Source organism: Dioscorea cayenensis, chromosome 15, assembly GCF_009730915.1.
Source record: "Dioscorea cayenensis subsp. rotundata cultivar TDr96_F1 chromosome 15, TDr96_F1_v2_PseudoChromosome.rev07_lg8_w22 25.fasta, whole genome shotgun sequence".
NCBI lineage: Eukaryota > Viridiplantae > Streptophyta > Magnoliopsida > Dioscoreales > Dioscoreaceae > Dioscorea > Dioscorea cayenensis.
Window position 1 is genome coordinate 6218705 of NC_052485.1, and position 71889 is coordinate 6290593.

General features: G+C 34.0%; 7 protein-coding genes across 7 annotated transcripts; 2 read left to right on the forward strand and 5 right to left on the reverse strand.

The window, feature by feature from the left end:
* The first annotated feature begins 12333 nt into the window (after positions 1-12333).
* On the forward strand, positions 12334-13960 carry LOC120278094 (non-specific lipid transfer protein GPI-anchored 19-like). The gene is made up of 3 exons (XM_039285001.1): positions 12334-12652; positions 13103-13135; positions 13614-13960. The coding sequence occupies exons 1-3, from the start codon at positions 12382-12384 to the stop codon at positions 13724-13726; spliced, it is 417 nt and encodes a 138-aa protein (XP_039140935.1). The 5' UTR covers positions 12334-12381; the 3' UTR covers positions 13727-13960.
* A 1016-nt stretch (positions 13961-14976) lies between these two features.
* Positions 14977-16756, forward strand: LOC120277635 (non-specific lipid transfer protein GPI-anchored 19-like). The gene is made up of 3 exons (XM_039284492.1): positions 14977-15304; positions 16064-16097; positions 16591-16756. The coding sequence occupies exons 1-3, from the start codon at positions 14977-14979 to the stop codon at positions 16754-16756; spliced, it is 528 nt and encodes a 175-aa protein (XP_039140426.1).
* A 1651-nt stretch (positions 16757-18407) lies between these two features.
* LOC120278097 (proteasome subunit beta type-2-B-like) lies at positions 18408-24427 on the reverse strand. The gene is made up of 3 exons (XM_039285005.1): positions 24201-24427; positions 23995-24118; positions 18408-19113 (listed from the first exon to the last, which is right to left on the reverse strand). Exons 1-3 carry the CDS (start codon positions 24356-24358, stop codon positions 18778-18780), a joined length of 618 nt encoding a protein of 205 aa, XP_039140939.1. The 5' UTR covers positions 24359-24427; the 3' UTR covers positions 18408-18777.
* Positions 24428-26416: 1989 nt separating this feature from the next.
* Positions 26417-27717, reverse strand: LOC120277636. Its single transcript, XM_039284493.1, has 2 exons — positions 27420-27717; positions 26417-26967 (listed from the first exon to the last, which is right to left on the reverse strand). The coding sequence occupies exons 1-2, from the start codon at positions 27715-27717 to the stop codon at positions 26417-26419; spliced, it is 849 nt and encodes a 282-aa protein (XP_039140427.1).
* An 11671-nt stretch (positions 27718-39388) lies between these two features.
* LOC120276674 (type I inositol polyphosphate 5-phosphatase 4-like) lies at positions 39389-43423 on the reverse strand. The gene is made up of 13 exons (XM_039283344.1): positions 42797-43423; positions 42590-42677; positions 42283-42348; positions 42055-42142; positions 41850-41954; positions 41250-41753; positions 41043-41178; positions 40748-40941; positions 40535-40643; positions 40244-40392; positions 39854-40151; positions 39702-39757; positions 39389-39609 (listed from the first exon to the last, which is right to left on the reverse strand). Exons 1-11 carry the CDS (start codon positions 42824-42826, stop codon positions 39923-39925), a joined length of 1698 nt encoding a protein of 565 aa, XP_039139278.1. The 5' UTR covers positions 42827-43423; the 3' UTR covers positions 39389-39609; positions 39702-39757; positions 39854-39922.
* A 6500-nt stretch (positions 43424-49923) lies between these two features.
* On the reverse strand, positions 49924-54525 carry LOC120277508 (homocysteine S-methyltransferase 2). Its single transcript, XM_039284372.1, has 7 exons — positions 54243-54525; positions 52105-52161; positions 51805-52034; positions 51571-51700; positions 50919-51122; positions 50551-50622; positions 49924-50253 (listed from the first exon to the last, which is right to left on the reverse strand). Exons 1-7 carry the CDS (start codon positions 54417-54419, stop codon positions 50086-50088), a joined length of 1038 nt encoding a protein of 345 aa, XP_039140306.1. The 5' UTR covers positions 54420-54525; the 3' UTR covers positions 49924-50085.
* A 10575-nt stretch (positions 54526-65100) lies between these two features.
* On the reverse strand, positions 65101-69398 carry LOC120277321 (serine/threonine-protein kinase STY13). The gene is made up of 6 exons (XM_039284114.1): positions 68551-69398; positions 66580-66701; positions 66136-66344; positions 65890-66064; positions 65673-65807; positions 65101-65580 (listed from the first exon to the last, which is right to left on the reverse strand). Exons 1-6 carry the CDS (start codon positions 68864-68866, stop codon positions 65374-65376), a joined length of 1164 nt encoding a protein of 387 aa, XP_039140048.1. The 5' UTR covers positions 68867-69398; the 3' UTR covers positions 65101-65373.
* Positions 69399-71889: the final 2491 nt, after the last annotated feature.

The following is a 71889-nucleotide window of genomic DNA, read 5'->3' on the forward strand; positions in this document are numbered from 1 at the left end:
AAGGCAGCTCGACTTCCTGGGGAACAAGTCCCATCACGACATTGAGTAATTAAAGTTGATCACCTCCATGATCCACCAATTCCTGTTCGACAAAAATTTCCACCACCACTTTCTCTTATTCTTTATCAACAAAAAAATGTGCTTGAATATATATATATATATATATATATATATATTAAGTCTTTAACTTATGGAATTTTTTTGGGTTTTTGACTTTTTATGTCTTGCAACATAAGAGTTACATTTGTTACTCATTTGAGATTTTCAAGTTTTGACTTTTTCATGCTTTTAAATTTTGACTTGATATTTACATCATTAGATCATGATTTTCTCACATCATTAGGTTAATCAATAGAATCTTTAAACAATATTAGCATCAGTTTTCCAGTGGCTTCAGCATTTAAATTGATTTGGTTGTGAGCTCTATGACACTGGATGTAAACTACTATAATTAACTCCCATACCAAATACCGATAGTCACAATGTCAATACTTGCAACCAGAGGATGTTATTTTCCCAATTTTGGATTAAATTCCTCATTTTCCATATGGGGTAAATTTCCAAAACCTATTGCAAGGATTAAAGAACTGGGATTGACTAGCATGATATAGGCTTTAGTTTTATTTTGAGCACCATCTAATTCTCGTCAAGATAGTCAGAACTATTTTGGACTTTTGAAGTAGGAGGGCCAAGGATCAAACGTTGAGAGGTTTGATAGGGTCAAAAAAGGTCGAACTGAATTTTATATATAAAATATAGTATAGTAAGTAATAAGTTAATTTTAAAATCAAATGCATAAAAATATTAAACAAAACAAGTATGATCCCATTATTTAAAAAACAAAGTCTTATAACATCTAAACTAACCATATGGAATACTCAAAAAAATAAAATGTCTCCAAATCCATACCATTTTATTTAAAAACTAATTAAAGAAATACTATTTAATACCCAATAAAACCATGTGAACGAAGTCTGGATCAACCAGTTCACAGTTAAACTAATCGGGTTACACAGTTCATTAGAGGGTCTCAACTTACATAGTTTTTAGTGGAGAATTGGACCGGCCTAGTATATGGGTTCGGTTCAACCAGGTTGGGCAGGTCGAGATAGTATGTTTTGATACACATATTTTCCTCTTCTTTTGTGATGAGGACTTGGTGATATAACCCTTGCTAACAATTTTGCAGTTAACACTCGTAAACAATAAACAATAAATCTTACTTTATTTAATCATTCTTAAGGTCTATTCAATTTAGATACCATTTTGTTGTAGTTGTAAATAAACAATTAAATGATCTTATTGGAGATCCATTGTGATCACAAAATTATCTAAAAATAGAAACAACAACCCTAGGCATCATTTTCATATATAGTTTACTTATAACCTTTACAACATATGGTTTATATATTGCCTTTGTCCTCGATTAAATGGCTAGCAATAGAAAACATTAATTAGATAGGTTTATGCTTGTCAAGTCCAATTGTGATTTAATGTTGAGACAACCATGAAAGATAGTGCAACGTACGTATACATACATCTTGTTTACTACAATGATAACCTAAATAATTTCCTTAATCTCACTATTTTAGTAATTTGCAATGATATGAATCCTTTATCACTATGACAGAAAGCTACTAATAGCCATTGATATAGATGTAGATTGGGTGGACTCTCCTCTGGAGTTGATGGTGCAATAAGCAGAAATGAAGATCTCATAGGTAGCCTCGTGACACTCTGTATAAGAGAGGATGTAACCAAGCTCCTAAAAGGAGAAAAAGTGTGAGCCTTACTTTAGAATCTATCACAATGATAAATCCATGCAAGGGTGATTCCTTTTCCTATGAGGGGCCTTTCTTCTCCCCAAGAGCCTGTGTGATTCCTCTACATCCTTCCCTTGCTTGCCAGGGCAAGTGAAGAACATCCATTAGGACCATTATGGGTTGTTATATAGTTCTAATGTATTGAATGCATTGATATGAACTTTTCCCACTGGTTCAAGGAGAAACCCTATAGAAATTGAAAGCTAATATTTTTAATTTCATCTAAGTTGACTACTATTCTAGAGCTAATTGGGTGATGTCTAGTAGAAATCATGACCAGAGTTTTACAAGGCCATTTTGGATGGTTAACTCGATCTATATTTGAAAGAAGATCAAAAGACTGTCTGGTCTGGGTGTCCTCTCTATTGCAAGGTCGAAAGTACACCTTCTGTTTTACAATCTTGTGGTTTGTTTCTTTGACTTCATCGTCAAAATTCAACATTTCTATCTCACAAAAACATGAATATCAAATAATAAAAAAATACAAAATTAAAAAAAAAAATTCCTAGACTTTCGTATAGGAACAAGGTTATGATTTATAAATATACATTTTTTAATCTAACCAAAAGCCATATATAATAAATCATGCCGAGTATAAACTCATAAATTGGTTTTTGAATGCAAAATGTTGGTTTTCCTTGAGACAGTTTATCAAACTATAAGCATGTACCATATTCTTAATCGAAAAGACAAGCAACCCACCATTGATCATTGTGTGACAAGATACTTTGCTAACCAATCCAAAGATTCATCATACTAATCTCATGTACTTTAATCCACTTCCTTGTGAAGAACAAGGAGAAATACTCACCAACCATATCACAATGATCCATCAGGCCAAGTCATAATTTTTAAAACAGACCCTTGTTATTTTATAAATTGCATTTGCATTTAGGATATTGTTTGGATAAGTTTGTTATTTTGAATATGTTTAGTTTTTGAGTGGTGAAGTAACTTAGTTTGAATTCAGTTATTAATACAGAAAAGGAGTTTCTTGACGACGTAGGTCTCATCCACCTTATCGCCCAATGCATGAATTTTGTTGATTATGGTGGTCAACTTTGTGGCAAAGTCATTGACCGTCTCCGCTTCACGCATGCGTAGACTAGAAGGTCATCGGATCGCTTAAAGCTCATGAAGAGCGATTGTCACGAAGCAGAGACGGTCGATGACTTTGCCACAAAGTTGACCACTATAGTCAACAAAATTCGTGCATTGGGCGACAAGATGGATGAGGCCTACATCATCAAGAAATTCAGATTACATCGACAATTGAGCACTTTGGCAACCTCAAGATGATGACCGTGGAGAAGGTCATCGGATCGCTTAAAGCTCATGAAAAGCGATTGCGGGGTTATGAGGACGAGGAGGAAGAAAATGTTCTATTGACAAAGGCCAAATGGAAGGTGGGAGAATTGAATAAGGTGCAAGTGCGTCAAACTCATCAAGAGGACGAGGAGGAAGCAACTGGCGTGGCCATGGGGATGGACATGGACACAGTGATGACAGCAGTGGAAATGAAGGCACTCATCAAGAGAAGAAGTTTGACAAAACCAATGTGAAATGCTATAATGTCACTATTTCGGTCATTATGCCTATGAGTGCAGATCCAAGAACAAGGATAAGAAAGCCCATCTTGTGGAGAAACAAGATGATGATGATGATGATGATGATGATGATGATGATGATGAGCTGACACTACTTATGACAACTCATTTTGTGGAGAAACAAGATGATGATGATGAGCCGGCGCTACTCATGCCCGAAGTATGTGAACCCTTGCAAGACATGAAGCACGTGGCAAAGGAGATCATGTTACACAAGGTGAACATCAAGCTTGGTCTTGGAAGTAATGACATCGTGCATGAGAACAACTTGTGGTATCTTGACACGGGTGCAAGTAACCACATATGTCACGCCCCGAACCTAACCGGGCACGTGGCAACCACCACGACGAAAAGAAGTGGGTCCCATAACGGCCCCATCTTCAGGTTGCCGTAAGGCTCAATATAAACCTGTTATCACAATTACATAGCTAGATGACAAAATAATAATAAGATCACAATAGGGTTCCCTGATACTAGGGACCCTAAACACAAGTAGCATCAACAACAGTACAAATTAAGGTTCCAGATACAACCAGAAAATACAAATATATAAACAACATATAAAGGTCAAGTCTAGGGGATCCATAAATTTTACATGCATACTATAACAAACCTAAACAAGAAGTACAGATAAATCACTCTACTGCTGCACAGCACAACTCTGTCCAACGTCGCAGTCTGAAAAGATAAAAGAAAGGGAGTGATGAGTAACAGATGTTACCCACTGAGTGGTGTCAGCATAGATGTAATAGAGTGATAAAGTATTTCAAATAGTAATTACACACGAATAGTAACATATAAAATCAATTCCAAGTATTCAACATATTAACAAATAACACAAGGTTCATCAAAAGCAAATAACATTTTAAAACACAATGAACATAGCTCCAAAATACAGGCTGGCCTAAAACAATTCCCACGCTAATCGTGGCCGCGACTAGCTATGAGACCACCAAGGAGTTCTTAAAACTTTTTAAAAATTTAAAAAGGTTGTCTTTCCTTGGTGTTGGCCACTGAGATCCCTGTGTGGTAACCCCGGGTTTCTCACATAAAAGAACCCTCTGTCAATGGCTCTGCGCACCTCTTGACCAGGGTAAACCAGGGTTAACCACGCCACCTCCCATCAGGCCGGACCGTGGAACCCCACACTGCAGTGTCGGACTAAAGTCCGTCGTCACCATCAAAACTGAATGCCACAATATAATTCTTTCCAATTTCCAATTCAGAGAATCTATCATACAATGTTTAAACCATTAAATGTACATCAAACCATGTTCCATTTGCATATAAATATGGAAATATACATCAAACCATATTCTATTTGCATATAAATATGGAAATATACATCAAACCATATTCCATTTGCATATAAATACGGGAATGCAAGTAAACATGTTTCTTTCAAAATAAATAGATATAAGCATTCTAGGTTTAACCATTTCAAGTAAATTCGTACTCAAAATATATATCAAGGAAACCAATTTATCATCAAATTTATGTGATAAAACACATGAAGAAATACTTTAGTACTCTTATTAAATCTATGCAATTATAAATTTAACCACTCAAAGAACCAGTCGTCTCGTCCTAAGACGCGCTCACTGTTCGGCGAGTTCCTTCCCCTTAGAGGATGCTTCACCACCTAAATACAAGCAGGGAATCAAAATTCTAATGAACATAAGAATGATGGCCAAAAGAAAATGCATGAAAATACAATTATACATGTCTAATACGAAACCTTAGGGTTTTAGGGCAAAACATCGTCATTTTGGATCCAAACGACATCAGAATGGAGTAAACCTAGTTCCAATGAGTTCAGGGCAAGGAGAGCTTCAATGTGGACCAAAGAAATACCAGAAAAGACTCAAAAATTTGGTGCTACAGTAACTTCGAGGTTGTTATAGTAAAACCGAACCTTATACTATGGTTTTCTCCCAATTTACAACACTAAATCAAAAAATTTCTTCAACAACATTCTCATACATGAATCATAAATCATTGGCTTCAATTTGAGCCTATAAATCACCAAATCCATGGAGAATTCAAAGTTTTTATACATTTCTAAAAACAAAGAAATATGGGAGAAATACAAAATAAAAACATTGGATCTAAGGCTTACCAGATTCAAGAGTGAGGGAGGAAGGAGTTTGGTATTTGAGTTGGCCGAAAATTCTCGCCGGAAAAAAATTTCTTCTAAGGTTGTGGTCGGCCGAACAAGAAGTAAAGAAGGAAAGAAAGGAAGAAGGAGACAGGTTTCTCTCTTTCTTTTCTTTTTTTTTTAAAATATATATAGGAAATGACCTAATTACCCTCTTAATAGAAAAATCATAGAAAATGGATCCAAATGACGGAATTGCCCCCGATTTTTCACATAAAAGCTACTATGCAAACATGCAAAATGCCACTACTACTAAATGACCATTTTACCCCTAATGCAAGCATAAAAATTTAAATAGGCCTAAGGTCTAAATCAGGACAGGGTACAACAACATAACCGGGAGCCGAAGCCAATTCTTAGAGTTGGACGAAACAGTGGTTGGGAGAGTCAAGTTCGGTGATGATTCTGTCATAGACATCCAAGGAAAAGGCACTGTAATGTTTCACTGTCAAAATGGTGAGTATCATCTTCTCACAGATTTTACTTCATACCTAGTTTGTGCAGCAATATTGTGAGTTTTGGACAACTTGATGAGCATGGATGCGAGTCGGTGATAAAAGGAAGGGTACTTGTGTGTCTATGATAAAGGTGGAAGGCTGTTCGCAAGGGTGAAGAGATCAAAGAACAGATATTATATACTCATTCTTAGGGAAACACATCCTATATGTTTGCTTAGAGAACTTGGAGATGTGGCATGGCTATGGTATGCTTGGTATTGTCATTTGAATTTTTGAGCATTGAGCATCTTGACAAAGAATCCAGTACATCATGAAAGGAGTAAGCACATCGACATTAAATATCACTTCATTCGTGATTGTGTTCAGAATGGTGGCATCGAAGTTGAGCACGACAAAACGGAGGAGCAGCTTGCAGACGTCTTGACAAAGCCTCTTGGATGCCAAAGGTTCATAGAGCTGAGAGATAAGATCAGCCTAAAGGACATGAGGAAGACACAACAAAAATGAAGAGGTGAATGTTGAATTAATCTTGTTATTGTATTTAGGATCCTATGTTTATATATATATATATATATATATATTGCATTTAGGCATTATTACATTTATGTATTTATGTTTGCATATTTGACCTTGTTATTTTATAAATTGCATTTGCATTTAAGATATCTGTTTAGTTTTTTAGTGATGAAATAACTTAGTAAGATAGAAAAAGAAGTGAGTTAGTTAACCGCATAAAAAATATTGTTCTTTTTTGAGTGTGGGCGTGTAGTTTTTTTATTTTTTCCAACAAGTATGTCGGCATTCCCGCTCGTGAAACTTTTTTCGGCAAAAATATGTGCTCTAATCTCCTCTCAACATTGAAACAAATAGCATAATAATCAACATCTGTCTTATTTAATCTACAAAACAGAAACAAATCCACTCAAAAAAACACTGCCACTGAAAGGTGAACTACTTCTTTTAGATCAAAATCAATTTTGGCAAGATATTCCCATGATAGAATATCACCACAACTCCACTATGTGCAAGTTTTCACCTCTTAAATTAAGCATACTTAGCATCTCATAATCTTTGCCATTGATTGTACATCCGCACAAGAAGATTTATCCACCATATAGATAGTGAAAATGAAGAGGAGAGAAGAAAATGGATAAGTTTTTGGTCACAGGATTTAACACCCACAAGTGATTGAAAAAGCTTATGAAGGATCTTAAACTTGGAATCAATGGTGTTTTGATGCTAAGGCCTATTTTGACATGATTTGTATGAAGATTTTGGATGAAGGGATCGGATATTAAGTTGAAAAATTGCTTGCTCAATATATAAGGTTTTGGTGGGAAGCCATGAGAAAATCTCTACTAAACCGTCTTTTCGTAATCTCATGGTTGACAAATCCTCTTGGTTGTCACCAAAAGCCAAGTGGTCTATTAGTATATGCATTCCATAAAATGAGTAATGCTATATCGTGCGAAGAGATCGTTCGAATTCCTCACACAAATGATGTGGCAGCCATCACTATCTCTTCTAGTCAACAATTTAAGGATTAAAAAAAAACAAAATGCGAAGCCCTAATCTCTCCTTTTCCCCTCATTTTCAGTCAGCCATCCCACACCTTGTCGCCCATCGCCGCCCGCCATCATTGCAGCCAAAGACCTAGCCGATACCACAAGCCAAAGCCCTGCTTTTCCCCTCGTCATCTTCTTATCTTCCTTTTTGTCTCTCTTTCTCTATCTCTTCTTTTTTTTTTCATTTTTAACTTTACTCGATCCTCGAAGTCAATGGAGAAGATGATGGTGAGAAGAGATGATGGGGAGTTTATTTAGTTTTTATCGATTTCCTAGTAGAGGGAAGAGTCAAAATATATATATATATATATATATATATATATATATATCAGAACCGAAAGGCCAGAGGCCTGGTTGCCTGCGTCATCTTCTTTCATGTTCTGTGGGATCTCTCAAAAGCACTTCCAAACAAAGATAATTGAAGCAACAAGAGCAAAGAGTCATATCTTGAATACATGCTTAGAATAACAGTATCAAAATCTGAAGTTATTTCAGAGGATCTCTCTGATTCATACATAATTATTTTAACACACTGGATAGAACGGAATATAATCACACCTATAAATCTAAAGCAGTGAGAAATTAACATACCAGATTCCTAGCATCTCATGGATCAAACACTATAAAAATAAATTCCACTAAATAAACCAAAAAGTTAGATTGGAGAAGGGATCTGATGATCAATCGTGCAAGAGAGGTGCTCAGAAAACCCAGTGAGGAACTCCATGAAGCATCGGAGCATATCAGCAAACTCATCAAGCGGGAGTTTCCTTGAGGAGAAGACAGAGATGATGATGACTCCGCCATGCTGGAGAGTGACACAGCTGTAGTTGTCCAAAACCTTAGAAACGACCGAGGATCTTCAGATCAGCCATTAAAGTTGAAGATTAAGCTCGCCAAAAACCCTAGAACTTCAAGACTTCCATCATTGGAGATTCGATCAAGCTACAATGTCACGAAAACTAAAAGACGAGGGGTGGATGACAAGGTGCAGGGTGGACGAGCGAAAACAAGGGGAAGAGGAGGCTTTGGTGACAGTAACGACGGGCAGCTGTGGAGAAGAGGAGAAATTAAGGCTTCATATTTTGTTTTTTGTTTTAATCCTTAAATTGCTGACTAGGAGAGATAGTGATGGCTGCCACATCATTCTTGTAAGGAATTCGGACGATCTCTTATGGCGATATAGCATTAATCCCATAAAAAGTAGTGAAAGTTAGAATAGTGATTGCAGGGGCGGAGCCACCTATACGAGAAGGGGGCAATTGCCCCTCTTTATATAGTGTTTGGATTCAAAAGTCTAAGGGAAAGTAAGAGGAGGTAAGGGGAGGGAAAGTGAGGGAAAAGAAAGGACGAGTTCAACCCTCGTTTGGATAGACAAATTTTATGGAGGGAAAGGAAAGGAGAGTTCTTTAATAAAACTTGTTTGATTTCGGAAGGGAAAGAAAAAGAAAGGATATATAATAATATGATTTACCAATTATACCCTTATTATTAAATAAAAAATTACTTATTTCTATTTAAACACATGCATTATGAATATCTCAAATAAATTCACACTTTAAGTAATTTTTTTAATAATAATTAAAAAATAGAATTATATTAAGATAAATTATTCTAAAGATGAATTGAGAAATAAAAAAACACAACATAAACAAACAAATAAAAAAATAAGCAAACAAAAAAGAAATACATAAAAACAAAGATTTGTGATGGGTGTCATGTGAATACTTGATTAAAATAAAATTAGATTGAAAAAAGTGAAAGAAATAACTTATAAAGTGATGTTATGTAATAAATTTAAAAAAATAAGGGTAATAAGGTCTTTTAAAAAAAATTAAAATCTTTACGAGGTTCTTCCTCTCTCGGCATCCCAAATTGGGGTGCTATGAAAAGGGTGGTTTCGGAGGGTCAGACTTAACCCTTCCTTTCCCTTCATTAAATTAAAAATATTAATCCAAACGAGGGAAAGGCCAACTCTAACCCTCCAAAACCTTCGCTTTACTTTACTTTCCCTCGCCGGCCCTTAATCCAAACATAGTTTTGAAAAAATTTATTTTCTTTTAGAGTTTTTTTTTATCATACTATATAATATATATTTTTAATATTTCATTTGCCCCCTTTATATTTTTATTTATTATAAGTTATGATAGGAATATTTGTATTTTCATCCCTATAAAAATATATAATTATATATACGCTTTTATAAAATTATATTTACATATTCATCCTCACAAGTCACAAAACATAAATATTTATCAGTTACCCTTTACTTTTCTCTTTGAGAGTCTTTGGAAGAAAAAGCCAACGAAGTCATACTCTTATCTCATCCATAAGAATCTTTGGGCATTTGTTTCTCATCTTCACCTTGATTTCTCACCCTCATCAGTCATCACCACCAAGCTCCGGCGGTTCGGCCTCCGGGATTTGGTATGCTATATCCCTCATTTTTGTCTTCAATTAGGCTTAAGAATAAGGTTCTCATCTTTAATTAGTCACGCTCTCATCTCATTTATAGGAATCTTTGGGTATTTGTGCACAGATTTCAGTAATCTACCAGGAATTTGTGATCTTACTATCGGAATGGTGAGAACAAGAAAAAATATATTATATCCGTTGGTTTATAGGCTTATATATCTACCTCTAATTTTACCAATTTTAACTACAACTATGGAGAGGGTTTTCTTTGCAATGAAGATTGTGAAAACTCGATTGCGCAATAAATTGGTGATCAATTCTTAGCTGATTGCTTGGTAACGTACATTGAGAAAGATATTTTTGATTGTATAGATAATGAAACTATGATTCATTATTTTCAAAATATGAAAACTCGTAGATGTCAATTATGATTTTGTTCTTGTTAATGTTTTTGTATTAGTTGTTTATGTAAAAGACTTTAACTAGTTATGATATTTAACTTGTGTTATTATATAATAATGATTGAATTCAAAATTTGATTTACAAGATTTTATTTGCCCCTTTGTGTACGACTGGTTCCAGTGCTCAAGTGTGCGCCCTGCCTCTACTTACCCTTCCACTAACTCCACCAAGACTTTGCATACCCCCATTTCTTAGTGGCGCTAACATATAAGATTTTTATAAAAGAATCGACTTTATCATATATTAAACTATATTTATAGATATATATTGATTTTAGATTTACATTTTACATGATTTGTTATGTTTTATTTCTTTCCTAGTTTGGATATTTAGAATAATAATTAAGATATAGTAAAACTGCTTATTTTAGTTTTTAATGAAATAGTGACATCATGTAGGATTTTATCACTTTTGCCACATCAGAATTTTATTTTATTTTATTTTATTTTATTTTTTGGAAAAAAGCGGTTTGTTTTGTGTTTAGGATTTAGGGTTTAGGTTTTTGAATTTTGGGTATAGTTTTTATAATATAATCATAAAATTGACATTGGTGATTTATAATTTGAAGGATATATAATTGGATATATATATATATATATATATATATATATATATATAATTGGATAAAATTTGACGTAGTGTCACCATTTCATATAATCCTTCCTCGCTTATCAAATATTATATTATTCACCATCGTTGTTATATATATATATATATATATATAATCCTTCCTCGCTTATTAAATATTATAATTATTTAATAAAAATTTAAATATTATTAATAAAATAATTAAGTAATATATTTTAAAACATTATATTACAAAATAAATATTTAAAATAATTAAAATATATAAATAATAATGCATTATTATATTATTTTAAAAAAATAATTAATTTGTGATAATAAAAATTAAAATTTTAAAAAAATTATAAAAATTATAAAAAAATTATAAAAATTATTTAAAAGAGTGTTCTCATCACTTTTTAATCTAAAAAAAATTAAAAAAAAAAAATTGATGGACCTACCAAATGCTCAACGGACATTAAACCTGAGGGTTTAATGACCATATATATTCAATGAACTTGGAACTTTCATTTAGCTACCATTAAAGTTTCCCTTAGGATACACGTTTAATATTTATATATGTTCTCAGCCACATACATGCATAATATATATATATATATATATATATATATATATTAGGTTGAGTACTTTAAGAATGTCCGCAGATTTTAATTCAAAAGTTGACTCGTATAAATGAATAATTATTACGTGCATATAAATAGTATACAATAAAAAGTGGGATGTATAGTATTTTTATAGCAACTATTTAATTTTCTTTATACAGTAACTAAATAAGTACAAAATATAAAAATAAAAACACACCTATTATAAGACTGTTATCGGGACGTTTTCGGTATATACACATGGAAACTAAGACAAAAGTATCAAATCACTGACACTTGTTTACACAGGTAGAAGACAGTACCAAAGCCAGCAATAACTTAAAAAACAACCACCCTCTTCCATTTGGATATATCAACGTAATAACCTAAACGTTAACTATTAAGACCCAACCAAAAAAAAACAAAATAAAAAACCCTTATCACACTTCCTCAATTAAACAATGCTTCATTGTGACACGCCCATGCCTTTACGTGTATGCCATCCCAGCCATCACCATACCTCACCCTTCATCTCATTACACCATCACAACAAAAACAGTTCACCTACATCAATACCTTCAAACTTCAATCTCCATTATAAGTACTTCTTCATCCAGAAAAAAACACAAATCCTCAAAACCTCCATCTTTTCCAACTCTAAAAAAAGAAATTGATGGTTGCTGTTGTTGTTCTTAGTGTAACAGTTTTAATTGTTATTTTTGTTAGCATGGTTGGAGAAATTCAGTGTCAGTCTAATGATTGCACGTCGGTTATTGTTAGTCTCTCGCCGTGCCTGAATTATATAGATGGGCAGTCGGACACTCCAACGGTGCCGTGCTGTACTCAGTTGGCGTCGGTGGTGAAGTCGAATCCGGAATGTTTGTGTGAAGTGCTGGATGGAGGAGGTGCTTCTGTAGGGATCAATATTAATACAACTAGAGCTTTGGAATTGCCTGCAGCTTGCAATGTTACTACTCCACCAGTTAGCGAGTGCAACAGTATGTTCATCTCTTTTATTTGTTTATATAGTTTCTTTTTTTTTCCATTATTTTTATGGTATGATCTTTTTAATATTTTTATTAAGTGAAAAAAAAAGATTGTTACTTAACTTTAATGAGGAATTTTATGATAACTGATGTGATCAAAGATAATTGATGATTTGAGTAGATTATTGTTTGCTGGAGGGATTCAAATTTGAACTATATTTATTGTTGTTTGTTTTGAATTATATTTGTGAAAATTAATTAGTGTGATTGAGTTATATTTGTGTGAATTTAGATTGGACAAAAATAATCAATAATTGCTTTTCTTATATTTAGATATAAATACTAACAATAATTCAAATGTTATGAGTTAATGGTGGTTTTTATTTTCATGCTTATAATGGATTTTTTATAATTAAAATGACAAAGTTATATATTTCTCATGTTTATTGTGTTGGGTGATAGGAACTGCTGGTGGACCGGTTACTCCTCCTACAGGTATGTATATATAGTATGAGCTGCTTATATATCATACATGTTAAAAAAATAAAAATAAAATAAAATAAAATTATATATATATATATATATATTAAAGAGATATTTTAATTTTTTTAACAAATATATTTTTTATCTTTCAATGTTAATTTAAAAACTAAGAAATATGAACAAATATGAGATTTATCAAATTTTTATATTTATACAGATGTATTTTTTTTTTTTGAATAAAATATACAGATGTATTTGCTATATTTTATGTAGGTTTATTAAAAAAGTATATCAAGTTAGAAAGAGTTGATTCCACAATCTCTTAGCCGACAACAAAATGAAGTATTATTATTTTAATGTAAAAAATGGTAAAAGAGCGTATCAATATAAATAAAAATAAAATTTTGTAACTCAAAATAATTTAGAGATGATCATTATGACTATTAATTTATTATCTATGAAAAGGATAAGAATGAATGAGTTGATACAGGTGGTGGACCAAGTGGTGCAGTTTATGCTGCTCAGATGACCGTTTCTTTTGCTCTATGCCTTCTTGTTGCGGCATCTATCTTGCTTCCCCACAACTCTTATTTTGAGGCTTGACAGAACATTAATATATGTGTGTGTATCTGTGTTTGTAACTTTGTATGTCCGGTTGTCATGTAGTGTCTGTCCTAATTAAGCATTTGTGCTTGAAAACATGTAAAATTTTTATGGTTGTGGTCCTTCATATCACTTTTCTTTATGCTTGTAAAAGGAATATATATAGTTTGTTGTCATCTGGAAGAAGAAAGTATTGTCAGGAACATGTATAAAAGTAGAGTTACTTTTCCGATATAAATGGTGAAAATAAGAATGATATGTGACAACTTATGAAAACCCAAAATTAACTCTTGAAAGAGAAGATCAGAAGAAGGATTTGAGGTTTCTACATCGTAAAATCCTTCTTCTAAAATTCTTTTTTTATTAAAAAAATGTCACTATTTTCTAATGGTTATAGATCTAAAAATGAATATAAAGTAATGTGGAACGGCCACTCATTCAATCCAAAAATGCATTTTAAAATTATTATGTGTCAATCGGGTGAATGTCAAGCTAATAAATTATACTAAAGCCAAAGCCACTTGATTCAAGTGGTTAGCGACATCAAAATAAAATGTCTCGTATGACATGCAGAGTGGTGAGAGTTTGAATTTTCGTTGAAAAAATAAACTCATGAGTAATATCGCAACCAACTCATGTTCCATAGAGACAGGTGTTTGTCGCTCTTTTAAAAAAAAATTTAAAATAAAAATAAATTATACTAAAATTTATCATTGTATCTATTTAATTCAATTATTTATATTTTTACTTTCAATTTAACACATTTTATATAATTTTTTTATCACTTGTAATATAGAAATACGTATTAACCCACATTCTATATTAAAATTTCAATAATAATATGACTAAAAGTTAATTTAGTAAAAAAACCCTTAAACCCACTAGAGTTAGATATAAAACCCCATTGGGATCAACAATTTAAATCTGTCTTAAACTGGGTTGAAGGGTTATTGCCGAGTATATAATATATATATTTATTGAGACTAAGACAATAATATTAAATCACTGACACCTGTTTAAGCAAGAAGAAAACAATACCGACCAAAGCCGGCAATAACATAGTAATAACCCCAAACGTTAACTCTTCAGACCCAAAAAGAAAACAAAAAAAAAACATATTTCTAGTCCTTATCACACTTCCTCAATCAAACAATGCTTCATTGTGACATAACAAAATAAAATAAAACAAAACAAAACAAAACCAAAAAAAACCACAAAACCTCTCTCTCTTCCAACTCGAAAAAAAAAAAATGGTTGTTGCTGTTGTTCTTAGGGTAACAGTTTTGGTTGTTATTTTTGGTAATACTGTGGGAGAAATACAGTGTGAATCTAATGATTTCATGTCAGTTATTGCAAGCCTTTCACAGTGCCTGAATTATTTAAACGGGCAATCAGACACTCCGACGTTGCCGTGTTGTACTCAGATTGCGGCGGTGGTGAAGTTGAATCCGGAATGTTTGTGTGAAGTGCTGCAAAATGGAGGAGGTGCTTCTGCGGAGATCAATAAGAATACAACAAGAGCTTTGGAATTGCCTGCAGTTTGCAATGTTACTACTGCACCAGCTAGTGAGTGTAATGGTATGTTCATCTCTTTTATTTGATTATCTACTCTTTTTTTTTTTTAATTATCTTTTGATTATATTTTTTGAGTTAAAAAAAAAATTGTTAATTTTGAGCCAGGAATTTTATGATAACTGATGTGATCAGATAAGTGATGATTTGAGTGAATTAATGTTCATTGGAGGCATTCAAATAAACTTCTTTATTATTATTATTATTATTATTATTATTATTATTATTATTATTATTATTATTTTCACAAATGCTCCAAACGTAAATGTCAGAGGATGCATAGATAAAAAATTGATCATTCGGTCATGTGTTCTCACCAATGATACAGGAATTGGATTGCAAACCCTCTCCCACATGAATGATCTCTTTTTGAACCTTTGTACGTGCACAAAGAACCCCTAACCTTTATATATAAGAATGAAGAGTCTTAACTATTTGGCTAGCTCAACATTGGTTCAAATGAATTATATCTTTTTGAAGTTATATTATTGGAGCATTATTAATTTTTATTTATTTAAAATATAAAATGATTTTTTTAATCTTGAAATTTATAATTTTTTGTCCAATGTGAAAATTAGTGTTATTAAGTTAGATTTGGGTGAATTATATTGGACAAAATATCAATAATGCTTTATTTTATTTGGATATAAAAACCAGCTATGATTTAAACTTTATCATTTATAGTAGTTTTTTATTTTCATATTTATGATTTTTTTAATTAAAGGGACAAAGTTATATTTTTATTATTATAATTTTGGATTTTAGGGACTGTTCGTAGACCAAGTTGCTCCCCCTACAGGTATGTGTGATGCTGATTATATAACATACACAGTTACAATGTAGCCCTTGAGGTAGAGGGTTTGTAAAAAAAATTATAAAATTATTATTAAAAAATCTACTTAAAAAAAATAGTTTTATCTTTCAATGTTAAATACAAATAAATATATTTAAGAGTTATAAATTTATATTTATAAAGATTTATGTGTTGTTCATTCTAGTAGGTTCATTAAAATAGTAAGTAGAAATTAAAATAAAACTTTAACTCAAAGTAATTTAGAAATTTAATAAAATTACAGTTTTTGAATTATTTCTTTTTGGTTTGTTCACATGATATTAAAAATAATCTATTTGATTTTTCCCCCATATTTTTAATACACACTTCTTTATCTACAGTAGACAAACTGCATGAGAAACAGTTTTGTACTTCAATATAAGTATATGAGGATGAATAGATGATCATTATTATTAAATATTATTTATAAAAAAAGATGTTAACAAATGAGTTGATGCAGGTGGTGGACCAATTGGTGCATTAGATGCAATTGTTATTGCATTTGTTGTTGCTTCGATGATAATTACTTTTCTTATAATTTGCCTTTCTTGTGGCGCTACTTAATTCTTGTGGAACCCGATAACTTTAGACGCATATACAATCAAGAGCGTGCGGCATATGCATAAAGACAGTATTAATAGTCTACCCATGCATTTTTATCCGACTACTATGAAGATTGAGTTATAAATCAACTCTTGCAGTAATGGTAACAAACGTGTTTCACTTGTAATAATATGATCTTTATACATACTATTGAAGTAGATGTATAATCTACTCCGGAGCGTTTCAAAGAATAATTTTAATTTTTTTTTAATATTTAAATTTTTATTTATATTACTTATAATATTAATAATTGAAAAACATTAATTACACCTAATTATTTATGCAATAAATGTTCATAAGATTTTTGAAATCTAAAGTATAAAATAGTTTTTATGGTAAGAGTTGTTTAATTATATTATTTTATTATAATATTGTATCAAAATTCCTCACAAAATTTTAAAAACTCAAATGGGAAGACAGGGAAAATGCCTAATTATTATTATTATAGTAAGCAAAACTTGCAATATGGTCCAAGTGTCATATTAATTGAGTTGGTTGGCCAATAAGGCATTCCAAAGATAACATGCCAATGACCGTTTGCGGGGTAGTGGATAAAGTTATAAACACAAAACTCATAAAATTTTCCAAATAAATCCTGTTTATTTATTTGTTTATTTTGAAATTTAAATTTTTTCTGAACATGTTTAATAAATGTTATTTGATTATATTTTTATATGAAGTTATTAACTTATTAGAAACTGAAAAAAATAAATAATGATAATAAAAATGACATGTGTCAACCCAGCAAATAACGAATACGCATAATATAAATTATGTAAAACTGGAAGTAAAAATTCTTGCAGGACGAAAAGATCATAAGAATGATTGAGGTTTCCGTATCATTTGTGGTTTTATAGATTATATTTAGATTAATTGAAAGTGGTTCCTAATTTAAAATCTAGAACATATGATAATCACTAATTATTGTTTCACAAGTCTGTTCAGTCTTTTGGTATCACTTCGTAATACAAATATAATAGAAATCCATATGGCATTTTCTGGCCAGGTTGAGAATAACCCCAAGTTACAACTTTTATTTTCCTAGTAACATTTACTTATTTAATAAAATAATAAATAATTATGTTTCTAATTTTATTAATATTAATAAACACCAATCTTCAATTTATAAATGCATATATATATATTATCAATCTCATGTATAATCAACAACATGCTCACATGAGACAATGAAAAACTTTCATGCAATCTCACCTAGCCTATATGGGAATTGAATTGCAAACCCACAACCACAGCCGATCTTCGGCACCATTGCATCTCATGCACTTCAAACCTCGGCAATAAATACCCTCTAATATGTTTCACGAGAAAAACAAGTACCACTGAATCAAGAGCCTTTTGGCCAAACATAATTTTTAAAATGTTTAAGCATTTAGATATTACTCTCTCCGTTCCTTTCTATCTGTCACACTCCATTCAATTTTTTTACTTGGAATTAAATATGAGAGAGAAATGTGAAGATATAAATAGGAGATAACTTTGAAAAAATAACTAATTTTTTATAAAATTTTATAAAATAATTATATTTCTTAATATGTGAAATTTGGTTAATTACGACAGATAAAAAAGATATTATTGCACTGCTTTTATAATAGAAACACAAATACTAAGGCCGTGGATAATAAATACTAACATTACTGTTCCATAGCCAAAAGAAATCCGATGGTGAAAAACCAAAAAACAAATAATTCTGAAAATTATCATGGAAGTCATCACTCATCACTGCAACATAACTAGTTACTAATAAGCATTCCTTGCCTCTCCAGGACTTTGGGAAATAATTCACAAGGAAGAACCCTAGCAAGTTAGCTTTGAATCCCCTTGTCAACAAGCATTCCTTGTCTTTTAAGAACCTGGGAGCTAGATATGTTTCCTTAAAATGAAAATTTCAGCAGATTTCAAATGGAAGTGACAGTGATAATATAGATAACAACATGAGAAAACATTTCTAGATTAAATGGCATCCTGTGATTATGGAAACGAGAAAGAACGATAAGATTCACATATAAGAATGGAAGTACCCATCTTATGCTGTCGCAGCAACTCCAGCATCTTTTATAGATTCACGCCATGCGTATTCCCTTGCCCCATCCTTATCCACAATCTTGATCACAAAGTTGGGAGGAGCGACGACCAGCCTGGATCGGATTTCCATTATGCATTTGTCTGCCAGATCAACAGCTTCTTCTACTGTCATTCCCTGGTGATAATGTCGGTCCATCATTGATAGGCAGAAATAAGACCCATAGCCAAATGCACCCTTGTCAATTTTGTGGAGAGTAGCAATGTAGTCAATGAAGTACAGAGACGGACCAATATCCTTGTCATAGCCAGCCATTAGGATGTTCACAAAATACGGATTCTGGATTATGACAAATAAGATAAGTTATTCACAGGTGAAATACATAAATAAAATGGTTCAATGTTAATTAAAAAAGGCATAAAACAATCAACACTAAATGTTCTAAACTTAATGCCGCCAAAAAGAGCTCTTCTTTGACCAAATCCTTGATATATTACGACAACAAGGAGTTTTTCAGTCACTCATAAATTTTCATCTCTGCAGGGTGACTGCAGGTCATGAATCTCTCTCAAAGATTTCTCTCAGAATTTCTAGGGCATTGTCTGCAACACAGTACTCCCTTAACCAATCATTTCACCACCACATTGAGGAAATCATCCCTATCTTTCTTGCATCAGTGCATATTAGCAGGTTTAGGCATAGACTTAAAAGTCCATACAGACTGATTGTATATATCACTACAGTTATATCACGCACCATTACACAATGCTACAGGAATATTGGAGATTCTTATCCAGTATCAAGAACTTATCCATCCTCGAGGAAAAAAAAAGAACGCCCCGGAAGGAAGCAAGCATCATAAGCCCATGATTACTGTATTTCTTTTTGTTGCTATAACGTAACTCAATCAAATATGCTCCTTTGGGAATAATTCTTAATGCCAATGTTCAATTATTTTTCCTGTTGAAATGAAAGCATATCAATGTACTTCAGCAACATAATTTATGGCTTGACATTCTATCACACCCTTCCATTTCTAATGCTGAATCAGAAGCCTTTTCAATTTTGCCCACCCTAAAATCATCTAACAGCACAATTACCTTCCTTTAACTAACTTAATTGAGCAACTTGCAAACATGGAACAAATTATAATGAATCTGGGTTCTATATTGCAAGTTCGAGAACATAAGAATGCTAAATTGATTAGAGAAAGCTAAATTGGTAAGAGAATTTTGACAGATCATGCAAACTAGTGGCAGTAACTTGCTTGTCAAGCAGGTTCTTTGAAAGTCATGAAGACATACTTGGCTGACAAGCAACATTCACACTAGGAATTTGTCAAGTGACCCATATGATATGACATCAGTATCACAACCAAACAGTGAGTCTTGATGATTGCGATTTTTACTGCCCAAAAAGAAAAGAAAAGGAAGCAGAACACATGCACACAAGAAAAATGCAAAATAAATGATATTGAAATTTACAGCAGTAAAGAGAAAGAAATAGAGCCAAGAAGAAACCAGGATGTGAAAGAGATGAAGGCTGCGCTAATGCATGTGAATGACAGGAATCATAAATATTTTTGGTTTATAGGTGCTGCTAGAACATAAAAAGAGGTGGATTATAAACTGAGCAAGTCAGATAGACAATAACATGGTTAACAGAAGGTGGTTTGATTTAAAGTAAATGGAGAATATGGGATAAAATCAATAATACAAGATTGACTAGCAAATTAGTAATAGATTGGTAGATCTTTGCTTGGACTAAGTTAAAATACACAATGATTTGACTAGATCACAATGTATACCTCCAAAAAAACCTATTCCTCTGCGCCATGATAATTGATTAACTCAATTGGGTCTAATGATAAATTTGACCTTTTATCCATTTTAATTTGTTTGATAGAATCATATCCAAGTCAACCGATCCATTCCTAGAATTTCCTCTCTCATATGTTGAAAGTGCACAATTTATTCCCGTCACCTTAAAGGGGAAATGAGTTATGTCAACAGGGGCAAAACTACTTATTCACTTAAATTCAACTACCATAGGTACACACACTAACGAAAAATGCATGCATTTCAAAAAGGCCACAAATTTCGGAAACAAGCCCCTAAAAAAGAATTGCCCATTTATGTAGTCAGAAGTTGCTCCCCAAGTTTAAAGCAGTGTAATTAAAAACAGTAGGCATCCTCAAGGTGATGAGAATGTAGATTGCTTGAGGCACTAGACATCACCCTAAGCGCTTGCCTAAGTAACATGAATCGCCATTAAAAAAATATACATAATATATATATACATAGAAAACAACATTGAAACAGCAGAAGATTGAACTTAAATTTATATAATAATCATCTACTAAAATATTGAAGGCCCAAAATAAAAACGCAAACATAAAACCATAAAAGACAATCAAAACTTTCAAGTTTAGTATGCAAGACTTAATTTAGAATCTTAATTCTAGTCTAATCATCAAACAAACTCTATTAGGCCATGTTCCTCATCAACTTGGCTATCGTTTCCTTTATCACTAGAATTGTAATCCTCAATTTCTTCATCTTGTTCATATGAATCAAAATAGAACTCCTTCCTGATTAAGCTTCCTTCTCTTTCAAATGAAATCTCCCAAGCTTTCCTTTAGTTTACTTAATGAAGTTTCCCCTTTTCTTATAATACCTTTTTCTTTGTTTTGTTTAGCAGGTAATGTTATTCTCTACTAAAAAGTCTTTATATTCTTCTTGCTCTCTTAATTTTGTTTTGAAAAAAAATAAAAAAACCTCTCCTCTTAATTATTACACTTTCCAAGTATCATTATTTATATTTCCTTAATAAATATATTCTCTCATAAAAAGACTCTTTATATTCGTCTTGTTGTCTTAATTTTGTTTTGAAAAAAATAAAAACATCTCTCCTCTTAATTATTACACTTTCCAAGTATAATTATTTATATTTCCTTTATTAACATATATTTCTTACTCTGTAATATAATTTCCTAAGAATTTCCTAAGAAGCATTTAAAATTTGTGGGGAAAAAAAAAAGAAAACTAATAAAGACAAGGTTTTTTTTGCCTTGCATTTGGGTTGAGGCATTCGCTAGGCAACTCTTCTTTGATGGCGCCTCACCAAGAGTATTATGAGGCACTATAGCTTCGCCTCACCTCACCTCGCCTCGGCTCGGCTAGGCACCCAGGCAAGCGCTTTTTGTGCTTTTAATAACAATGATTTAAAGGAGATGCTTACCCAAAAGGACATCTCAAGAAATATATATTACTCCATTAACAATGATTAGGTGCCACTATGTGCTACAATCAAACCATCAAAAGTACCCTTTGTGCAGTTGGAAGGAAGCATGAATTACAAATGGGCAAAGAATTGTAGAACCAAGCACATAGAAACAAAAGATTGCACCATTTGCAACATTAGAAGTGCCTAACATTGGAAGGAAACGACACTTGCAGGATACACATACATCATAGTTATGAATATTTTAGTTGTCACCCAAAATATAAACTAGAATCCATATATGGTGTACTAGTGGCTTTTCGTACATATCAAGCCCTTGATGACTTTTGGATGAAGTATATGCACTTACATGAGCATCCTCTACTTTCACACTCATTCCACAATAGAAAAAAAAAAAGAATCATCTTGATCTTTTATTATATCGATTTCTTCAAACAAACTGTTATGCACTCAAATATTGCTGCGTAACTACGCCGTTCTTAAAATGAAAACAATAGTAAATATCATCTTAATCCACCGAAACACACAATCATCTTTAGCCTTGTTGATAGATTTGTTTGTTTAACACCTCTGATTTTGCTAGTGTCCATTGATCTCAATCAGTGGTGATGTCCGTATAGGCAAGGCTAAGATGATTGGACCAGAGTAAAGCAAAGTCTTAAGTAAATAGGAAAGAGATATTTGAGACCCATATGTAAATCTATGCGGAAGATGGTGGTGAAGAATGACATGTGAACCCACTTCATAGATATACATACATATATAAAAGCACCTCCACCTTACATGGTTGCTAAATAAGGATATGAATATCTCACAAACCAAATCATCAAACTGTCTCCAGAGATTCGTTTTCAAGCTCCTTGCGCTGCATTAGACTTAAGAAAATCTGTTTCTGGTCACTACTAGCCTTCCTATCACCTAACAGGAAATTCAGTCATAACATTTTTGCTGGTTATCAATCCAGTACTTTATCCAAAGATCTCACTTAAACATCCTCCCACAACATCAAACTACAGAAATGATGTTTCAATCAGTACTTACGTATTTGCATATTGTCATCATAAAAACAAACCTATTCATTACTATGCTTTAAACTTAATACTTTAAGGGCAAGTTCAGTAGAAACGCTTTAATGTAAGCTGGGAAAACATTCTTATCAACTTGATTATCCACTTGCATAAAAAATAGGATGATTAAATATATTAGATGGCTAAAAGAACAAATAACTTAATAACCAGTTCAATTCCAAACCAAACAAAAGAAAAATCAATCTTTAACATGGATAAATGATGTATTATTAGTAGTTACAATCTTTTAAACTGGAAATTATAAATCATTGGTAACCTAAAACTTTTCATGAAATAATTCACTGACAACATAAAGTGGACTGATTGAATAGAATGAAACAACCCATAGCAAACTGTGGAAACAGGTCTATGTAAACTGTTGCTTCTCTGTGATTTTCATCAACTAAAACAATTAATAGACAACCTAGTTTCAACTGAATACATGAAGAACATTCCAATGCCTCCCTAATTCCAATAGAAAAAATATCATTCTTCCAAAGCAAAAATAAATAAATAAGTAAATAAATAAACAACAACATCAACTACCGCTGCTGCTACTGCTACTACTATTATCTCATACATGATCTATATATGACCATTTCTTTCCTAAAATTGAATGATCCCCAGCATATCAAGAATTGTATGACAACTATCTAAGCTAAAAGCCTAGCTCCAAGTCATCCAAAGCAGAGATCAAGTCTAATCACAGCAAGCAAATACACAACCTGATTCATCCTATGGCATTGACAATTAGGCATACAAATGTCAACTAAACTGCAACAAACCCCTAAAACAAAAATCCATAACACACCACACAATTCGTGAGAATGGATCAGCAACAAAGCCCTAACCCTAAACTCAGGTAAAGTCACGGCACAAAAGAGGAAAAGACAAACCAACAACCACTGACCTTGCGGAGGGCGGTGGCGAGCTCGCCACGGGTGAAATTAGCAGCGGCGGCAGTCGTGAGCGGAATACCATTGCGGAACTGGTAGAGATGCACATTCTTCTGGATGTACTCCGTGAACTGCACCCTGCGATGAGAGATCAAGCGAATCCAAGTAAAATACAAGCAGAGAAATCGAGGGATATAGGTCAGAGACGAAGAAAACAAACCGATCACCGCCTTCACCGGAGGCGCCGAGGAGCTTGTGAGAATCGAGCACCATGACCTTGTCCTCGTTGGACTTGTGCACAAGGATGCTGTTGACGGCCGAGGTATCCGCCACGATGAGAGCGAAGCCATCGCCGACGAGGCCGAAGACGCACTCCATCTCTGCTGCAAAGAAGAAGAAGAAGAAGAAGAAGAGAGAGACGATGAGAAGGCGAAGGATTGCTCGGAGAGTGGAATTTAAAGCAAGGCCTGTTATGCTTGTTCGGCAAGACAGCAAATGGTTTCGTCTTTTGGGCTTTCTTTTAAATTTGGGCCGAGCCCAAACTTCGGATTTGGGCTGATTCCAGATTCATTAGCTAAGCCCAGGTCGACGTTGAGCTCCATTTATTGAAAAAAAAAAATTGGACTCGGATAACACGAGCTTAGGTAGGTATTATTATTAGATTATTTTTTTTTTTATGAAAACAACAAGCGATGTTAATCTGAGACAGAAAAATACAAAGACGCATCAATTATAATTTGAAGATCTATTGGGGATATATCTTTTTTACTATGCAACTATGGATGGGAAGAAAAGTACTCCTCATACTGATCTTTTACAAAGGATTTGCGCATTACAAGTTGAGGGGTTCAAATTCAAAACCCCTCAATTGAAAAGCTTATATTATCGGGGTATGTCCTCTTTTGGTAGATCTATCACTTTTGCCACACTTAATTTTTATATGTAAACACATAGATTTTCTCTTAAAAGTGAGTAATTATTTTTTTTTTAGTTTTCTAAATTAAATAGTGATTTTGGTTTGTACATTATACAAATTCACAGCCTCAGGATTTGACAGTGAACTTAAGTCCTTGATTTTACTTTTGAGACTATGAACATAACTTTTTTTTTAGGAGAAGGAGCTCATAGAGCTATTTTATTAATAAAAATAAAAGGTCTACAAGAGTCTTAAGGATACAAACCGAAATAAAACAACAAATAAGAGCAGAAAACAAAGAACCAATACAACAAAAAAGGACAACTAAGAAATTAAAATTGGAACCCTGCACAAGTGAAGCACTTCATTATCCATTTTGGGAGATCCCTACCCTGATGATAAAGAGTAATAGTATGAAGATTTCTACCATGCACTGCCAACTTGTTGGCCGGACTAATCCATTCAAAGGGAACTTGGTGAATACGAGGATTGCCAACACTGGTAAGCAATTGATTGATAGGCCCATTGATTGATGGTCCGAGCAGAGATATCAGCAATTAGATGATGGCCATGGAGCGCTTGATAAACCTCTCGATTGGATGTGAAGATATGATGAAGGTGCATCTGAGCTCTTGATACTTCGTGAAGGATAACTTGAAAACTTTGAAGCTCGATCATAGTAGCAGAGTTACCAAATATGGGTCCACAACCTGAAGACATAATGACCTTATTATGATTAGTAATGAAGTAACCTAAGCCACTTACCTCATTACTAGACGTATAAGCAGCCGAGGTGAAAAGAAAGGGACCATCCGCATTTGAGAAGTTATTAAGTAAGAGCTTCCAACCAACAAGCGAAGTAGTAGCTGTAGAATAACTTTTGACATGTGCAATAGCTCTTGCAGTGATGCCAGAAAATTGGGAGCAACATGTTTGAAAATAATATCACACATGTGCTTCCAAATATACCAAGTGACAGCATCAATTATAGATTTGTGAAACAATGTATATTGACTGCAGGTAATCCAAGAACCCCCAAGGAAACAATCAGGGAAGACAAAATTGTGGCCAACCAAAATGCTAACATCATGCCATATAGATTGAGCTTAAGGACAATGAATCAGAAGATGATCAGTGTGCTCATAATCCAAACCATAATGAGCACAAAAATTACGGGGACCTGAGTTGATTCTATGAAGATAATCATATGTTGCTAGTTTACCATTCAAACAAATCCAAATGAAGTATTGAACACAAGGAGCCACAAAAAGGTTCCAAATTTTCCTCCACCCATCCTAGGAGTTGAAATCATGATTAGTATACCTTAGAAGAGATCTTATTATTGCAAGACTTGGGAGTCTAAAACCAATTACAAGGAGCATTAACATCAATTAATGTGGCAAAGTTTATCCTTAAAACAATCCAAATTGTTGTCAAATAAATTATAAAGCTTTTGAAAGTCCCAAGAGCCTTGCAAAATAAAACCTGAAACTTGAACAATTTCCAAATCCAAGGTCGTATTACAGAAAAGTGGGATTAAAGGCAAGAGGGATATTATCACACCAAGGATCATAAAGGAAAGAAACTAAATTAGGATTCACAGAATTCAATGAGCAATAAGGCTTCAAACGATTGGCTGTGTAACATAGACCTCTAAAAAACCAAGAATAACCTGAAGGGATAGAGTCCTTCCAAAAATTAAATTTACCATACTTAGACACAAGAATATTAACCCAAATAGCATCACAATCATTCAAAAACTTGAAAACATTATTAGCCATCAGGGAAATTGTAGCAAGAAAGAGATTTCGAATACCAAGACCCCCCTCAGGCTTGGGAAGAGTTAGATTGGCCCAAGCAACATCGTGGATGCCCTTTCCATTGCCACCTTTGTACCAGAGAAAATCCCTAACAATTTTATCAATTTCCTTGAGGACAGTGTCAGGGAATAGGGATAGTGTAAGCAGAGGAATAGTATGTTGGAATGGAAAGAATAGATGAGTTAATGAGAATGATTTTAGCTGATTGGGAAAGTTTGGAGTGCTTCCAATTGGAACAAAGTCTACGGATTCTGTCAATCATAGGATTAAAAGACATCATCGCAATCTTTTTAAGTGAGATGAACACTCCCAAATAGGTAAAAGGAAAAGAAGCATGAGTAAAATTAAGGATGGAGCATATGATTTTCCTAACCCTCTTATTAAAACAGGACAAGAAATAGACTGCCGATTTGAGAATGTTGGAGTGTTGACTAGTAAGACGACCATAAATTAATAGCAAGACAAAGCTTGATGTTTCTAGCCGGTTTTCTGGTAGCATGGGAAATAAGAACAAGATCGTCAGCATACATCAAGTGATTAAAATTAACATTTAAACTAGAATCAAAACCAGGAATCCAGTTTCTATGAAGGGCAAAGTTAAGCATAGAAGTGAGATTTTGAGAAACCAATATGAAAAGGTAAGAAGAAATGGGATCCCCTTATTGAATGTCACGAGAGAAAGTAAACCAAGGACTAGGTTCACCATTGATGAGAAGGGAGAAAGGAGTAGCAGAAAGGCAGGTTTTGATCCAGGAAACCCAAATTGGAGGGAAGTTCATCTTTGTTAAGGTGGTAAGAATTGCAGCCCAGCTAATAGAATCATATGCTTTTTCTATGTCTATTTTGACAATCATCCTAGGGGGGTGGGTAAAATCTTTCTCAATAGTATGGGCGATCTCTTGAAGGGCAATAATGTTATCAAAAGGACTACGGCCAGCCATGAACCCAGCTTTCTCTCTACCAATAAGCTTTGGGAAAACAAACTTGAGCCGGTTAGCCATAAACTTAGATAAAATTTTAAAGCACACATTACAGAGAGAGATAGGTCTAAAATCAGAAACCAAGACAGGGTTATCCCTCTTGGGAATAAGGGTAATAAATGTACAACCCAAAGAAGCAGGAAGGGAACTGTTTAGGAAAAACTTACTAATGGCAGTATGAAGATGGTCACCAATATCATTCCAAAAAAATTGATAAAATTCCATATTAAAACCATTGGGACCGGGACTCTTACCAGAGGGGAGCTCCATGACAATACGATAAATTTCTTCCTTAGTGACTTCCCAGGTAAGCATTCCTCCGTCTGGAATCGATAGACGGGGTAAGTCATCCGGTAAAGTAGAAAGGATATCAAAGAAAGAATCAGAATAAGTAGTGGACCACAACATAGAATAATAATTCAAAAAGGCATCGCTAATAGATTTTTGATCAATAGAGATATTACCATTAATATCAGAGATTTAAGAAATATGATTCTGGTGCTTACGGATACGAGCAGAATTATGAAAAAAGCTTGTATACCGATCACCGTTGCAAATCCAAAGCATGTGATTGCACTGAGCCCACTTAATAACATTTGTCTTTGTAGGGCACTGAACTTCGCATAAAGATTCAAAAGTTGAGAATGAAAAGTAGGAGAAATAAGATCTTGTTCTTCAGCTACCCGGATAGCATTCTCAGTGAAGATTAGCTCAAATTCAAGAGAATTAAGACCAGCCACACACCAATCTTTGATATGGGAATGAGCACGAGATAAGAGATGGGTAAAAGCATGTAAAGCATTGCCATGAGGGATATAATTAAGGGCTTTCCGAACTGCATCATGACAACCAAGATAGCCAAGCCAAAAATTATCAAATCTAAACAAACCAGACTTTCTAGAATTACGAGTATGAACAGTAAGGAGAAGAGGATCATGATCTGAAAAAAGTCTAGGCAGATGATTGAGAGTATAAGAATTAAACTTGGAATACCACACAAGATTGACCAAACAACGATCAAGACGAGCCCACCTCCGAGCGGTACTTGTCCTATTATTACACCAAGTAAAGTTAGCCCCTGTAAAATGAAGGTCCAAGAGATTATTATTATTAATAAAATTAAGGAAGAGATTAGCCTTGCGGGAGTAATGCTTATAAGATCATCCCTTGTGCTCACTAGGGGAGATAATGGAGTTAAAACCACCAATAATCATCCATGAAAAATCAAGAGTGGAGAGTTTAGAGAGTTCAAATCAAAGAGCCATTTGAGAAGAGATACAGATAATGTTATAGATCACCGATACCAGCCAATTGTGGGATTGATCCGAAGAAATAATCAATTGGAGTGCTCTTCTGGAAATAGCAATTGAGGATACAAGGCCCAAGTGATGATTCCAAATAACCATGATGCCTCCCGAATAGCCATTAGCCAGAATCGCTGTCCATTTCCAATTGCGAGGAAGACACGATCCACCCTGGGAGAGTCTGCTCGGGTTTTGACAAGGCACAACAAGAAAGGCTTATCGTGGCGAATAAACCTCAAGATCTGGTTGGAGTATCCCTATTAGATATCCCTCCACAGTTCCAACAGATAATTTTAGGTGCAATCATAAGAAATAAAAGGAAAGGAAACACAAAATTAAGTAGAAAGACAACTTCCATGAAAGACTGGGTAAACAGAACAAAAAATAGAGGAAGGATTAGGAGGAGCGGCTTCCTCCCACATCAATGTTGCCCTTCTTATGACAGTCATTAGGAGCTGTAAGGTTTTTCCTAACTAACAAATCCTTTCTTTGCCCATCCTGGTACTGATCAAGAGCCATCATATCATCGATTTCGTCTTCTTCTTCAAACATTTCTTCATCGTCATCCTCATCCTCTTCCCATACATCGGCATTAGATGAAGGGCCAGGATCATCCTCATCGGGAGCTTTAAGCACTAAGACAGCATTAACCATGTCCACCGCCATCAGATGAGAGTCCCCATGATCACCAGGTTATTGGGAAAGGGTCTCCATGGGCGCAATGTGAAGTATGGGTGAAGGGGAATTAGTGTGCTGGAGAAGATGGGCTTTGCCTTTATCTCGACTCGGTTGGGAGACAAGAGGAACAGAGTGCGTGTTTCCCAGGAGGAGAGAATCAGGAGTTTTGGAAGGAGATCCGTTAGGTGGTCCAATATCCCGAGGGACCACCACTGAAAGCTCATCAAAGGTCAGATTTTGATCAAGGAGAACATCATGCAAAGGGGTTGTTGTATCGCCATTAATATTTTCGGCTCTTGGGGTACGAGAGGATATGTGACGAACCCTGCCATACCCTGAGAAGCCGCCACGTATACCTCGAGCCACAGAAGAGTCAGAATGAATGACGTTGTCAGCAGGCCTCGTCTCGGCTTCCCCGTTCCCAGCCGCATGTGTGCCACGTGTCGAGGCACCGTGACCACAAAATCAACCACGCCGGCGAGGAGCTAGCAACCATGATCCGAACTCCAAAGCCGAGAGGAGATCGTCAGAACTTGGTAGGGACGACTTCCTCATCTCATCGGAATGATGTTTCGAAGGCTTTGTCATCAACTCAGGAGGTGCTGGGAGAGGGTTTGATTCGACCGCCAACCCTTGTGAAGAACAAGGGGGTGGAGGAGATCGCCCCATTCTAGCAGCCATCGGCTGAGGACAAGCATTCGAACCATGCCCGACCAGACCTCAAGAGTAACAAAATGTCGGAAGCCTTTCATATAAAACCACCACAAAGACATGGTGCAAATCGTCTCCAAGCCAAAACCCACGGCTCAACAGCTTGGAAAGATATACTTCTAAGCAAACACGAACAAATCTAGAACTAACGAGAGAGGATGTAAGGTCATCAACCTTCAAGAGGTTACCAATGTGAGCTGTAATAGATTCCAAAGTTTCAGCTTCCCAGAAATCAACATGCAAATTATGAAGCTGAACCCAAATGGTAGCAGTGGTAAGTTTGGCAAAAGCTGGTTCAAAGAAAGGTTGCCAAGGTGATAGCTGGAGAACAATGCCATTAATAGACCAGGGCCCTTCCACACGTAACCTCTTCTTAACAGCATGAGAAGCACAACGCATCAATAGGAAACCATTAGGGAGATCTGAGATAGAGACCTCACCAATTTCTGCCCATTTTGCATGGAGAGGCAACTTCACCTGTTCGAACGGAGGAACCTTACCAAAAAAATTTCCATAGAGCGAATGCTGGAAGCGCATACGGGCGCGAGCAAGAGAGTCATCATCCAGCCTAATGAACTGAGATTTCGAACTTTTGATTTTTGAGAGGAGTTGAGGATTGTAGAGCAGGGAGTTCTCAGAGTTACGGGCAGCATTAGATGCGATTTGCACCCAAGTTCGTGATGGAGGAGGTTTGGAAGCAGGAGGTGAATTGTTTCCCCCACTTGCCATCGTAAGGGGGGAAGGAGAAACAGAGGGGAACCGAAGAGTCTCGAAGAGAAGGAAAAAAAAAGGAGCAGATATGTTGGTAGGATATGTTGCCCAAGGCTATGGTGCATGGGGAGTGACTACCAACCTAACTTAGTTTACTAAGAAATTCGAACTCAAGTTTATTAAATAAATCCGGGCTGACATAACTTGACCGCTTGCTACAAATTAGATTGGTTGATTCCCATGCATGGTATTTTTTTTCGTAATATATATACAATTATATATAATGAACAGATGTCAACGTGCATGGCAAACACGTACATAACCTAATAGCCTCATACAATGCCACCTGCACAAGACCACCGCAAATTAAACCTCAAAATCATCTCTTAATACAAAGGTACAAGAAACAAAAAGATGTCCATTAGAGTACTAATCAAAGCTGTTCTCCTCTCACTCATCCTCTCCTCCATTGCCAAACCAACCTTAACTCAAAAAGAAGAAGAACAAAAACAAGATCCAGAGGTGCAGCAATGCAAGCTCCAGTGCCAGAAACAGAAACAGTATGATCACGAGGAGAAAAGAGTGTGCCAAAAGCTCTGTGAAGAATATGGCAGACAAAAGAAACAACGTGAGAAGAAGGAGGGCAAGAAAGAGAAGCCTGAGACTGAGCTTGACCGTTGCTTGCACCATTGCCAAGCCTCACAGCTCACTGCACATGAACGTACACTCTGTGAGCATGACTGCATGGAAAACTACGTACCAAAAAAAGATCATCTTTTTTCCAAGTCCAAAAACACGTACTCTGTGATTTTCATCAGTGCTTAATTATAAGCTTGAAATCATGTAAAACTATATATGCTTATCTTAATCTCAAAAACTAGATCTTTTCTTCAAATCTATTCTCTCTGAGAGAGCATGCATGAGTATCTGCAAAACTACCCAAAAAAAAAAAAAAGTGATATTATTTTCATCAAGTGATCAGCAGAGACTCAGAATGGCGTGCAAGTGTGATTCAATTTAAGCTCATGCATACGTAAGCATTCTGACCCACTAGTCATAACTCAACCATATATCCCATGAAACACACTGTAGTCATCTCAACCTGGCATGCATTTGAACCAGATGCAACCTTGTCAGCAAAACCAAAACGCTCACTGATCAAACACTGCACCATGGTTCTGATAACTTGAAATACACGTAAATTAATTCCCACATTCCCAAGCTTTACCAACTCCCACAGCTTTGAATTCAAGGACACAGAAAAAAACAACCAACTTTGCATGGTAAAAAGAGGAAATCCATAAGAGTACGTGAAAGAACCATGGTGTCATGTTGTGCATGAAAAACAGTGTCAGATTACATCAGTTTACATCAGTAACTGGAGCTGGAGGTGGAAGTCAGAGTTCTGGTAATGGCGTGGCACGTGTGAGAGAGCAGTGGTGTGTGTGTGTGAGGTCATTCATGTAATTAAAAGTAGGGTGAGACATGGAAGTGGAGTTATTGATGGAAGTGGGTGGAGAGGAAGTGGTGTAAGTGATGACTGATGAGTGGAGAAATGAAGAAAAGATATTATTATAAGTGGAAGGGTTTTCCATGTGGAAGTGTGGATGAGTTCCTCAAAAGAGTAAAAAATATGAGGATAAGACTCTCCCTTTCCCATCATTCTTTTCATCTGCTTCTCCTTCATTGGGTGTGTTATTTAATTTGTGTCAGTTAAGTTTTTTAATGACAAGGTGATAAATAGTATATCATAAGTTATTTTAGAATTTTTTTTCCCATAAAAAATGATAAAATATGTAGCCAGTAGCCATCATCAAAAATGGAAAGTAAATAAAAATAAAATAAAATTTATCAAATATTTTTTTAATATATGAATGGAAAAAAAATTTCCTTTATTTTGCAAACTGGTTGTCCACATTTATTAAAAAATTTAAATAATCTATAATTTTAATATTTTACGTACGCTGGGGTTGGTTGGGTTTCACAAAACAGGAAGGTGCTTTTCTTTATATATATATATATATATATATTCGTTTGATCAAATAAATAAAGCTTTAATTTGTTTAGTTAGTCTAAATACCTATTATTTTTAATATTAAAAATACAATAATTCCCCCTGCCAGAGAGTAAAAGGACACATTATTCTGGGCCATTGGCCACTGGGTCAATAATGGGCCATAAATTAGCCCAAAGAATAATAGCATTCATTTGAAGGAACCACTAGTAGTAAGGATGGCAGTTTGACCCAAACTCAAAGGATACCCGTAAAAAAATATCCATAAATAGATAAGGTAAATACTAAATACCCACTTGACGGATTTGGATTTAGGTATAGATAAATATCCGCAAATTGTACAGTATGGGTTTTATAGTATCCATACCTATTTACCCATGCACTATATGTATACACACATCAAAGACGTCCACAAACGAGCTCACAGTGACAGTGATGCCTGCTTGTGAGACCTCTTGATGCTTATCACTCATGAACCCACTAGTCATTCCAATGCAATCGATGCACAATTACCAGCACATGCTTGTATTAGTGTGCATAGGTGTTGAGCTTTTTGGAGCACACATGAGCTTGTCTCGGCCATGGTGAGTTCATTTGCGAGCATGTTGCGGAAGAAATTAAAAAAAAAAAAATATAATATATATATATTAATTTAAAAATATAAAAAGTATTTTAAAATTTTGAGATACTAAATCAAATAGCTCATACCCTATGAGTATTTTGGCTCTATGTGAATAATGAGAATGAGACACTCCAAGATTTCGAAATCAAAATTCATTTGAAGCATGGGTGATAACGGGTTGCCGGTTGTGCGTCCAAGCTTGCAATTCAAACCTTTTGTCATTGCTTGGGGGTGTTCGGACTGAATTATCAATTCTGGGGGTCTGTGCACACATCCCGGATATATATAGTGCTATATATATATATATGAGATGCCAAATGTTTGTTTTAAAAATAAAAAATAAAAACGTATTTTTTAAAAAAATTTATAAAAATCATACTGTTTCATTATTGGTCATTCTCCTCACCACTTCTATTTTTGGTGATATATCACTGGGGTGGGGGAAGTCAATTGGGGTAACCTTAATAATTTGTTTTCACTGTAGTCATTTAAAATGTTGTCATTTCCGTAAGTATTTTGGATATTAAAACTAAATCAAGTTTAACAACAGAGGCAGTAGTTTTGTCGTTTGCATTGGAACAATGTCTATGTAGAGCTTAAAATTAACTATATAGTCTTTTGTGAGTTTCATTGACATTTTGGAGCGTAATATCAATTGCCATGTTTGAAAACATTATTGAGGTGATAATACAAAATCAAACTTCTCATAAACTGTTATTTTATATTACTACCGGAGCTATCCATAAATGATAATTCCCTTACTCACTATTTGGTTGGATATGGATGCCAGAATTCTAGATTATCACTTTTCCATATATGTTTGGACCTTTTTAGGTGGCTCATGAAAGCCAATTTTACTACTAATGACTACTTAGAAAAACAAAGAAAGAAAAGAGAAAGAAAAGCTTAGAAGCAAATATTTGAGTTCCAAAGTATACAAATAACAAAAATAGTTTGGAATTCAGATATATAAAACAAAAACAATCAAGTTACCATCCATTGGTGAGTATTATGTGAAAAATTGGGAACAAAACAATACTTCATCCTAATGCACTTGTTTACCCATAGGTTATTAACAAAAAAAAAATCCCCAAAATAAAATTCCCACTGATCAAGATTGTTGCATTAGTCTTGTCACTTGTGTTTGTTTTTAGATCCTTGCCCAACTTTTTACATTGCTAACACTGATGTATCATTCTAATGGAAATGAAAACAAGCTGAATGCCAAGGCACTCCTACCTAACTATACCCATGATTCTCCACTGCATTCCATGCAAGTCTTCACAAAGTTGTGCATTGTCCTTTTGACATACACCTTCTTTTGCTTTGCATTTACTGTTTGATATGTACTTTGTTTTCAGTCTTGTTTGGACATATTTGGAATGAGCCAAAGCTTTTCTATTTGATATATATATTATTTTAAAAGGAAATTGGCTCACTTTTATGTTATTTTTCTAATAAAGCAATTTTTTTTTTACTTTTTTATTTTTCATGCTTTCTTTGAAAAATAAGTTAAATTATTTTTTAGTACTTTTTTTTTTTTACTTTGTTTTTGCTTGTGTTTATTGTTTGGGTTCTCTGTAGGTTGTGTTGCTGCTTGTTTGTAGACTTTACAATCTATAAAATCGTTTCTGTTTTGTTTTTTTTAATAAATTATAATTTATTCATTTTATTAAAACTCACTACCAAGTGAACTCGGGCTTGGGTCAAGCTCACGTACAAGTGAGTCAAAGCTTGGTAGTGAACTTAGCACAATGTTCTCATGCACAAGTGAGCTCACATGCAACCTCTTGCTCCATCACAACATCATCGGTGATGATATGTTTAGTCAAGTTTCTTTATAAGCTCTACGTGCGCCCAACTCACATTTGAGTTTGTTTGAGAAGAAAAAAAATATATGTATATATATATATAATAATTAAATGAATATTACATTATACTCCCTCCGTTTCTTTTTATACCCATGTTTTTTTTTATCTGTCATTTTTGAACATTAAGAAGTATTTATTATTTTTTTTTCCAAAGTTATCCTAACACTCTATTCAATTCTCTTATTAAAATTTAATATGAGAAAGAAATGTGAAGATATAAATTAGAAGTAATTTTGAAAAGATAACTAATTTTTTATTAAATTATGTGAAATAACCAACTTTCTTGATATGTGAGATTCGGTTATTCACAACAGATAAAAAAGAATGGAGAGAGTATTTAATAATAAAAATTTTAAAATTTAGGGATTTATTAGTTATTTTGAAAAGTGGAGCAATGTTTTTGTTGCAAGTTGATGGTGACATTTGAAATCCTTGACTCTTGTTTTAACTATTTGTTTATATTATTAGCCTTACTTGTAATGCTAAAATTATTAATTTGAAATTCTTGTTGGTGCCTTAAACACCCACAAACTAATGAATCGAACTTATAAATAAAGTTTTACAAATTAAGACAATGGGTTATATCGATTTAAACCATGAAGTTTAGAGAGAGGGTTATGAATTTAATTTTATGAATCCAAATTTATTTTATAAATGAATAAATCAGGCAACCATATATTTTTTTCCCTGAAAATATTTATTTGTGAGAAATATGCATCAGTGGTGATACATTTGAAAAAACTATGGATTTTTTATTTTATTTATTTTGTTTTAGAGAGGTATACATAATCACTTCCCTATTGAAGTACCTGCTCAAATAGCATTATTAATCAACACATGAAGTTCCTTAAAAATCATATAAAAATTATATTTTTGAAATTTGCAGTTTATTATCAACCGGTATTTGGAATTTAAATTTTTACCAATTAATTTTTGTAGTTTTAGATGTTTTGAATCCTTGGTCAATAATATTGTTATAATATTATGCATATATTGTAAAATATTGTATAAATATTATAATAATACTATTTATTCATTGTTTTATGGCTCCATGTAGTACTATTTATTGTATAGATATTATAGTAATACTATTTATTCAGTGTATAAATGTTTTACTATGACTAGGAGTCATTAAACCACAATAACTGATGCATCACTGTACTTACCTGTCCTTTGATACTTTTTTACGGGCGGCGCTTTCCGCATTTATAAAAAAAAATTAAAAATGAAAAAAAAAAACCATTTTCACTTTAAATTTGGTGACAATAAAATCAAACCCCAATCAATTTAATTATTTAAAAAGATTATAAATTTACAAAAAAAGGAAAAAGAAAAAAGAGATAGAAAAAAGTAAACCAGCAAAGTATATAAATAAATAAATAGGAGAGAGGGCTTATATTGCAATAAATAAATAAATAAATAAATAAAATTGAATAGTTACTTTAATTAAGTACCGTTGAAAAATTAATGACAAAACAAAGATGAATTATACGTTTTACAAAATAAATTACCTTAAAAGCAAATAGACAAAGAACTCTGAAGCCTCATTAAATTTTCATTTACCCAAACCATCTTGTTAACTTTTTTGCAAAAATATTTTAACAGTACTCACATTTTAATATTTTTAATTTTTTAATTTTCAATTCATTATATTTTTATTGTAAATAAATTAATATTAATTGAGTAATAATTAAGTAATACAATTGCTTTAATATAGTTTTTTTTTTAATTATGTATATACCTCCAAGTTTCTCATTTATTCTATTTGAGCTATTCTGAGTTTTATGATTAAGCTCATCATCCTGAGTGGATGTTAGCCAAGATTATCAATCCTGTACTAGAAAGGTTTTTGTTTTTCTTTTCAAAATGACATAAACTGGTACTGATGTATTTCGGTATATCATTTTGAGTTTATTGATAGTGTAGTATATATACACATATATGTTTGTATTATATATGTATGATATGTATAATTTTGTTTTAAAAAAATCCTACTGATATTTTTATGTTATTGTCCATTGAAAATTATAATGAAATCCAGTTCACTGCTGAATTTTTTAGGATAATAATAATAATAATAATAATTTTATAATGGATATTTAGATATTAAAATAAGTTTTTGTGGGAATTTTTTCAAAGGGAAATAAATACAATTCATATATTTTTATACATTTGTATGCACATAAAAATACTTTTAGAGTAGGATGTACGAGAGTGAAAAAGCAAAGATCTACTCCCACCACACTCTATAACAATCACATCCACATAGGCCCTTAAAAGAGGTAACAAAGGCACAAGGGGCTCTGTGGTAAACCAGTAAAACTATAAAACCCAGTTTTATCCATGACAGTAAAAAGCAAAAAAAAAAAATAATAATAAAAAAAATAAAGTAAACCATGAACAACACTACAATACATGTATAATTAATTAATTATTTATTTAATAAGATACAAAAATCCACAGAGAAAAATGCATGTCAAAAATTTCTTCATCTATTTATATTAATGATATAAAATCTTTTGAATAAAGTATTTATTTCGGAAAAAATTTGAAATCAAATCTTAAAATTCATGTAAAATAAGAATATAAATATTTATTGAGTTTGCTATATATCTATGCATGTTTTTGATTTTTTTTAAATTAATTTGCTAATAGTTTATTTGTAAGAAAAATTAATAATAAATAAATAAATTAATTAATTAATTAACAATAGAAAGCGCATGTATATATATATATAAATATGTATGACTTGGCAGGAGAGGAGACACGAATAACCTTTTCCCGTACATCTTGTTTCCCACCACTTTTGCTTTTTTCTATGTTATTATTCTTTTATAATTATTTTTTTTTAAATGACTAAGAAAGGATATGGGGCCTTAAAAAGTAAATCAATAAAAAATTACTATTTGATAATTAAAAAAAATTAAACAATAATAATCAAAGCATATGAAAATTTCCGGGACTAAAAAATAATTTACCTTTTTTTTTATGTTTAATTCAAATTGAAGAATAAACTAATTTATGAAATAAAATTATTTCCATTAATATAAGAAAAATTAATATAATCAAAATACAAGGGGATGCTTTGGTGTTACTCTAGCTAATTACAATCTTATATTTAAAATGATTTGCTAAAAAAATTATACAATTTTCAAACATTTTTATATGTTAGAAAAATCTTTATTTAACAATGACATTATTTTTAAAAATAATTTATTTTATTTAAAGGTTGTAAAAAAAATTATAATTCTTTGAATTTACCCAAACTTTCACATGCCACCAATTTCAGATCTTTTTTAAATTTTATTAAAATAGTAGAGAATATTATTAATATTATTTCCTATATATATATAATATAATATAATTTGAGCCAATGAGAAGTTGACAAGTGGCTGTAAGATTACTTTCAAGTATTCAGAAGGAAGTCAAACTGTGAAAGTGGTCATTTCTTTTGATGAATATTAAAACAAGCTTTTTCATCCAAGTGTTCAGTCCTTTTTTATTCCCCAAAATTCATGTCTCCTTTGCATCACTCAAGATCTGTCATTTTCAAACTTCTTTTTTTTTTTTTAAACATGTTATCAATTAAAAGGGACAGAGTCTGATCAATGGAATAATCTTTGCAGATAAAACCAAATTACATTCCTTGTAGATTCTCTTCAGTTTCTTTCTTTCTTCCTTTCTTTCTATCCTGTTTTCATTCAATTATGAAAATTTGCATAGTAATTTACAGAAAAGAATTTCTGCAGTTTCCTACAATCTGTTGATAACTCACAAAAAAAAACAAAAGTACATTTGTTAGAGGAATCATTAGTTTATAATCACAAATGGAAAGAATTGATACTTGAACTTGTGCTTGCTTTTTATTCCCAGTGTCTTGGAATCAAAGATGGAAAAACAAGACCGTTCAAGATGATGTAGTTTTGCTGAGTTGTTGTCTGCTTGATTTGATCTGTCTCTCTTTTTTAGTATTTTTTGAACTTGGTTAGTACAAAATTTAACCTGCAAAGAATACGAAAAAGGTTTTGATACATGGCCGAAGATTTTGATCGTTGCGAAAGAAAAATAATCAAAAATGGTGATAAAATAGTTACCGGTCTGCTTGACAGCTTTCCGGCTAGAGAATTTGCAGAAGTTGAAGCTTCTCCTTCTGGTTTCAACGAATAAAATTAATCAGCAAATATGAATGAGTAAACACATTGTGAATAAATAAAAGAGTACAAAATCAATTTGCAATGAGACTAACCAGAGAAAGATTAGAAACAGTCATTGGCAGCTTTCGTTGTTCTATTTGATCAATGAAAGACGACGCCTTCTAATAAAAATGGAGATCGGTGTAGTTATTTGAGTATGAGTATGGCAATAGTTCTTCAACTTCAACACGAGAACTACAACCTACACCTTTCTTGATTCGGCTACGATTGATTGATTCAACTTCTGCCATGAAAATGCCACAAACCGGCCGGTGATCAGAGAATCTAGATTCTCCTCGAACATACGACAATTGATTTAGGCCTCTACCGTACCACAGTATCCGATCACACCTTGAGACGAAGAAAACAGCAATGTTAGTTTCATAATCTCAAAAAGTACGACATAGCAAATGGTTCTAGAAAATAATAGTGCAACAATTTACCAGGCAGGTGTTCTTCGCTTTTCCTTTGGATGCAAGTCATCACCGGCATATCGATCGGAGTTATTAGAGTACTTATATGTAGGAGGAAAGTATATCCTTCCTTCATGCCAACCGGCGAACACACGACCACATCTTTGCTCAATACGTAGCTGTAATTCAACATTCGATTAATTTACAATTGATAAAGGAAAAGGACGGGAATCATCACTTTTGTAAACCACAAGAAATCTTTCAGGTTTTCATTCAATTCGAGAAAAGCAAACAAATCTTCCAACTCAATAAAAGTTCTACCTGATCTTTTTCTAGTAATGCTCTCCAATTTCTCATTTCTACTAGAGCCTTTGCAGAGCGATACGAAAGCGCAATTCGGTAATTCAAATCCCCAAGCCAGATTATTCGACTGCCATAAGAGAGATCGAAATAGCAAATGCATAAAAATGAGTGGGCATTCATTCTTTTTAAGAAACTCATCGAATAGAGATCAATACAACGAGGTTTACTTACTCGTGGTCAAGAATTGTTTCCGGTGATTTCTCATCACCGCGAACATGAACCTGAGGGAATCTAGTCTTCCTAAGAATTTCCATGACATCAGAGTTTCGTCGTAGCTCATCTCCCTCCTTCTCCCCAGAGGTCAAATGACTACAGATGAAGCAGAAGGTTGTTTGATGTAATGACATGCTGATAGAAATCGAACCCTGAAGAAAAATATAAAGACAAGTGGAAAATGAAAATCGATAGGTAGAACTACAGATAATTTGGTAATTCACTAGAAATCGTATCGTGGCCTGGCATTTACCTTATTTCCTAGATAACCCATCAATCCCCGACCAACGCACGACACCTTCATGTTTTTTACATCATCCCTTACTTCGCTTCGAACCCACACTGTCAGAAATATTCCAACCATCTGCTTGCTTGCCACTAAACAATACCTGAAAGTACCGAATATCATAAGCATATCGAGGAAAATGCACAATGTGTCAAAAAAGTAGCTTATCAATACCTTGAGTTCCCTGATGACCTATCTCTCTCGTCCATGGAAGATGAATGACCACCATGGCCATAAGACATTGGCGAGTAGCAAACAGTATTCGGTGATTCCCCACCGATATTCTCATCGTCAGAAGAGCCACCCCATCTATAATTAGGATCAAAATCACTTGGCCTGCCAGCATACATTACTCGGTCACAAACACTAAAACGGCGATCAAGCCGTGGTTGTGCAGCCACGATATCTCCATCAATCCTCAAACTACGACTCAATGACTGAAATGATCTACGAGCGAAAAATGACGTGTTCTTTTGTCTTGTAGATGAACCTTCAAAGTCAGCATCAAGCTCAACAACGGGGTCGGGAACGGGAGAAGGTGTGTGATAACTACCGCTGCCACTGACACCGGGAAGGTTGTTCAGTGTCTTTCTAATAAGAGCCAACCATTTCTTCGCCGGGCCATTGTCTTCAGTTCCTAGAACATTTCCAGCATTCAGTGGAACAATTTCCTGAAACCTGAGATTGAAGGAGAAAAAACATAGATGAGATCATGAGATTAATAGCCATTAAACAACAACAAGTTCATAACTTAAAAAATAAATGATTATATACCCAAGAACATATATATCGGCCGGAGGTGATGTATGAAGCCAATCCTGAAGTTTCAGATAATTAGGAGGGGATTTCCCACCTACATTCCATGTTGCGACAAAGATCCTGCTCAACGAGAACAATAGAACAGTAAGAAGATGGCATTTCAAATCAAGAGCACAAAATTAATTAAAAAGCATTATGTATGCGTATATATATGAGAAACCTGTAATCCTGAACATCTGTTGCTTGAGTTGTATCGAAATCAAACATTCCGCGCCGAACTCGATCAGAGTGCCTCTTGGAGCATCTATCTGAATGAGCAAACAGAAATGAAGAGGGAAAAGAAGAACAATCAAAAGGGGGACACAAGTGAAGGGAATTCAGAAAAAGAATATAGCTGTTGCTTGGAGTGGTCCAAAGTCATAAGGCAAAGAGAAGCTGGTACTGTTACCTGTTCTACTTTTCTTGACCGTGGATGCCTCTCTCTCTGAGAAACTGGTACTCCATTCTCCGTTTTCTACAGGAAAAGGAACAACAACTGTTTTTAATATGAATGCACTCTTAATCAAATCTATGATCTTTGACAAAGGAATACAAAGGAATGATGTAATTGAAAGAAAATGAATAAACAAAACATTCAATACCAAAAGCAAGCATCAGAGAATCAAATTCCAAGTCCACAAATAAACAATCAAATATAGGAATAAGCTGTAATCCTGAAAAAGAGTTTATTCAGAGGAGGAAATAAGAATTTTTACCTCTGCCAAGCACATCATCTGCATGAAAATCCTGACCTTTGCTCTTGATATTGAACCACTTCTTAACCAGAGTCTTGGACCATGAGAGCTTCTCACAGATAAGCCAGACCACAATAAACCAAATCAGCAAACCATTTGAAAATAATGTAAAAGAAAAAAAAAACCAGATAATTGGTAAAGTTTTTTCTTTTTTTTTTTCTCAGAAACCTTGCTTTTCTTTGGATTCTCATCTCTCATTGTTTCAGAACTTCTTCATGCATCCAAGGAGATGGTTTCCCCCACCCCCTAAATAGTTTTTGAGATTCAATCACTCTCACTATGTCAAAACTCTAAGGATGATGCTGATCAAGATGCAAACTTTTGAAGGAAAACAGATGAAAGATCAGCACTTGTTAGCAAACAGGAAAGAAAGATGGGAACTTTGGCTCATGCTCTGACTGGGAGAACAAAAAGCCCAAAACTCCACACATTAACAGATCAAGCTACAACCTTTCCAAGAAAAACAATCACAACACCAGCACTTGCTTGAAAACAAAAGACACAGGAATGAAAACAAGCAGGAAGAAGAGAAGAAAATGGGATCTGGCTAACAACTCAAGCAATGTGAGACACTGATGAGAAGAAACAAGGCAACAAGAAGAGGAATAGTGAGGGAGGGAAGACAAGGCTCTCCTTCAAAACCTCAGTAGTTCCAAGCAGTGCAGCAAAGTATCCAATTTGAAGAGAATAAAGTGCTTGGATTTAGAGCCATCCTTCTCTCTCTCAAAAAAAAAAAACACTTCCTTTTCTCTCTCTTCTGTTCTTCTCTCAATGCCTTTTGCTCCAAATCCAAGACCAGCCCCCAAAACAGAGCATGAACTCCTCATATTATTATTAAAAGAAAAAAAAGAAAAAAAAAAGAAAAAAGAAAAGAAAAGGAAAGAAAACAGAATGATGAACAGTATTTGGAAAACCAAAAGAGGAGATTGGTAACAGGGCCCAACCCAGTTCGAAGAATCTACAGCCCATGTCTATCTCTCTTTGTTCTTGTTTAATGGATGTTGTAGTACTCTCTGTTCATTCATTGTCCCATTTGTTCTTTCTTTCTATTGGAGCAGTAGCAACTAGCAACCAATAAAAAAAATTATACAAGATAATACATTAAAAAATTATATATATATATATATATATATTCTTGTGCATTATCTATTAGCAAATAAAAATTTTTAAAACACCCTCTCTTGTTGTTTGTTTTTTTGCCAGTCTTTCACTACCAGTGGACTGTTTTTATTATACTTTATTTTTTCTCTGATGGATGTAGTTTATTTATTTTAAAAAAATAATAATAAAAATTTTAATTGTATTTTTTTTTTTGTGATTTTAGATTTGTTGCAATATAAATTGTTACGAATTGCATATTTAAATTTGTTGTATGAATAAGAAAAAAATAGTTGAAATGATAATAATAGTATTTTTTTGGATTTTATTAAAAACTACTTTTGGTTTTATTTTTGTGTTTAATGGGATTTAAAAAAAAAAGTAATTTTATGGAGTGGATTGAGTATTTTCTTTACATTTTTTTTTAATATTTTACATTTGTTTATTTCCTTTTGATTTCACTCTAATCCAAGTACTATATCTTATTGGGCATTGTGATGGGCTCCTCAAATTTTGGGCTGTTGGGCTTCTAGGTGTTTTTCTAGGTCCTTATCTTTCTTCTAGTGTTCAGTAGTAGGCCAAGTACATTATATATTCACTTTTTTTCCCCAAATATATAATTATAAAATTTATTTATTTCATATTTATCCTATACAAAAATCACAACCATAACCCTAACAGTATTTTTTTTATATAATAAAAACAGATAAATAAATAAAATTGTTACAAACATGACCAGTTAAAAATAAAGCAAGCTAATTATATATATATAAAGACTAGAAACAATTGGCATATGCTTGAATTAAAGAATTGAATCTCTTAGCTACTGCTGGTATTGATCAACCATAACAAGTTGGCAAATTTAATATTTTAAAAAATATTTTATTTGAATATCAAACCTAATGAAAAGTATTTATAATAATTACATTTTTTTTTTTCAAATTAGCCTTTCGATCACTTTATTAAAAATATTTAAATTATATAAAAAAATGAATGTATTATATGTAATTGTACATGGTTGGAAGAGCATAGAAACAAGTGATCATGAGATGTGGCTTTTTGTGAGCCCCAAACAAGGACCATGCAAACTAGAGTCCTTACACGCTTCATATGGATTATGGTGAAGATTAAACTACATTTCATCCAATCAATGCCAAGCTTTGCAAAGTTAAGTCTTGAATTTTGGCTCTTCATGTTGACCATACTTGATTAACTTAAATTGGTCCCTTGTTTTGAAGACTGTGTTCCCTTTGCTTGTGCACTGTATCCTATAGAGTTTGGCAAGTGATTAATTAAACTTTATTGTATATATATGTATGTATGTAAGTATAATCTCAAGTTTTGCTCAAATATAGAGGTGTTTTGGGAACCATACTTTCCACATCACATCCCTTAATAAACGGAGAATGATTTTATGAAGAAAGAACCATCTTGCATTAGTTTTTTATTAACCCATTACAAGTACTTGGAGATCCTAATTAATATATTAAAAATCAATCTTCTTAGATTACTAATCATAATCGAAAATATTTGTTATTACCACTTGCAATAATCTAATCTAATCTAACTAGTAAAATGTACCTTTTGATACTTCATGAATTTTTTAGTACATATATGACCGATGACAACGATGAAAAAAATAAATAAATCCATCACTTACTAATAAGTGTTCATTGACACTCCTAATTATATATTGGCCATGTCAAATAAATTATTATTTTTTTAAAAAAAATAAGAATATGTTTAGGACTTTATATATATATATATATATATATATAGTGAATCTATATTTAATAAAAAATGGTTTATGGATGAGAATTTCTATATATTTTTTTATCATCTCTGTGATTCTCTAAAGTTTATCTTGTTAGTCAAGAGTTTAAAGAGAAAAAGAAAAATAGGAATTCATCAACCAATCGCTTACTCTAATTAAGGCCACATTGCAACGTCCACATTGGATGTTAATGGGTGACAAACAAGAGTTTGAATTCAATAAAAATATGATTATTTTACTGCTTCAACAGTCTTATCTTCAAAACCTTCAAACTGTTCATGTGAAGGTGAAGAAACACTAGTTGCAATTGTTTGTACTTTGTACTGGCCTCACATGAATAGAATTATACTGCAAACGTTAATATTTGAATAATATTGGCACTGTTTTAGATGCATGGCTCTCACATGCTTTTGCACCGTCCAAACTATATATTTTTATACAAAGCTAAAGTTTGGCTACATGCACCATGTTCATGTTTAAACATGTATTCCAAATTGTTTCCTTTTGAGACTACAGTGCTCAACTTGTTAGTCTTAATGTGTTAGACTGTTAAGTGTTAGTGTTGACACTATATCCACACAAATGGATTTAGTTTCCTAAGATTAATCTAAGTTTGATCTTCATATTATATATAGTTGTGAAGAGTTTTAATGTTTTAGCTTATATATATATATATATATATATATATATATATCACCTTTGTTTAATTTGTTTATTCATTAATCACATGACTAGCTTTTTGAAATATTAGTGAACTATTAAAAACTAAGATAAATCCATACTTTGAGTGAGAAATACTAGTCAAAGAAGCAAAAGTCTTTACTCCATACTTTGAGCAAAGTATAAGTGTTGGCCCTGCAATCTCTTTTCCTTTTCCCAACCTTGAAGAAAACCCTTCCATGGTTTCAATTCAATCTTGCATGAAACTTTACTACTTTTTAACCGTTTACACCAAACTTAAAAGAAGTGGGGATCTTCACTCTTCTCACTTGTTCCTTTTCCTTTAACTACATCTCCTTCATGTTCTATCTTCTTATATATACCACCTTTCTCTCTTCCAGATAGAAACCATGCATGCATGCAAGCAAGTAGCTTTATCTAACGTATCATCAACTTCAAGTACTTTGTATTGATACTGTCTTTGTATTTTCATGCATGCATGTGTTTTTTTTTCCCCAGTCTTTTTCTTTCATTAGATATATATATTTAGGTCCACAAAGGGAAAAGAAAGAAGGTTGAAGAAGAGGCTAACTTGACACTGGCACTGGACCACTGCACTTGTTTGAAAGGAAAGTGTTTAAGACTGTTGAAGCCATTGATGAGTTGGTGGGGGAGGGGGTACTGTTTCTTGTCTGGAAATATGGTTGATGGAGACCTTCCTTTTCTTGCTTTAGGGTTTGTGGTCACTGCTAACAGAGACCACACTGCACCAACTCCCATGTTTTCTGTTATCATGCTGAATCTTGCTTTAAGATTTGGATTGCTGTGTGATCCGCTGTATTTTAAAAAAAAGGTAAAGATTTATATATTAACTTATATGATACATAAATATAGTCTGGGGTGTCTTATATATATATATATATACATATAACACACACAATAGAGAGAGAGAGAGAGAGAGAGAGAGAGAGAGTAATCATTCTTAAAGACACTGTTTTATGTATTTAGGCCATGTTTCTTTTTCTTATAAAAATTATGTTGATGTAAATGCGATAGTTAATATGATATTTCATAAAACATTAATTGTTATGCTAATTTTTAGTTGAAAATATTTTATATCACTTAGAGATAGTAAATTTATTACATCATTTGCCAAATGGTCTTATATATATATATATATTAGTAAATTATTGATATAAAAAAATTGCATAATTATGTTGCACTCTTGTAATAGGTAATACACCACATGATACAAAATATCACACTGATATACTATTTTTGTTTTCGCATAAAAAATAAATATAAAAAGGTCAAAAAAAATATACTAAATCTAAATTCCATGCACAACATCATATGTTAAGCAAGTATTAAAACTCAATAAATATTTTTTAATACATTGTATGTGTATAGTTTTGAATGGTGACTTATTGAAAGCTAAATTATACTTGGGGATATGACGTTGGGGTCATTCTTCATATAGACTATTTTTTTAAGATTTTACTAGCACCATATACTGCTTGATGTATATGAATAAATAAAAAGAAAACTTAGTGGTGTATATAAATGCATGACATGCATGCATGTATAGTTTTAAGATTTTACTAGCACCATATATACATTCAAAGCTTGATATTTTTTATGGTCATCCATTACAACACAGAGACTATAGTTCCCTCTCTGTCAACACTATATATACAATAAGATGTTTGACAAAGAGAAGCATGAAAAGATCTTATAAGCACTTTTAAGTTAATGACATATAAGTGTATTCCAATATGTCCTATGTTGTTTTTAAATGCATACAATAATTACACATATGAGCAAAGATAATGGTTGTTTATCACTTAAGCTTTACATCTATGCATATAGGACCCACAAATGTGGGACATAGTCCCAGGAATAAGTGTCCAAAAGAGTGTATAATAAATGGCATGGAGAAGTGTGATTGACTAAAAGAATAGGTGGGGTGTGTGTTTAACTGGGTGGGTTGCTTTCTTTATGGAGACCAGTGCAACCAACAAGAGAAGAGTGCTTGCATGATTAATAGGACAGAGATGACACTTTGATGTGATCACATAACAAAGGTTCTCTGTTCAGGACCTTAGCTTTTATTTTCCATTAAACATTCATTCATGCTTCTCTCTACCTTCATCACCTAACTTGGATGTGAAATGACAGGGCTGTTTTGGTTTTTCTGTTTTTTTTTTTTTATAAATATTTTTATCTTTAACTGTTCATTTGCTTCTCCACTAGTAACAGTTTGTGTATGTTTTTCTCTTTTTAGTTTTTAGTATGTAACATTAAATTTTGTTGTGATATTTTTTAATTGAAAGCAATAAAATGTTTATATGTTGTTGCAAGCTCGATTTAATTTTACATTATCTTAATTGAGGAGTCTATGGACATATATATGTAGGGGTAGCCCCACCCTATTAGATTGGTTCTTTGGGATTGTCATTCTTCTAATCAGCCTTTTGTTGTATGTATCATATACTGACTATAATATCATATTAGATTAAAAAATAAAAAAATAAAAAAATTAGTTCTATTTTTCAATTTAAGTGATTTGTTTGTTAAAAACAATGAGAGACTAAGTCTTTTTTAACTCAATAAAAATATTCTCAATCTATTTTAATTCTTTTTAGTTCAAAGTAGTAGTAGTAATACTAATAATATCTAATTATTTTTATTTTTTAAAATAAACATAATCAACTAAAAAATGATTAATTTAGATTGTTTTATTTCTATTGAAAAAACACTGAAAATGTAATGTTATTTTCATTACTACAAACAGCTTTCTGTTAATGTTAAATAATTTTTAAATTCTTTAGATTTATTTTTAAATTATGAATTAAGTTGAAAATTACAAAGGATAGAATTTAAGTTTATTTTTCAAGGTTAATACCAAATGTGGGGCATTGTAAATTAGTTTGCTTGAATATGATATGAACATATTAATAAATTAAATACAGGGGTGATGATTGTTTTACCATTAGAGCAAAAACTTGAATAAAAGTAAGAAAAAAAAAAGTATTATTTTAAATATTAGAACTTTTCTAAATGAATGAATAAATAAATAATTTTAATATTGCAAACCCAAAGGAATTATGTAATGATAAAAAAATTTTCCAAATAAAATAAATGCATGCATGGGGAGGAAAAATAAATTAATCCATCAATTTAACAAATGACAATGATTTCATCTATTTTTCTTTATTTAAAGATAAAATTGGAGATCATGATTCATATAGTTCACTTGACCAATTAATATAATGAAAAGAAAAGAGCAAATTGAAGGCATTGACTAATAAAGACACAGTCCAAACAGTACCCAAAATCCAGAAGAGAAGGCCATCAAAAAGATGCATACTCATAATTCAAAGCATTTGGCAACACTTAAACATAATTGAAGATGTTGTACTAAAGAGAAGTACAGGTCATTAATTAACAGCAAAGTTCAGTAGGACCAAAAGGAACAACAGGACATACACAAGATGACCTCACAAAAATATGAGAAATAATCAAACATCTTTTTGGGCAGAAGACAATGGAAATAATTTCATTTGCAGTGAAAATATGCATGATGCAAATAGTGCATCCCAAAAAATAAGTTTTGCTGTTTTACTTTTTACTGCAGAGTTGCAGATTTGCAGGAAGTGGAGAACTAGTAGCTGCATTTTGAGGCTTTTGATGTCAAAAACAGTGTCAGAAGATTTTCATCAATGAACAGCCATAAATTACAGAAATAGGAGACAATTCATGATGATTTTCATCCATCCATCCATCTTATTTAGAGAAAAACCAGTGTTGCAGCATCACATACAAACTAATATACAGAGAAGATTGGAGTAGATAAGTCAGTGTGATCAACTGATACACTCACATTGATACTTTTAACTAGTTTCTGTAAGATACATGAGTGCAGTTAAGCTATAGATGTTTCAGGAGTACTGTGTTCCTGGAAAAGAGTTCGAGATATTGCTCTAATGGTATCTGGAGTTGTTCTACAGCAGCCTCCGATAAGGGAAGCTCCGGCTTCCTGCCATTTCTTGATATATGAAACAAAACCTTCGTCTGAGACACCTGTTGATGCCTGCAGGTGTGGATAGAGGTCAAACGGTTTTGATTCAGAATCCAATTAACTGTTTAGTAAATTAAATTCATGATGGAATGAAATTTGACGTGCAAGTAGCATGCAATTACGGTTAATTATTTGTGTATTTTGTGATCACATTGTAAGAAATTACTTTGCAATGAATAATTGTCAACCAGGAAAAAAATGAAGCAAGATTTCAATTGGCGGAGAGGAGCATGGTTTTCTGCAATCAAGATGCTTTCCACAGATGAAATCAGATTAACAACAGAAATAAATACCGCAGAGTAAACTCACCACCCATTCCTTTTTACTAGCATCGTAAGTCTCCCCACTGTTTGGATAGATTAAAATTGGTTTCTGAGTCACCTGGAGAATTCATAAAGTTCATAACATGAATCAGCAATTTTACCAAGTGTGCTTGTCTCTAGTCGATAGCAATTTATTTGTACTTTGTTTAATCTGTAATCTTTCCATGTACTATCAAGAGTTTGAATGAGTAATGAGCCAGTAAACAAACAAAATAAATTTCAGAAATGTGGAAATCATATCCTCCTCAAAACACAAATATTCAAAGGTATCAAACTGAAATGCAACATGCTTAATGATAATGTAGACTAATATCGCAAATATGAATTTGACTAATGACAATCAAATTGTGATACCTTTCGAATCAAGAGGATCAAGCCATGGATAAATCTGGGAGGAGTACAATTTATTCCAACTGCAACAACTTTATTGCATGAGTCAGCAATAGATGCACATTCGATTATCGAATCTCCACTAACTGTACAGACCCCATCTTTCGAATTAAAGGAAAACCAAGCTGGAATATTTATATTACTTTCCTCAAGAAGCTCAGCATACGCCTGGATTAGCGTTGACAAAAGTTAAGATATTCTAAACAATGCATATTAAGTCAAAAATGCTTGAAGAGATGAATGTTTCCTATGATACTAAAAGGACACATGTTAAACAGCAGTTTTCTACTGAAAGGAGACTTGCAATATCTTCAGCAAAATGCTTGCAGACAAAATGCCATTCAGAATTTTCAAATATTAATTGATACCAAAAACACAAATGAGATGCTGAGAAAAGGATTATTTTATATAAAACATCAAATAGCAGCAATGAAGGATCACTTATCACTTATCTCCCACATATCAATAACCGTTCATGATTGGTACCAATTTAATATTGCCAATCAAATTGAAAGCATGAACAGGTGAATGACATCAATAAATCTTTTAAACAGCATTGAAATCTTTCATGAGGCAACTGGATATTGATTGCATATGGGATATAGACTACAGGTACCTGTGCTTCCATTTTATTGGGAATAGTTTCAAAAACTATTAGGTCTGCACCCGATTCTGCAAGAACCTGGAACCTTCTCCTGTGAAAATCCTTCAAGTTTTCTTTTGTAATTGCTTCTCCATAGTCGCCACTACAAATAGCAAAGGAGTCAAATATATACAAGTTTACAATCAAAAATGAAAACAAGGCAGTAGTATGTAAAAGGAAAAAAAAAAACCAACTCAACAACCATACCTATACTCAGAACCATCTGCTAAATATGCTCCATAGCTTCCTATAGAGGCTGCTACCAAAATAGGTTGTTTCATGGAAGTTAATTTATTTTCATTAGCATCACATGAACCTTTTGAATATCCCTTCAGAAATATTTCCCGTGCCTCGCATGCAATTTCAACACTCCTATGCAACAAAGCTTCACTTTCGTGTGTGGAAAAGCCTCTAGATTCAAAACCCTGAATAGTAGCCTAATAACGGAAATAAACTTTATTAAAAATCTACTTCAATAGAGGTGGTTGGAAAGAGCGAAAAGGGTACCTGATATGATGCAGAGATGATAATATTTGCACCTGCTTCAAGGTAGTCCAGGTGAACCTGCTTAAATAATATTGGAGATAAAACTTGCTATCCAGTAATAATGCAAAGTTACACACACTTACATACAGTAAAACAGAACAGACAGTGATTCACAAACACCACAACTTGCCTTGAGATCATAATCACAAGAAAATATAGGTCAGCAACTTGGTTAAGACAAGGCTATCATCTTTAAGAAAGCATGATAACACAACTTCCAAAACTTGTACTGGTTTCTCAATTTTGATATAGACTTGTATGATATAAGCATAGCTACTAACTATACTCTTTAACATTATATACTTAAACTGTGAATATTTCCAAATTTTGACAAGACTCAACCTTTGTTAAGGTCAAGCAAATCTTCAGAAAACTCTGTAGTTTAGCACCCTGAAGTCTTAAGAGTTAAGAGTTTGGTGGTTCTATAATTAAAATTCCATCAATCAAGAAAAGGCTATGAAGTCTGCTCAGTGGATTTTTTCCTCTAGTTATAATTTGTCATTATGAAAAAGAAGTTGATAGGGCAGCAGTCCATAAAATTGTCCTTAGTTTCTCTATTTAGTGCTGTACGAGAGGGAGTAAAAGGGAAACTTGTCATCTGAAAATACTCAACTGCTCGATTAAGTGACTTGAGATAGTGATTTACCTCGCCTAAAACAACATTTGAATGAATCTATTTCAAAAACTAATTTATATGTGCTGGTTAACCTAGCTAAGCCCAACTAAATTTGCATTCTCTTTGTAAAGCTAAGACTGAAAAGGCAGTTAAATGATTCAAGATCATAACTCTGAAACTTGAGAAAGTGGTAATGAAAAATATTATTGCCAAAGCCTGAGAAGTAGATAAAACATGCCACAACAAACACAGAACATCATATAGTTTCCGGTTTCCATTTTTCTAATCTTTATCCACTCTTAAACTCATCAGATTTTGGAAATCATAAAGTCTACAGGTGATTCCTCCTCCTCAACCAAAACTTTTCCTACACACTTTTCTTTTCTTGAATTCTTCACTTACTTTAGGACAATAAATCAATATTTTCCCTCTTTGCTTAAAGATCTAAGATTGATGCCACTCTTTCACTTTTAAAAGAAACCTCCATCTAATCCACTAGTATTTTGGATTTTATCATATAAAAGGAAGAGGGAGCTAGCTTGCAGCAGTTTCTAACTTAAAAAAAAAAAAAAAGTGGCTATCCAGCTCAATAAGCCAAATCATAATCCAACTGTCATTGTAAATATTAGTCAAAACCACAAACTACTAAAAAGCTAAATTTTCCACAACATATCCTGTTCCTTCTAATACTCGAATTCCCCCTCCTTGCAAGTCAAGATTTTGAGATGACCAGAGTATGATATATTCTTGCAGTATACTCCTTTCTACAATGGCCTACACATGAGGATAAAGGATTAATAACCAAAATCAACTACTTTGCTGGTGAATTCAATTGAGAGATCGAATTAACTTATCCTTGCGGATTGAAAGTATTAACCAAGCTATGGAAAAATGAAACAGTACTGAACAAATCAAGTTTGTGAAAAAAACTTAACACTCTCTCAATCTTATTTTAAGAGCCGTATCAAGAAGATATATATTGTTTCTAAATGGGCAGGAAAAAGGCACTGCAACGGGCTACAAACAACACTTTCATTCATGAGGATTGAGAAACTTCCAAACTACATGCAAAAAATGTCATCTTTTCATACTCCATCTTTCCAACTGGATGCTCTTTTATATATATATATATATATATATATATATATATAGCATCTGCTTGTTTTCTACTCAGTCTAAGTTGAAAAGGAAAGAAAGAAAATTAAAATAAAGAACCAAAAAATGAAAAAAGAAGCAAGCTTTGCCTTCAGTACCAATTCAAATGGCTAAAATAAACTCTATCAAATAAAGCACGAACAAATGCTATAAATATAGCAAACAAAAGATTGTATAAGGAGAAAACTTTTCCCTTTAGTTACCAATCCAAATAGCAGAAATTAACACAATTAATAAAAAAAAAACCTCAAATTATTAATGAACGAACGAGCATTCATAAACGAAAGAATGGCAGAAACGAAAGAGAAAAGCTTGGATTTTGAGTTGCCTTTCGGATGAGATGTGGTGAATCGATGAGGCAGCGTGCGCTCCAGAGCGGGTCATTGAGATCGGCGCCGTGCGATTCCAGCTCTGTAGCGAGGCCCCCGTCGATGACGGCGCATCCACCGGTGATCCGTAGGAGCTCTCGCATCAGAGAAGACGAATCTCCGGTCCCAAACCCCATGAAAAAAGTATAGAAGTAGAGAAGAAGAGAAGGAGAAGAGAGGATGAGGATGAGGAATCGGAATGCCGGCAGGCAAACAGAGTGCCCATGGATGAGAAATTTATACTAAAAAGCCATGAACAATCTCTTTTGCTGGCAGACCGACGAAGTGCCACATCTCATCTATTTTTTTTTTTATTTTTTTATTCTTTTAATATTAGTTTCCATTTTTTTATTTTGATTTTTTTATTTACATATATTTCTCTGTTAAATTTCAATTTTATCTATAAAAATAATCATATAGCCCTAGATGTAAAATAAATCAATGGCCTCTTAACTTCTTACTAATTTTATGCTTGCTCTACGTTCAACATATGTACTAAAGTATTAGCTTTATGTTTATGTATGTATTTTATTTTCGTTAAATATGATACTTGCCGTCTATTTATCCAAAATATTATAATAATAATAATAATAATAATAATAACACCATTTAAAATTATCAAGAAACAAAGATTATATATGAAAAATTTTAAGGTTTTACTAACAAAGTTAGTACAAGAGTCACCAAATTATAAATGGTTTTTGAAAAGGTGGATAAACAAACTCGATTAATAAAAGCAGCGCATACATAGCACCAACCAGAAAACTTGGCGAACAAAAACCTCTCTTACCACAAGAAGTGATATAAGAGAAACAAAACAAACACCCTACGAGAATGAAAGATCATCCTCCCAAACTAAAACATAAAAGGACTACTCCATGCTCCGATCTGGTGCCTCCTCGGCCGTACTATCCCCCCTGTCCCTCTGGCTCCTTGACTCAAGGAACTCAAGGCTTCGTCTGACGGTAGCCATGGTATCTTCAAGTTTCGCCTTAGCTCCATCTGCAAGAGCATCGAACCACGACAGGAGCATACGATTAATACATAACAGAATGCAAGTAGCAGGCAAAATTTTATCATTGAAAATTCTATCATTGCGTGCAATCCAAATATTCCAGACTAACGCCTTGACCACTAAGTCCACTGCTACCCTACTGTTGGGCCGCACCCTCCACTCCCACCACACCCCAATCATTGAAATCGGAGGCTCTGGAACGCCCAGCAGCCTGCAAAAGTAGCCCCACACTTCCCTGGCAACAGGGCACTGAAGGAACAGATGATCTACAGATTCTGTATCCGCATGGCACATGACACAAGTTGCACTTGGGAGTTTGTTACATCGTCTTAATTCCAGGTTATCCATTGTCAAAATCTTATTTTTCCAGACCAACCAATTAAAAATGTTTATCTTCTTTGGGCATTTACTTTTCCAAAAGAATTTTGCAATTTCACACCTCACACCCCCATCAATAAGGAAGTTATAGAGTGACTTTACGGAGAAAGCCCCAGTTCCAGTAAGCGCCCATCTTTTTATGTCCTTCACATCATTCCCACTATTCCGCCACCTATCTCTAATTTAAATTAAATCTGCATCCTCGCAGAAAAGATGCCCCTCAAGCAAGTGTGCCAAATCCTTGAAAGAAGCGTCTTGCTGTCCACACCCTCTGTACTGATCATGCCAAACATACATGGGTGCTCTGCCGCTGAGCCATCTATCTTTCCAGAAGAAAGTGTCCGCACCAGAATTAACTTCACTTAGGACACAACACTGTAAGATCGGGTACACGCTCAGGACCCCACGCCAGAAGAATGACATCCTTCCCCTCTTTTTAGTGAACAGATCCCCGCAACTGCTACCGTAATTAAACTGGATCACCTCAGCTCCTCCCTAATTACCGTCATTTGCTAACTTCCACCACCACTTCCCCAGCAGAGCCAGATTGAAGTGATGAAGATCGAGAATCCCCCAGCCACCTTGCTCCTTGGCCCGGCACAACGCTTTCCAGTTAATTAACCTACACCCGGGTTTATCAATGTCTGGCCCCGACCATAAAAAGTCCCTTCTTATCCGGTCAATGGCTTTAATCGCCCACGCAGGCAGACGGAAGATAAACATCCAATAAGTTGGAATCGCCGACAACACCGAGTTTAACAGGGTAATACGCCCACCAATGGAAAGATGTCTACTCTTCCAAGAAGTTAAGCGCTTACACACTTTAGCAATAAGACCTTCCCAATCCTGCTTGCGGGGCCTTCCTCCCGAGATTGGAATGCCCAAGTATGTAACCGGTAACAACCCTACATTACAGTTCAAAGTCCCCGCAGCTGCCTCCTCTGGGTGCACCCCTTTCCTTACCGAGTAAAGACACGTCTTAGAGAAGTTCACCTGGAGGCCGGACATACCTTCGAACAGGAATAAAATTAGTTTGATGATTCTGAGATCCTCCAAACTACCTGAAGTGAAAATCAATAGGTCGTCCGCATAATGAAGGTTGCACTTATTATGAAAATTACCCAGCAGCACCCCCACCAAAACCCTAGATGCTAGGGCATGTTCAAAAATTGTGCTAAGTACATCAGTAACCAAGATGAAAAGTAATGGAGATAAAGGATCCCCTTGCGGCAGACCCCAACGGTAACGGATATAACCATTCGGAGCCCCATTAACCAGCACATTAGCTTTAGTAGAGGAGAGGATGCTCTCAATCCATCCCATCCACCTGCTACCAAAGCCCCGAGCTTTGAGCAGGTCCAATAAGAATTCCCAGTCCACCATGTCAAAAGCCTTCGCGAAATCCACTTTCAAGATGTACCCCGGAAGTCTTCTGTTATTCATGCTAAAATCAGCTCCTTAGCCATCACCACGTTGTCCAGAATGCATCTCCCCTTCAGAAATGCAGATTGGGAATTGTCTACTAAATCGTCCATCACCTTACTGAGCCTAGTAGCCAGAATTTTGGAAACAATTTTAAGAGATGAATTAATAAGACTGATGGGTCTATAGTCTCCCGGGGATTCTGGTGACACCACCTTGGGGATGAGCACAATGTTCGCCTAGTTAATCCTTTCTAAATTAGCTCTTCCAAAATAGAAATCCTCACAGAGCTTGAAAATGTCGTCCTTGACCGTCTCCCAGAATTTGTTGAAGAAGTGGATCGAGAATCCATCCGGTCCAGGGGATTTATCCCCCCTAGACTGAAGACTGCTTCCTTAACCTCAATCATTGTAAAAGGCCTATCCAGCTCAGTCAGATCCACATGTCTCTTGTTTGCTAGGAGCTTAGACAAGTCCACCTTGAGTCTCCATGTCCGCTTGCTTCCAAATTGTTGTTGAAACCGATTAACAAACATCCTTCCCACCGCTTTTAGGTCCGAGATGAGCCTACCCTCATGAAAGAAACCCGGGATAAGGTTCCGACATTTCCTCCCATTCGCCATTGAGTGGAAAAATTTAGTGTTCTCGTCACCTTCCTGCAGCCACTGAAGCCTCGACCTTTGCTGCCAGTAAATTTCCTCTTGCTTGCGAATATCTTCTAACGATTTCAAAAGGTGGAGCTCCTGAGCAAGCTCACCCGGTGACAATTTCCTAGCCTCCTTAAGGACATCTAACTTCTCCACCTCATGTAGAAGGTTAAGCTTCTTTAACTTGATAGACCCAAAACAAACTTTGGCCCATCTCCTTAGCCGCTCCCTGAGTCCAGCAAGTTTCTTGGCAACCACAAAAGCACCACAGCCTTCAGGAGTCATCTCCATCCACCATTGTTGCACAAGGTGCATAAAACCCTCCGCCGTAAACCACACTAGCTCGAACCTAAAGTTTCTAGGAATAGACCAGTGTCCCCCCACTTCGAGCCGAATGGGAACATGATCCGATCCTAGCCTAGGTAGACTATTTTGGACCGTACATGGGAAGCGATCAGACCAGGCGACGTTCACAAAAAATCGGTCCAGTTTCACCCAAATAGGGTCCACCTGCCCGTTGGTCCAAGAGTATCTCCTCCCAACCGCCGTCGGTTCACAGAGATGGACATCCTGAAGAAAACGATTAGAAGAATGAAGATCCCTCATGTTTGGAACCCCAGACGGTTTATCCTCAATGGAGAAAATGGCATTGAAGTCCCCACATAGTACCCAGGGAATTAGGGGATCACCACTACAACCCCTTAACTCCTCCCATAACCCAATTTTCAGGTCTCTCGCAATAGGACCGTAAACCGAAGTGCATCTCCAGCAGAAGTTGTCTCTCTTGTCGCGAAACTCCAGTGTGATGCTAAAAGCCCCCACCTGTTCAAGTTTCCCAACGATATTAGCGCTATTCCACTCGACAATCATCCCTCCCGACGTCCCATCAGCCGGGGCGACCGCGAATTGATCAAACCTAGAACCCCCAATCTCTCTCCACATAGCTTGCGAAACCGACTCTAGTTTGGACTCCTGCAAGCAGCACACATCCGCATGGTGGAGACAGAGAAAATCCTTAACCAGGAATCTTTTTGCCGGTCTCCCCAGGCCCCTAACATTCCAAGTGATAATATTCATAAACACTGATGTGGTACGCGGACCTCAAAAGAGGTCTCCGCCTGACCTGCCACTTGGTTCGTGCGGGCCAACTCTAGTAAACGTAGACTATTCAAGCTAACACTAGCAGAGTCGGAAAAATCAATACCGCAAGCATTGCAATAACTGATAAGTTGTTCATTAGTCCAGTCAGAAATAAGAAGAGGTTTATGTGTAGTACCTTCTTGCACCCCTTCTTGCACAGTCTTCTTCTTAGTTGGTTTTGGCGGTTCGGGGATAAACCCCGCCTCTGCATTAAATCTTGAAGACGGCTTCTTTTGTCTCTCGCTTCTTCTGGAGCCCAATGGGGGGTCTTTGCCCCCGACCGAGCTATGCTCTTGCAATCCGGGTAGCAATTCCCTCAGATTTCTCTCAAACTCCGAGGTCGAGTCGTTCGAGCCGTCCTCCCCATCTGAGATCAGTTTCTCTTCCGACAGCGAGTCCCCCTTCCCCTCTTGCAATTCTGGAACCCTTGATCCACCACCCTTGTCTCCCCTCAGCCGTGCAGGAAAAAGGGCCCATACCCCCTCTGAGAGTATCCAAGTAAAACCTGTAGGAGGCATCACCTCTGGGTACACCGTGACATCGCCGAGATCAAAATTCGCAGGGATATCAAAAGCACCAATGTCACCCCCCGACAGTGGGTTCTCCACCGTCTTTGAGTGTCCTCCCCCGAGATTTGGGTCAATCGCCTGTCCTACCAGTGTCCCAGAGCAGTGAAGAGATCCCATCAATCCCCTATCCACCTCACATAAGAGGATAGGATCTTTTAGCCCACTAGTAGCAATCTCCAGCCCATCCACTTGAATCAGGCCCATTACATGGCCCACTTCCTCTGCAATTGGGTCTAAGCCCATCAGATTCCAATCGGACCCCGAATCAATTTCAGTTGGGTTTAAACCCAACCGCTAGCCCGATTCAATAAAACGGCTCCCCTTAATCACCTATTTTCCTTTAAACTGTTATAGCAGCAATTTCGGAGGCACACCAGCTTCGTCAACATCCTCGTCAGCCTCGGCCTGGGTGTCAGCTGTAACCTCGTCAGCGACAACCTCGTCAACTTCCGCGTCAGCAGCGACAACCTCGACCTCTCGCAACTTGCCATGTGTCACGGTCCTGTTCGATACCCCAGCAGCCGAGCAGCGAGCTCTCCACTCGACACGTGACACCATCAAGCCGCTCCCCTTCACTGACACACGTCTCTTCTCTCCCACAAGCTCAGAGACCCGAGCCCCACTGGTCCTCCCATAGTGACCAGCTATCCGACCCGGGTAGGCCGGTCGGCGGGATCCTCCCCCTGGTCGCTCACTGTGAAGGTTCAGACGTGAGCCTTCTTCGCGGGAGCTTAGCTCGACCCACGGCATGTTAACGTTACCCTCTCCGTGGGAGCTACGCTCAACCGACAGAGATAAGCATCCTTAGTCCTTCTTGTCGTCAGCTCGGCGCTGCAATAACGTTAGCCCTCCTCCTCTATCCGGCCCCCCTGGCTTGCTTCCACCCTCTCCCGAGCTCTCCACCGTAGTTCTCCTACTCCGTTCAACCCCTCCTAGTCTCTCAGCTGGTAAATCCCGCTGAGAAGCAGGTAGCTCCGTAGCAATGACTTCTCCATTCCGGGCCGTCTCCCACAACACATACCTCCCCGAAGTACGATAGAACTCCGGCAGAACTCCTCTCTCCTCCGTGAGAAGAACATGGTATCTTCTCATGCCAAATGAGAAATCGAGCTCCATCGGCAACTCCACCCCCATCGACGCCTCACCAGAGCCTTCACAAACTTTTTATGAGGCTCAGACGCTTTAGACAAAGCGATAAGATCGCCCGCCGGCCGTATAACCTGATCGATGATGCTCCAGCACCACCTGTGGAGCGGGAGATTCCAAATCGAGATCCACTTCCCCTCCCCGTCAGCATGGCCGGAGGCCCCCAACTCCGCAGTCCAATGTGCCAAGCTCAACCTACATTTACCGTCCCTTGTCATAACATCGAATGTTTTGAGCTTTACCACCTCCCGAATGACATCCCTGTTCTCGAACGACAGGAGAAAAGAGTTCTCGTTCAATGGGATCGCCGGACCTGCCATCTTGTAGTTAAGGATCGAAGGTAGGATCTCCAACACACTCCCATCATTCACATGTCCCCCCACCACCGAGAGAACAACAACCTTGGCCAATTCCTCCCTCAACTCATAACTCTCCGGGGATAACGCAAGAGAAAGCGAAGCCCGGTTGATTTTCAGTCTATCCATCTTCCCGTCAAGCATCTCCCCTTCCACTTTTCCCATGGACTTCGTTTCCTTCTCTGGCATCCTCCCGACCACCCTCTCCAGCCCTGAAGATCCACCTTTACCACTCAATAGCTTTGAGCGAACGTGGACCCTCCTCTTTCGTGGACTTCGCCGATCCTCAACCGGACACCGAGCAGCAACATGTCCTACTCCGGAGCAGCGCAGACACCACTTGGTGCCGACAGTCCGCCGTGGAGTGAGACGTTCGGAAACATCTACCACAAGCTCCCTCCCGCGGTGACCGTGGTCGCTTCGTTCCCACCACCACCTTCCTCTCCATGCGAGGCTGGTTCCTCCGTTGTCCAGACGTGGTGTGCTCACCCGATGAAGAGGAGCAAGCCGCCTGCGTGTAAGAAAACCCCGGTCTGATCCCAGAGTCTCCTTCCACCGTCTTGCCCTTCCTCTCCTTTGTCGTGGCGTCACCGGCCTCTAAGCTTGCCGGGTCGCCAGTCCAAAGATCTCCCAAGAGGCTCCGTTTCTCCATCCTTCTAATGGTTTTTTAACTCGAATCCATCCATATATTAATAGAGTTATAAAATTTGATATATTAGATTGGGTGCACATAATAGATTTTTATTGTTAGTGTTAAACCAATGTAATTGGAACACTTCTATATATGTCTTTTTTTTATACAGTAATTATTGTTTTTATTAAAAAAATACTTAAAAAAGACTCCTAATCATCATGAATAAGGCAAAGACTTTAAAAAAAAATTGTTGGTAGATAATAATAAAAATGACAAAATTATTTATATATTGTATTTTTTTAATTAATTATTTATATATCTCTTTCATTAAAACTAAATTACTCTACGCTTGTCAAATTTAAAATTTGTATTTCATAAAGTCATAATTTGATTTTCAACTATTAATAAATATAAATAAAACAAATTTTTATAGGGGTATACAAGTAAAATGTGATTTTTTTTTTTAAGAAAAACATATTAGTAATTACTCGTTTTTATAAGCCAAGAAAAGGAAAATGTTTAAAAGAACTAAAAATCTAACGTGGAGCCTTGACCAGAACAGTCTCAATGGTTGTTCATTTGGTAAAATCGAAAATTAAAAAATAATGATGAATTAAGACTTAATAAAATAGTCCAAAAACAAATTATGAACTCAAATATTAATACTAATAATATCACTGCCCATAAACATTTCAGTAGTACTTGGAAAAGTGGTGAATTATAATTTTTTTATAGAAAAATTGGATAAATTACACGTATTAAACTAATAAAATAGAGTTACAAAGACTAACAGGGAAGAGGAAAGGAAGATCAAATAATAACTTTAAGTACACAAGAAATGGAGAACAAAATACAAAAGACTACAAGCAAAAATAAAATAACATCGGACTCAAAAAATAAAAAAAATACATAATAAAAAAAGGTAGTCATTCTTCAGGTGTTAGAATCAATTGGTCCGCGTTGGATCTCGTAGTATTTTTTTTAAAAAAAAAGATATCTCAGTGGAAAATGTCTACGTAATAAATTTATTTATTTTTTAATTAATTTTTGGAGAACATAATGTGAAATGAGTAAGAGGCAATGAAAAGAAAGTTATATTTTTGAAATTTAGACTTTAGTTTTTATTGTGTAAAATAAAGAGTTAAATAAATCCTTCAACAAGTAAAGATAAAAGTTCATAGAACAAGCAGTCCTTAAATAACAGCTTACAAATTGATTAGTAAACTTTTATGAAATTTTTAATTAAATTATTTACTATTTTTCAGACAAATGTAAAGTATTACTTTACAAAAGATTTAAATGTTTTTATGGTCTTATGAACTTTTTTGTAATTTATAAAAAAAAAAAATAATGCCATATATCTATACATTATTTTTTTTAATTTGTAATACTCAACAATAGAATCAGTACAAATTTTATTTTACTTAATGAAAAATGGAAGCTTTAAATTTATAAAACAATAAATAAAAATAAATAAAAGTATTCTCAAAATATTTTTTTCCCAACAGTAGAGTGATAAAAGGGTTATTTACAGTTAAAGTAAGTGACATGAAGTGTTTTTTTAATTAAATATTGATAAGATAAATATTAAATCACAATAAACAAATAGCTCAGGGGGTTATAAGAAAAAAATCCTTATATTTAAATTAGAATAATTAAAAAAATAAAAGTCTTGAAGGTTATTGGTCATAGTCATAGCTTGGGACAAGATAAGGACTCTCACAGAGTAGTAAACTAGTAATCCCATAATCCATCTTTTTCCAAATAGGAAAATCACAATAAACAAATATATCAGGGGTTTAAATGCAAAAATCCCTTAATAAATTAATTATTATGAAAAGAAGATAAAGATGAGAGTCATAATTGTTTAATGATTCAAGACAAGGACTTTAAGCACTCATCAAAAAAATCCTGTTATCTGAAACACTAATCCATAAGATAAGAGTGGATATATGTCTATTCCTTTTTAATTCTTAATTATTAATTTTTTTAAATTTTTTTTTGGGTGGAATTACAAATATATACCCTTAAAAAACTTATATTTGCATGTATACTTCTACAATGCATAAACCACTTATATTTGCATATATCTAATTTGAGGATATTAAAAATTTTAACAATTAAATAGCAAGACAGGGAACCGGGAAAAAAAATAATTATGAGTTTGTATGTATACTTATAATTATGAGTATGTATACTTATAAAATTATGAGTTTGTATGTATACTTATAAAATTTTTTGTATGTATACTTATAAAATTTTAAACAAAAATTTTTGTTTAAAATTTTTGTTTAATTACTCTATCAAAAATATTTTCAATATTTTTTTATAATTTAGTAAATTGAGTTTGCATACTGTAATTATTTTTATTGATATACCGGCAAATACTAGAGCTTTGTAGAATATAAATATAATTTTTTTAATCATTTTACAAGAAATTGTGAGACTTTTCGCTATATATATATATATATATTAAAAATTCTTTTTTATTTTTTTTTTAATTTTTATTTGTTGTGAAAACTCAAAATGAAGTTAGGTGCAATGAACCTTCAATTTTAAAGCCATAGAATCAATAATTATAGGATTAAGAATATCTTGTTGGTGGAACTAAATTACAATTGAAATGAGGAAAAATTTGAAAAAAATGAACAAACATGGTGACATGGATGAGAAGGGGTTGATAAATGATAATGATCTCTATAATAGTGATTGAAAGCAACACTCCACTCACATGCATAAGAACAAAAATGATAATGACTTCATTACACTTGCCCTCTCTTTATTGATCATCTTCCAATAATGGCATCCACATTAAAATAAATAAATAAATAAATAAATAAATAAATAACACATTCGAAATTAAAATAAAAAAAATTTCTAAAAAATGAAATAAAAACTTGGGTGTGCTATTTCTTAAGTTGAACATTGTGTTTAATATATATATAAAAAAAAATTGAATCAACTCAAAACAAATACTTAAAAAGTATTAGGGATGGATCATAATTAGAAACTAGCCGTACTTGATCAGGTTCACCAAATTTACCTCAATTTGATTTTAATTTTGAAAGCACTGATTAAATTTTAACTTAAAATTAAAATCAAATCATTTTATTTTTTAAATTCGACTCCATTTAGCTAAAAAAATGAAGCAATATTAATAGCTTGATTTTTTTTCGTACCAATAAACAATACAATAAATATGTTTATATATTTCAAGTTATCTACCTGAATTCAATCAACCTTGATCAACTCTAAATTCAGATGTACCCAAGCTCCTCAAATAATCAGGTCAAAGATTTTTTTATTATTTTTTTTGGGTAAAAAAATAAATGATTTTATTCAGACTATTATCTTTGGCCTTTAATAATTTGAGCTTATAAATCTACTTCAAATTACAATATAGTCTTTTTTTTTTTTCAAAACATAGTTGAAGATTTAAAATGATGATAATAATAATAATAAAAATAAAATAAAAAAACACCAAAAGAAGGATTATTTAAAATTGAAGTATCTGTAGCAAGCCTTGCATTGTATCTTCTCAACCAACAAACAAACTATACATACCAAACAAAATCAAAACCCAAAAACAAAAAAAAGCAGGTATAGAGCCACAAGGTTGAACCAATAAAAGAGACAAAACAACAGCTTTGCAGCTGCTGAGATGATTTACAGTGGAAAAGAATGCATCAATCATGGCAAGCAATCTAATCCCCGGTGAATTATAGACGAACAATCCCTTTTACAGCATGCATTTTTATACGAAAAATAAATTATAGGGAAATCATTCATGGACCACGAGTCTTGACGAAGCAAAGACATCCCATCTTCTGGTCTTCGGGTATCATTCCGCCGCCTTTGCTCGTGTCGATCGCTTCCAAAAGCTTCACAACCTCGTCCATGTCCGGTCTTTTATCTGCATTTGCGTCCCAACATTTCTTCATAACACTGGCCAATGCGTTCGGACAACACCGTGGGATATCTGGTCGTAGGTTCTGCTTTAAAATGAAATCTTATTAATATTTTTCTTCTAATGCATTCAAGTACCGTATACGGGGGTGACAAACAAATGAAGAGTAACACTAACCTGTCGAACAACAGCAGATGAGACTTCAGCAAAGCTGAGATCAGGATATGGCATGTCACAGCAATAGATTTCCCATAAACATATACCGAAGCTATACACGTCGCACTTTCTGTTGTAAGGTTTTCCATTGAGAACCTGCAGGTATTATATATGTTAATGTAGTTTAAGAATGAACAATATGAATTTGAGTATCGTATTTGAACGTTAGAAAAATCACCTCTGGAGCCATATAACCAAGTGTTCCTGTTTCACCGGTCATGTCTTGGGGATTCTGTGCCTCAACACGAGCAACTCCAAAATCAGCAATTTTTAAGGTTCTCTGAGTATCTAGTAGCATGTTTTCAGTTTTCACATCACGATGTACAATTTTCCTTGAATGAAGGTAGCTCAATCTGTAAATGAAAACAATGTTAAAATCCATACTATATGAGTAATATATATATAACATTTTAGAGATGCAAACCCTCGGGCAAGATCCAATGCAAGCTGGATCACAATCTTATAGGGGAGTTTTTTTCTCCTATTTTTGATTAAGTATTGCTTCAAGGTTCCACCAGGAAGGTACTCCACAACAACACAACATGCTCGAGCCGGAATAGACTTTTGGCCATTGCTTGTAGAGTTTTTCTCTGGAATTTTAAGTTCAGATGTTCCCATTGATGCCCCAACAAACTGCAACAGAACATGGCAAGATGTAACATTAACGTAAGAAATGAAAAAAGAAATAATGCTATAGAAAAAAATTAAATGTAAGAAAAAACATGCATTGCATGTTTTAGGAACATAAAAGAAGTTCTTTCAGATTATCATATCTAGTTTCTAGATAACAACAATTGGGTCTATAAATTTTGTTGACAATTACTTAGTGATTCATTATTTAACAATGCAGTTTGAATAAAGTACTTACTTTTGTAACATTTGGGTGGTCAAGTTTGTGCCAGACAGCCACCTCTTGCTGAAATGATGCCCGGAGAGCAGCAGTTTCAGCATCCGTGGCAAAACCATCTTCTCCCCAGTCCAGCAATTTCACTAATAATAAAAAAATATTATAATATGCACAATGAAATTCATAATTTTGCAAAATATTATATCCATAGTGACAGAACTCTAAAATACGATGTAAAATAACTACCATCTATTAACCACATTTGCAAATAAATATATCTACAAATAAATTTCGAAAGAAGGTACAACATTTCAATTATGTGTAAAGCATACAACATTTCTATTTATAAAGAAGATACAAATTGGCTTGAACACCCCAAAAAATGATCTCTAGTAACTTAGGCGAGCCAAGATTTATATATAGTTTAAAGGAAATGAGTAACAATAGTAAAGGCCCTGCAACTATCTAGTGAATAATCAAAATTCCACTAAAAGAAAAGGTAGGGTTAGTAGAAATCACACAACAAAAGAAAAAGACAAAAATCTTAAGGAAGAAGAGCTACAAATCATAAAGAGGAAGAATAAAAAATTGTCCAGAAGAACTCCAAAAGAAGGAATGAGGAAGAAAGGGGAAGATGAAAGAGATCGGTTTGCATCAATTTAAGTGAGACTTTTAATTGTGCTCTTCATGATAACTAAGCAAAAGTCCAAAAAGAAATCTTATCTAAGCACATTTTGCATGCTTGAAACAAATCTTACCCAGATGCAGACTTTGCTGTGCACATTGAAGGAGAAAGAAGAATGCCTAAAAATGTCCTACCTTTATCTAGAATCTCATCAAGTTTTATAGACTAAAATAAATTTACTGTTGTTTGAAGAATAAATGGTTCAGGAAATAATTGATATGCAAATTCCTTGTCCATGACAAATACTCAGATTAAGGTAAGATGATATTAGCAAATCACACAATTGTGAGAGATTATGACAGCAAGATGATGATTAAAACCAACGTAGGTCAGCAAGAGTTCTATGCAGAAACTGAACTTTGGAAGGCATGAGAGAAGACAGATTCTCATCAAGAATATATTTATGTATAAGATCTAGATTTTAGAACCAAAATCAAAATCTGATGGAGATGATCTAGCCTCACATGAAATCCACATGAAACTGAAACAAGAAAATGAGATAAAACAACCTGCAGCATAAAGTTAAATTTTAAGTTTTCAAGAACCAAAGAAAATCAAAGATACTATCATGTTTTTCATCAGCTTCATAATGCCTTCAATCCTTTTCCAATAAAAGGTTAGCAATCAAAGACAATGAGACCCAAGAAATCAAGATAAGTTATTTGAAACTATGAAGGAAGTAGGAAAGGTAACAAGACAAATAGTGACAGGAGATGCATAAGAGCGGAACTTTTAGAATATTGATCCTCTTCTAAGGACCTCTTGTGCAGTTTCGATCCAAAACAACATGCTAGGAATATGATATTTTGCTTCAGATTATATAGTTCAACAAAATTTAGATTTGTGAAGTCCACAAGCTATAGGACACAACATCTAACAGTGATGCACCAAAAATCCACTGCTAAATCAGATATGGCACTTGTAATAAGCAACCTCCAAGAAAAAGACAAGATAATCAGGGAATTCTATATGATATATGAACAACATATACGACGAAAAATCACTATGCAAAGAAAAAACAAAACTCCTCATTTTTCAATGTATCCTTCTTTGTTTCATTTAGCAACACAGCTCAAACAATTGCAGAGTATATACAAATCAAAAAGAGTTGTCAACACAAAAACTAAAACAAGAAACTCAGAGCTCAATTTATCAGAATTCATCTACACTAGGAAATACACAGACAATTCTGCGAAGACTACTTACACAGAATTTGCAAGCAATGGAACAAACACTAACAAATAGTAAATTGCAAAAGTTAACATGAAAATTACTAACAAAAAAAAGCACAAAATGAAAATATAAACCTGCAACTTCCTGGCCATCATAACTGCCCCTATACACAGTACCATAAGTGCCACGAGCCAGAACATATCTAACATCCAACTTGGACACATCAATTTCCCACTCTTCCTTGGGCCTCTGAGTACTACCACGGTTGTCCTTTGTCCACACCTTGCTCATCTTCTTCTCCAATTGAATATCCAAACTCTTGAGATCTATCTTATCAGCCCTAACAAACATATCTTTGCTCCCAAAGCTTCCAAAGCCTTTGAGTTTGGATCTAAATCCGCCTTCCTTCACATCAACACCTCCGTCCTTCTCTCCGTTTCTTGAATCCATCTTCGAGAATCAAATCAATCACAAACTCCAAAGCAAGAGAAGAAAATCAATCAAATTCCAATACAAAAGAATAATTAAAAACACAAACGAAATTCCCTATTAAATACTAAAGATCCTTCCTTTTCCAACCCAAACACAGATTCCGAATTCCTCAAAACTCCCACCTTTCTGGCCCTTAACTCCGAGTCCGACTAAAACTCGAAGAGAAAAAAAACCCTAAAAAATCGAATCTTTTCCGGACTTTTCAGCCTGAAATCCTAATCCCAATCAACAAACCCAAATAAATCACCAAAATGCCAAAAAAATCTATAAAATAACAGAAAAAAAGACCAAAAAAATCCTTAAAAAAGCAAAACACAAAGACTCCGATCGAAAGGAAATCAGATAAATGAAAGCAGGCAGGGAGAAAGCGTCCAAATACGAGACAGTGCCGGCAATCGGAGAGCTGATTCGAGGAAAAGGGGAAATTTTGGTATGGATGAGGAGACCGAGCAAGCTAAAGCCGGTTTCTTTGACCCGCGTCCAAAAAAACACAACGCCATTTTTAAAGTGTTGAAAAATTATTAAGAGTTTTATTATGACGTCAGCTCCAGCATCAGCAAGAGAGAGAACAACTCTAGTGCGTCGACCATTCCAAAAAAAAAAATAAAACTGTTAAATAACTTAAATGGTTCACTGCTCTTCACCTATTTTTATTTCGGTAATTTATAAAAAAAATTTGATTTAGTTTCTCATTTTTAGTTTTTATTATAATTTAATTATTTGAATAAATATCATTAATAGTTATAACATGTGGCATATTACATACAACACATCAAATTATAATAAAAATTAAAAAATTATAATACAAATTAAAATTGAGGATCAAATAGTAATTTTTTAACACCGAGTGACTAGAGTAGAAACATAAAAAAAAAAAATAATAGGGAATATTTTGATTGTTTTTTTTAATTAAAACAAAAATTTTCACTAAATTATTAAATTTATTAGAATGAATTCTTATTTTTAAGAAATAACACTAAATTTGTTTAGAAAATAATTTAGCTTTTGTAGAACAAAGTACTGCACCTTTCTAAACTATAAAATTAAGGTATAATCATCAAAATAGTCCATGTACTTTTCTCTCTCTTCTTTTTTGGTCCCTCTATTCAGAAATGCTCCAGACTAGTCCCTTTATTTTTGAAAATGTGCCCACTTAGTTAGAAATGCTCCCAACTAGTCCCTCTACTTTCCAAAATGCGCCCACTTAGTCCCTCTAGTTGGACCATTTTTAAAAGTAGAGAGACTAGTTGGGAGTATTTTTAACTAAGTGAGCACATTTTCAAAAGTAGAGGGACTAATCGGGAGTATTTCTGAGTATAGGGACCAAAAGAGAAGAGAGAGAAAAATAGAGGGACCAATTAGAGTATTATACCTAAAATTAATGAGTTTTTTTAGAAATTAAAAGTTAATGATATCTTTTAACGTAATAAAGCAAGATAATCATCTATAACAGAATTTTATTTATTAAAATTTTCACTAGTTTGAGAGCTCTAATATAAGAATTGCTATGGAAAAGCAAATATTAAAAGTAGTGTTTTTTTTTTATATTTTCTTTTATCTATTAAATTGTGATCAAATATATAATTTTTTTTATTGTTAGTTTAACAATGTTTTTGGTTACATAAAGAGTGTGGCAAACTAAAATTAAATTGGTAAAATAAGTGGATTGAAGTTTTTGATTAATAACTCTAACTAATTTAACAGTTACCAAGTGATCTTCTGATACATGAAAGATAAAATATAATTAGGTATAATATATATATATATATAATATGTGTGTATATAAAAGCTAGTTTTCTAGGGATCTATGACATCCACAGAGAACTTTAGATCAGCATCTAACAACCCCAACTTTCACCCTAATTTCGCCTCTCTCGCCTCTCTGGATTTTACACTCAAACTCCACCTATTCCATCTCTACTAAATTTTCTTTTATTTTTTTTCAAGTCTGTAAATATTTACAAACGTCTGCAAATGAGATTTGACATATATATATATATATATAAGGGACGTATGTAGAAAGTCTCCAAATTTAAAAAGTATTGAGACAGAGAAGATGAGAGATATAGGAATAAAAGAGGACATAATAGTTGAATGCATAATAGAAAACAGGTTGCACTCACAACCAACAGAGAACGAGCCCTCTCTATATATATCTTAAAAACGAAAAGAAAATATTATTTAAAATAAAAGGGAAAAAAAACTGGTATTGCTTGATAAAGTTTATATGAACTTGAAAAACACTCATGCACCTTTGAACACTGTACATCTTGTTTTGCTTGAGAAAATGCTTTCGAGTTTTGCTAAATAAACATTGGAAATATATATACATACATATAATTTCTTTCTTGTAAGATACGTTTTAATTGATTTTTGTATTTTTTTTTATTGGAATGGAAAATGATGGCTTGTTATGTAGCAATTGTTGCTATGATTGAGGTGTGACAAAGTGACATCAAATACCTTGATTTTTATTATATGATTCTACAACTTGGACAACCGCAATAGTCATCCACAATAAAACAGTAAAAAAATTTAAGAAAATGAAAATTAGACACCAAAAAACAATTATAAGTAATTAAATAAATAAATAAATACTTCTCTTGTCTTATTATTTAATAAATGTTTTTTTAAATCACTTGTCAAATAAGTAAATTTTTTATTGTTACCATTGAAAATTTCTTTTTATTTATTTTACTATTGATTTCATCCATTTTTTTTTAGCATATTTTTGCTAAAAAGCAAAATTTCATACTTGCCTTTAATAACATAACATTAGGGAAGTTATTGCATTAAACTAGCAAATGATATTGAATTAAACGAATATATAAGAAGGTGTAAACAGTGGTTTATGAATTTTATCATGATGTGTTTACAATTTAAAAAAAAAAAGGGGCCACCTTTTATTACTTACAAATATTAAAGTAAATTCTTTATGCTTTAAGATATATAAAAATAAATTGTGAACTATTATCAAATAA

Coding starts and splice junctions, on each gene's coding strand:
- LOC120276674 (XM_039283344.1), bottom strand. CDS start 42,826: ATGAGAGATGAGAATCCAAAGAAAAGCAAG. Junction 40,644..40,747: donor GAAACAATTCTTGACCACGA/GTAAGTAAACCT, acceptor CTCTTATGGCAG/TCGAATAATCTGGCTTGGGG. Junction 40,152..40,243: donor AAGCGAAGAACACCTGCCTG/GTAAATTGTTGC, acceptor CTTCGTCTCAAG/GTGTGATCGGATACTGTGGT.
- LOC120278097 (XM_039285005.1), bottom strand. CDS start 24,358: ATGGAGTGCGTCTTCGGCCTCGTCGGCGATGGCTTCGCTCTCATCGTG. Junction 24,119..24,200: donor TCCGGTGAAGGCGGTGATCG/GTTTGTTTTCTT, acceptor CTCTCATCGCAG/GGTGCAGTTCACGGAGTACA. Junction 19,114..23,994: donor TCGCCACCGCCCTCCGCAAG/GTCAGTGGTTGT, acceptor GTCATAATCCAG/AATCCGTATTTTGTGAACAT.
- LOC120277635 (XM_039284492.1), top strand. CDS start 14,977: ATGGTTGTTGCTGTTGTTCTTAGGGTAACAGTTTTGGTTGTTATTTTT. Junction 15,305..16,063: donor ACCAGCTAGTGAGTGTAATG/GTATGTTCATCT, acceptor TTTGGATTTTAG/GGACTGTTCGTAGACCAAGT. Junction 16,098..16,590: donor CCAAGTTGCTCCCCCTACAG/GTATGTGTGATG, acceptor GAGTTGATGCAG/GTGGTGGACCAATTGGTGCA.
- LOC120277636 (XM_039284493.1), bottom strand. CDS start 27,717: ATGGCTAACCGGCTCAAGTTTGTTTTCCCAAAGCTTATTGGTAGAGAG. Junction 26,968..27,419: donor TTTCTCCCTTCTCATCAATG/GTGAACCTAGTC, acceptor TATGATTGACAG/AATCCGTAGACTTTGTTCCA.
- LOC120277508 (XM_039284372.1), bottom strand. CDS start 54,419: ATGGGGTTTGGGACCGGAGATTCGTCTTCTCTGATGCGAGAGCTCCTA. Junction 50,623..50,918: donor TGATCCTCTTGATTCGAAAG/GTATCACAATTT, acceptor TGAATTCTCCAG/GTGACTCAGAAACCAATTTT. Junction 50,254..50,550: donor CTAGTAAAAAGGAATGGGTG/GTGAGTTTACTC, acceptor CCACACCTGCAG/GCATCAACAGGTGTCTCAGA.
- LOC120278094 (XM_039285001.1), top strand. CDS start 12,382: ATGGTTGGAGAAATTCAGTGTCAGTCTAATGATTGCACGTCGGTTATT. Junction 12,653..13,102: donor ACCAGTTAGCGAGTGCAACA/GTATGTTCATCT, acceptor GTTGGGTGATAG/GAACTGCTGGTGGACCGGTT. Junction 13,136..13,613: donor ACCGGTTACTCCTCCTACAG/GTATGTATATAT, acceptor GAGTTGATACAG/GTGGTGGACCAAGTGGTGCA.
- LOC120277321 (XM_039284114.1), bottom strand. CDS start 68,866: ATGGATTCAAGAAACGGAGAGAAGGACGGAGGTGTTGATGTGAAGGAA. Junction 66,702..68,550: donor TGATGGCCAGGAAGTTGCAG/GTTTATATTTTC, acceptor TTTTATTATTAG/TGAAATTGCTGGACTGGGGA. Junction 65,808..65,889: donor TTGGTTATATGGCTCCAGAG/GTGATTTTTCTA, acceptor TAATACCTGCAG/GTTCTCAATGGAAAACCTTA.